The 68,640-nt window shown below is 39.7% G+C and overlaps 2 protein-coding genes across 4 annotated transcripts in view; both read left to right on the top strand.

Annotated features, from left to right (window-relative positions):
* The window catches only part of hsf4 (heat shock transcription factor 4), an 8,100-nt gene extending 4,946 nt beyond the window's left edge, over nucleotides 1-3,154 (top strand). Inside the window, exons 8-13 of one of the 2 annotated variants that reach the window (XM_049723359.2) lie at nucleotides 1-112; nucleotides 788-1,024; nucleotides 1,087-1,183; nucleotides 1,890-1,955; nucleotides 2,115-2,212; nucleotides 2,425-3,154. The exon at nucleotides 1-112 is cut by the window's left edge and continues 7 nt beyond it. In XM_049723359.2, coding sequence (XP_049579316.1) covers nucleotides 1-112; nucleotides 788-1,024; nucleotides 1,087-1,183; nucleotides 1,890-1,955; nucleotides 2,115-2,174 — 572 coding nt within the window. In that variant the 3' untranslated portion in view covers nucleotides 2,175-2,212; nucleotides 2,425-3,154. The remainder of the gene's footprint in view (nucleotides 113-787; nucleotides 1,025-1,086; nucleotides 1,184-1,889; nucleotides 1,956-2,114; nucleotides 2,213-2,424) is intronic. The other variant, XM_049723360.2, reaches the window with a different exon arrangement.
* Nucleotides 3,155-7,613: 4,459 nt separating this feature from the next.
* Nucleotides 7,614-58,395, top strand: LOC125970340 (guanine nucleotide-binding protein G(o) subunit alpha). 2 transcript variants are annotated; one of them, XM_049722517.1, is made up of 8 exons: nucleotides 7,614-8,241; nucleotides 8,748-8,790; nucleotides 18,452-18,593; nucleotides 37,894-38,054; nucleotides 45,639-45,767; nucleotides 48,007-48,136; nucleotides 52,557-52,710; nucleotides 54,005-55,146. In XM_049722517.1, exons 1-8 carry the CDS (start codon nucleotides 8,124-8,126, stop codon nucleotides 54,145-54,147), a joined length of 1,020 nt encoding a protein of 339 aa, XP_049578474.1. In that variant the 5' UTR covers nucleotides 7,614-8,123; the 3' UTR covers nucleotides 54,148-55,146. The 2 variants fall into 2 exon arrangements, with proteins under 2 accessions (XP_049578474.1, XP_049578473.1); XM_049722516.2 differs by lacking the exons at nucleotides 52,557-52,710; nucleotides 54,005-55,146 and adding exons at nucleotides 57,082-57,235; nucleotides 57,549-58,395 and having other exon boundaries at nucleotides 7,622-8,241.
* Nucleotides 58,396-68,640: the final 10,245 nt, after the last annotated feature.

Raw genomic sequence — 68,640 nt, forward strand, 5'->3', positions numbered from 1 at the left:
GTGATACTGCTTCATGTTCTACCACTGGGCTAGCAGGTGGACCGATCATATCGGATGTAACAGATATGTCTCAAGCCAGCATGCCTCTACAGATGCAGTCTGATGAGACCAGGTAGGTAAAGTCGGTAGAAAAAGCAGTACATTTTTCAACGTCTGTCATCATACTCACATGGCTGACACAATTCCCGCAAATCTAGACAAGAGCTGTTTGAATCTGCTTTAAAGAAGTGACAGATGTGATTTAAGACAAAACTTGAAGGATGATTGTAGGACTAGTCTGAAGCATTCAATGTGAGCTTTATTTTATCCCCAAAAGCAGATATGTTTAATATATGATATGTACAATATATATATTTGTGCCCACAAGCGTTGTTTAAGGGGAAGTCAACCACTAAATATTTTTATATGTTGTATGAGTTAAGCAGCAAAATTCACCCATTTTTATCTCTCATGGGGCGGCCATTTTTCCACTTGCTGTGAACTAAAAATGGCATCACAGTTGCCAGGTCTCAGGTCACCAGGTTTCTGAAACTGAGCAAAATGTCCGCCCTCTGCGATTGATAAAAACATATGGAGTCATATGAGAACATCAGCAGAAGCTATGGAGAATGTTCTGCTGATATTAGCATCCTCCCGAATATAAGGTTTTGCAGTGGTTTCGTTTATGATTGATTAAAATGCTCTCGTGAGGTTTTATTTCCAAGACTTGAAGGATCTGTTGTGATCTCATGGTCGTAGCAAGCCTATACATGAACTAATTTATGGGTAATTGCCCCATTTGTTTAAGTCATAGGGAAAAGTGCCTGATGCTGATCAAAGAAGAGCCTGTGAGTCCAGGAGTGAGAGCAGGAGTGAAAGGTGGCGGTGTTGCTGGAGGAGACACCCTGGCGTTGAACGCCGCTTGTGAAGTGTGCACCTCAGAACCTCCCGTCCTTCCTGTTGCAATGGTGCAGTCTGTCTTAGAGGGGAGAGGATCATCTGCCTCAGTGACAGAAAGGAGGAATAAGAGAGCTGCTATTGAAAGGTAAGCACTCACATCATGTTTAAGCGGCGACAACTTGTCACTGGGTCTATTTGTGTCTGCAGAGTGGAGTGTGGTTCTGATGCAGTGGAAAATATGGAGATGAGCCTGGAGGAGTTGCAGCAGCTGATACTCAGGAGCCATCAACAGAGTAACATGGATGTAAGCATTCACACGCATGCACGCAAACCACATGCGTGCATAAGTGGATAAAAAGACCACACAACCCTGTTCAAAGTTTTTGTGATAACATGGAATGAGACTATGATAAATTATTTCAGAGCGTTTTCCATCTTTAATATGACCTATAACTTGTACAACTCATTTTTGTAATCTTTTACAGAGGGGAGTTAAAAATAAACAACTGACATAAGTCCGCACACCCTTTTACAACTAGGATATGATTGTGTTCCGCAGTTCCAATAAACGTGATTCGGATAATAATTACTATTTGCGGTGAAACGCACAAATTGGCACAAGACAGTCTGCCAAAATACCAAATGCGGTAACCTTGACAAAAATACGGCTCTTTGTGGCTCTTTTCAGGCTTGTTGTTATTTGTCCAGGTATCTTGCGCCCGCATTCCTTCGCTTCAACTAAAATCAAACTTGTGTTTTTATTTTTTTTCTCCACTTTAATGTAGCAAATTTGTCCATACATCTCATCTTTCTTTTCTGCACAAAGCATAGCCATTAATGGTTTACTTTTATGCAGTGGTGATTTTTCCATGACTGGCATCTTGCCACCAAGAGTTACTTTGTCATGAATTGTGCGAGAATTTGCCACCTAGCATTATCGGTCCTATCACTATTCACTATCACTTCACTACGAGCCCAACATGTTGCCCCTGCTTTTGTCTCTTTTGCAGCCCTTCAGTGTAAACCTTCCTCTAACTGAATGGAGCTTTAATGAGATGGAGTCCAATCTCAAATCAGTAAGTTACCTAATATAAATTTTGTGAGTCTTTACACCTCTAGAATATTTTTCTGTTCTCTCTTTTTACTATTCCATGGACTTACCAAATTCTGCATTTCCTGTCTGATTGAGCATTAAAATTGCTCACATTGAAGTGCATATGTCTTATACTTGACAGTATGTGTTCCAAAATCAAGAACCTGACGCTTTTCCAGCATCCACTTGTGAGAAACAGTGATTAGTTTGTGCAGTGAGTGGCCCTTTTTGAAATAGAAGGTAATAAAGTTGACAAACTAATCATTGAGATACGTGTGTGTGTGTGTGTGTGTTTATGGACTACATATTTGAAAACAGATAACAAACCAGATCTTGGTTCAATCAACAGCAACAAAACACGGCAAAATCGTTTTAATTTTAACAACTAGTATTTTCAGTCCAATCTATTGCCTTTCTTTGTCTGGTCCTAATAATTATACTTTTCTCTACAGGCCACAGACACATCTTACCTTGCATGAATTTGATCCTAGAAGCTGGCCAGGTTATTTATTTTATTTGCCTTTTTTTGTATGCATAAGTATTCTTATGAAATGCAGAAATGATCATATTTGTACAAATAATGTCTTTTTTCTTTAATGGATTGCTCCAAGAATATCAAGACCCTATTACCAGCAAGATGCACACAGTGCATGCTTGGCTTGAGCACTTTAGTCTTTCTGTGAGAGGGGATTCCTACATATGGGTACAGAAGTAACTTATTATTTTCGAATCATATTATTGCAAATGCACACAAGTGAAACAAAATATTGTGATTACCTGAATGTGTGCAAAACATGGATCGTCATTATATATTTTGTTCTGTCTGATTTTTGGGGGTTCTGGAAAAAAAATGTAGACACAATCAGAAGCATTTTTGTGTGTTAATCTTAAGGCAAGTTGTCCTTCATGAAATAGAAGATTCATCAGTCAACATATGGAATCAAGCCACTCTAAACTTCATTCAGAAACCATTTTAAGTATCAGTAGGACATATTGCAGGAGGTTTAATATCTAACCTATGTACTTTAGGTCAGACACGTAACTAGGGTTATTTCGTCTAACTAAATGTATGGTTTCAAGGACAACAAATGATAGACTTTTCAACTTGACTGAACCAACCACACCACTGCATTTTTGCACAAACTCCATAGTACAGTTATGGTTAAATAGTTTGTTCTTTGTTAATTGGTTTAAAGTAGACTTGGATCATCTTAAGAACCAACCAACCAACCAACAAACCAACCAACAAACAAACAAACAAACAAACAAACAAACAAACAAACAAACAAACAAACAAACAAACAAACAAACAAACAAACAGGCTGACTGACTGACTGACTGACTGACTGACTGACTGACTGACTGACTGACTGACTGACTGACTGACTGACTGACTGACTGACTGACTGACTGACTGACTGACTGACTGACTGACTGACCTGACTGACTGACTGACTGACTGACTGACTGACTGACTGACTGACTGACTGACTGACTGACTGACTGACTAAGACACTGCCTTTCCTCGCTTCCAAATTTCCTCTTGTGTTTTAATGTGGGTTCAGTGAGGTGGTTTCTTGAGCATTTCATTTCATCATTTATGCATCTATAAATTGAAGAAGTGTAGAATTATTCTTTGGAAAAAAATATCCCAATGAACTCATACTGTATGTTACGTCATTCTTTTTAAACCACTGACACTGGATATTTTCTAGTTTTACTCTTAGTGCTAGTATACTTGGGGAGACTTTCTTTAAAAAATATGATTTGTGCAATACTGTACAGAATACAATATGTGGATGACCGTAGGAATGTCGTAAAGAGCAACTGTGAGTGGTGAGGTGGAAGACACCAAAGTAAAATGCACAGCAGAAGGAGAATGCTTGTCCAAAAACTTTCAAGGCAGGCGTAACATGTCTGAGAGAAGGATTTCGTTCGGCTTACTGTTGGGAATGAGAATCAGGGCATTAATTGACTTGGAAATTTAGCTGATCGAACTTTTACTCTGTTACATTCTATTATTATAACCCTTATAATTGAACGTGGTTCGTTTGCTTCCATTTGAACTTGATGCGAGTCAAATGGAAACACGCGGAAGATGCCGAATTAGCCCAAACAAGCAAGAACAAAAAAATAATAATATGCCTTCTGATTTTTTAGCATGTTGACTTTGGTGTATAACATGAGGAATTGCACTAAAAATACAGTTGTATATTTGAAAGTGTACAGGCACAGCACATTTAAGACATGCATTTATTTTCCTGTTCCTCACAACAATTCGATTGTTTTTCAGGAGTGACTACACACATTCAGCTGCTGTTGTGTTCTTTATTTATCCTATTTTAATTTTTAATCATTTGCACTGGACATGAATGGATGTGTGTTAAGGCATGCTACTAAGTATTAGTAGCAAACAAGTGAAAATATGACTGCTGTAAAAGAAAGAGCCCGACATACCCAAAAAGCATTATTACACTATGGACAGAAAATAGAATTGAATACGTCATCTCTTGCTATCAATGGCCTTGGAACATTTTAAAATAAACTTTTCACCAAAATATTTTGACTACCATGAAACAGATATGAGGTGTTTCAATGCTTTTAAAGTGGGCCATCATCATCTGCAAATGTTAATGTGTTAAATGGCTTTCATAAAAAGACTAAAGTGCAATATTACACAGGGTCAGTTGAACTGGATATGTATTTCACATGTGAACAAAATATTAATAAATAAAAGAAAAGGGATATTGAAATGAGACATTTTCATGGTATTGGTGTTTTTTTATTATTTTTTTATTATGTTTATCCATCCATCCATCCATCCATCCATCCATCCATCCATCCATCCATCCATCCATCCATCCATCCATCCATCCATCCATCCATCCATCCATCCATCCAAACCAGCCATCCAAAACTTCTCTCTCCCCTGCCACTTCGTCCAGCACATTCCGAGGGATCCCAAGGCCTTTCCAGGCCAGCTGAGAGACAGTCTCTCGAGCGTGTCCTGGGTCATCCTGTTGGTAGGACATACCCGGAACCCCTCCCCGGGGAGGCGTCTTGGAGGCATCCTAAAGAGGTGCCCGAGCCACCTCATCTGGTTCCTCTCAATGTAGAGGAGCAGCAGTTTGACTCCGTGTCCCCTTGAGGATGCCTGATCTTCTCACCCCATATCTAAGGGGCTGGAGGTATGAGTTGGAGCTCTTTCTGACAGGGGATTCTGCCAGAAAACCTTCACAACACGTTTGAGTCTGCCAGGTCGGACAGGCATCTTACCCCAGCTTCGGAGCCAACAACTCCGCCCCTCTCTTCACCCGAGTGTCCCCAACATGCAGCCACAACTCCGATGATCCCTTATGCTTGAATATGGTGTTCATTATGGACGATCCATATCGAGCACAGATATCCAATAGTGCTAGCACTATTGCATGTTTTTTTCCTTGTTCAGTGTAAAGATTGAAATTCTAAATTGCACCCGGGGTTTGTATTTATTTATTTATATTTATTTCCAGCCACACAAGCGATTCATCTGCCAATCATCATATTTCTACAACATGAAAAAATAAGAGGAGGCAAAAGAAAAGTGTGTTCATATTTTATTGCCCAAATATTTTAAAGTTCAAAAGAGGGTACTCATTGACAGAAACCGCTGTGCCTGAAACATTTTCTTTGAAATGTGGGTTGGCTTATTCTCACAAAGCAACACAAAAAAAACCCCGATCATTTTACATAGGCAGATTTTTTTACTATTTTGTCTATCATGACAATGACGACTTTGAACAAATTTCAAAGACATCCATCCTTTTCCTCTTATGTTTGTAGAAAAAAAATATTTGTTTGATCTGGTAGTGGCCATTATGATGTGACTGTTGCAGCAAACCTCTGCAATTTTTATGGAAAAAAACATTTTTTTTATAGACCTCCAAGGGATGTGAAGATGCAAACCAGCCGGCTGTGAAATCAGTTATTGACGTCAAACTAGTGTGAGGCTTTGAAACAGTGACATTTTTAGTCTCCTAAAATGGGCATGCAATAAATGCCATTCTTTGTTTTGAGACGTCTCAAATTGCTAAACCTTTAATCCATGTGTTCTTTGATGGCTTCAATAGTTAGTTAAATGTTGTTTATTCAGTTTGTTTGTATGTTTTTAAGTATCCACTCATTCCCCTCTATTTTCCAGCATTCCTAGTTGCATGGGTATAAAACAACGTGTGATCTACAATAGGGGGCGATAATTTGAGCATAGAGTCAAGTTGAACCACGCCTAAGAAACCACCAAAAATTGACTATGTGACTGAATGTTTAGGGCAGTGGTGTCAAACTCGTTTTTTTTTTTTTTTGTCGCAGGCCGCATTGTAGTCATAGCTTCTTTCGGAGGGCCATTATGACTGTCAACCCAAATAAATGTATGAGCACCTCATATTATATACAGTAAAAGCTACAACACCAACTGACAAATAACTCGTTTTCAAATCAGATGAGTAAAAACTGATCAAATATTTTAAAAAAAAGATATTAAAAGTGAAGACAATTTGCAATTCTAGTCATGGCACATGAATTTGATGCACAATTTGTCTTCTCGGGCCACATAAAATGATGTGGCGGGCTGTATCTGGCCCCCGGGCCTTGAGTTTGACACCTGTGGTTTAGGGGAAAGACTATATTGTATGAACTGTGAATGTAAGATCCACATGGCAAAAGGCATCAGACTAAAAAACTAAATTCATTAAAGTAAATTCACTGTATAGTGTCAAAATATTCACGATGAAATCACTATGTGCAAATACCAAAGTAGTTTGAAAATTGTTTTATACACAAGTCAGTATAGTTAAGAGCATAATTGTGCGCATAAGTGTGTGGATGATGGATTTAGGAATCAACTTTTCAAAAGCTATTTACAGTTAACATTATCATTATTATAATTATCCATCCATCCATTATCTGTACCGCGTGTCCCCACGGGGGTCACGGGCGTGCTGGAGCCTATCCCAGCTGTCATCAGGCAGTAGGCGGGGGACACCCTGAACGGGTTGCCAGCCAACCGCAGGGCACACAGAGGCGAAAAAGCATGCGCACTCGCACCCATGGGCAATTTGGAGTGCTCAAGCGACCTACCAAGCATGTTTTGGGGATGTGGGAGGAAACCGGAGGACCCGGACAAAACCCACGCAGGTACAAGAACATGCAAACTCCACACAGGGAGGACTGGAGGTGGTATTGATCCCACACTCTCCGAACTGCAAAGCGGACGTGCTAACCAGTGCGCACTCCATCCTATTCACAATATCTTGAATCATTGTTTTTTAAACATTGAGCCATTTTTCACATGGAAAAAAAAAATCACGGCACACCACTTATTGATTCCCCAAAAGTGGATATAGAGGTTACTTGTGTACCTTCTCTCATCAAGTGGAAGACCATTTGATTGTTTTGCCTGTTACTGAGATTTATTTTATACAGTCTATATTTTGGGTAAAAAATAAAATGTGTTTTCTCAAGGCAAACTGGGTTGTGTATGATTTGCCTATATGTGTTTTAGATGGCAACGCTGTTTAAACTACATCAATGCGCCACTAAGCCGCGCCAACGAGAACCTCTGCTGCCCCTTCCTTCCATGCTTCCAATTCCGCCCCCCTTATGACGTTTGCAACCTGCAAGTCAACGAATGAAGTAATGAAGCATTGACTGAGCCCCTACGGGAGATACCGGGAGGCTGTCGCTTTGCACACAGTCAGAGTCCCTGTCACCAGAGGACCGGAACGGAGGAAGGTCGACGCGAACAATGCGAGCTACCCAGTAACGGAGTGGAGACGAACAGAACCAGACGTGTTCTAAAAGTGAGAAAACACCCCCCCTCCTCAAAAAAAAAAAAGACAGACGGACGGACAAGCGGATCCATTGCAACCCACGTTTGGAAGCCTAATAGGTGCGGAGGCTGCGTACTGTTGTTCCGTGGAGCAAAACGAGTGGAGCCGAGTTTAAATGTTCTAACGGTCCCACCGCCGCTTTGAGAGCACTTGAGAGAGGAAGTGAGAGAACGACAGCGGGATTGCAAAACCGGGAATTGCAACCAGTTTGAAGCCTCTTTTGAAGTGCATTTGTTTCTGTGGGTGCAGTCACTGGTAACGCTATCAAGCTGTGTTCTTTAGCCATGGGATGTACTTTGAGCGCAGAGGAGAGGGCTGCTCTAGACCGGAGCAAAGCCATCGAGAAGAACCTCAAGGAAGACGGGCTCACCGCGGCCAAAGATGTCAAGCTGTTGCTGCTCGGTAAGAGAACCACTGCACCGGGGGCTTCTGCAGAACTACGACGCGCGGGTGGGCGTCATTAAAGATTCAGAAGCGATAGAGTATTCAAATCCAAATCCATTTTTAATATAGTCCAACTAAAAGGGAAATGAAGAACTGCATCGAGTTGATCGTGAGTGCATCTGAACACACCCTAATTTGATATCACATCACACATCCATGCAGATATAGGTATGTGAGGATGGGGGTCCCACAGCGTCTCTTTAGATTGAATCATTGATTGGTGTCTTAATTATTCATGGCGGCCAGGTTCGTGAGGATGAAAAGGATGTTTGGGAGGAATGGGTGCGTCCTCCTTCTGCCATCTCCACCCAGTTTTTTCAGTGAAGAGGATCATTCTCTTCCTCTCTCACTGGCTCTCTCCACCCACGCCCTCCCCCTTTTCACTCTCTCCATCTTGCGCTCTCACACATGCAAAGGTGCTCAAATCTACCCAGTTGATATTGTCTTTTCTCTCATCCTTGCAGGGGCTGGAGAGTCAGGGAAAAGCACCATCGTAAAACAGATGAAGTAAGTCTCAATTGGTCTCATGGTCTAATAAATCTACAGTGTATGAATAAGATTGCAGTGCCTCTCTCTTTCAGGAAAAAATCACAGAGACTAACATGTACTGCAGGCATTGAGCTGTGATCGTAAAGATAGACGAGGGGAAAAATTGGTCAACGCAAAAAAATCTGTCCCAAAACTATCATTAGTTATTCAAAAACCATATTTGCGCCACATGCAACCAATGTTTTGCCACTTCCATGGAGCAATACTTCAAATTTAAAAAGACACTCAAGTTTCAGGGTCACTTTAAATTAATAAAAGGTGCAAAAATACACATTGTTTGTATTTCTATAATTTGGGGGAATTGTTTTAAAATCAAAACAATTCATTCATCTACCAGAGTCTGAGAATAGATTGTATTTGACCACTTAAGTTTTGCTCGGCTGCTCCCCCCACCCCCACCCCCAAAGACATGTATATATGTGACAGTATTGAAGTAATATTTTAATTTCAAATTTTAATATTCACACAAAAGTCCAGTATGTAATTGTTCCCCCCCCCCCCCATGAATACGTATCACATGAATATATGATTCAGTGAATCCAGATGAGTCTGTTTCTCAGCTGTTAATGGTTGATCTCGCAGTGCAGCACATTCTGCACACTGACTCAAACCCCCAGTGGGTTCATTGAATATACACTTTGCCTATAATAAATCACTGGAACAAATGAATGGTCAGCTCAATTGATAGATTACCTTCACTGTGTCGTATTGTCAATTTGCACTCGTACGCATGTTGGACGAGGATTTTAAAATGATTTTCTCCAATGACGGAGTCAGTTTTCTGGGCTTGATGGGCTTTAGTCATAAAGGAGAGACAGGTGGGCTACACTGTGATGTGTTATACCCTCCTTACATTTTCCTCCTCAGAGTCTCAGTGATTTCCTCAGTATTGCATTTGGTTCGACTATCTCGACTGCATTTTGTGTTGCTGGGATTTGAACAGCTGCCGTGCACTTGAGTAGCCCATAATGGGCATGTCTGCATGTGGGAGTGTGTGGATGTGTTACATTCAGCGAGCATTACGGTGAGATGATTTGGTTAGATTTGGGTTGAGATTTGATCGTGTCTCTCTCGCTCTCTCTATGAGCGGCACTGTGTGTTGCAGTCTGTTTGAGTGCAAATCGACCAGAATACCTTCACCGATAGTTTAGAGGTTTTTATTATAACCGCAGAAAATGTCCATTTTTCAAGTTTAAAGCTTTTCTGTTACTGCATGTGATGTCGCTTTGGAAAGGTATCGACTCCTGGGTTAATGCAATCATTGGGTTAGTGATAAATGACGAGAGCATTGTGACAAAGCAGTGATAATATCTCTGCTGAGGAGCACAGATGAAATATGATTCTCAATACTGCTCATCAGGTGATACAGTTTAAAGAGGGAAGCTTGTTATGGTAATGAAGTAAAGCTATTGCATCGACTGTGGAAACATGTCGGTGGACGCACGAGTTTCCAGTGTATGATTTCTAATACCGTATTTTCCGGACTATAAGGCGCACCTAAAAACCTAACATTTTCTCAAAAGCCGACAGTGCGCCTTATAGTCCGGTGCACCTTATATATGGACCAAATTCCTAAATTTAAACTGGCCCAAAGCATTGTGTCATGAAATCAATCATAAGTGGCCCGCTGAAGACTATGATTCATGAAACAAAAATATTTTGGATCATTATTTTGTGATTATAAAGTAATTTGTTGCATCTGAAGTTGAAATAAAAAAGATAAAATGGAGAATGATTTGATTTGGATTAAAAATCTGACATGATGCAGTAATGGTGCGCCTTATAGTTATATAAGGACAAAGTTTTAAAATGGGCCGTTCATTGAAGGTGCGCCTTATAGTCCGGTGCGCCTTATAGTCCGGAAAATACGGTATATGGACCAGTATTCTAAGAGATGTGTATGTGTGTGTGTGTGTGTGTGTGTGTGTGTGTGAGAGAGATGCTGGAGAGACACCATCTGTTTGAAGTTCTCTATGTGGTCACACGTGTGTAAATGTTCCGTGAAAGGACAGCTGACCACTCTCATTGAGATTATTTTGTGTGTTTAAACAATGTAATGTTGTAAAACTGGGTTGCAGAGTTTTCTTCAGGCTTCTTTATAGTCTGTGCAAGGACGTCACTGCGACAATGCCACGCGCGGTTTACCTTTTTGAAAATGTGCTGCAGTTTCACTCCAAGTCGTGGAGCGTTGCTACACCTAATATTGGCTAGGACAGCACTGTTTACTTTGCATTTTATGGCCAATTCCAGTCACTGATTTTACTTGATGAAAAAAGAAACAAAACAACCACAATGAAGACTGTGGGACACAAACGGACCTAGATCATGTGACATCAATCTAGAAAGCGGAGGAGTGCACAAACGTATATAACCTGGACTGCCGGTCGTTTCTCGCAAAGCCAGAGCCATCTTGCGTTGCCTCTGTTACTTCAACCATATTTTTGTTTTTGTTTTTCAAAAAAATTCAGCAGTTCATGGTTCATGAAGGCTCATATAGCCTCTTCAATCATTTACTGTACTTTGATTACAAAACAATAGAATGAGATGGTCAAGGGTAACTCAAGTTGCTTTTGCTGTTCATATTTTTGAAATCATCGTATAAAGCTTTCATACTGATTTTGGTGATACACAATTAACCCACATACATACATTTATTGACCTGACATAGTCACGTGTTAAAAAGAAAATTCTGGGAAAATAGAAATATTGGTTGAATACTCTCTTAGTACAAGCTTTTTATTTCAGCTATTGTCGATCACAAATCTCTGTAGTTGTTTTTCTGTCAGTAACTGCCATTAAGATAATTTAGAACAAATTAATGATATGGTAGCTATAGTAGCAGACGAGTACAAAGTCGTTTAGTTATTTACATTTTAAAGGGGAAGTCAAGTCAAAAGAATTCCTTCCAATATGTACTGTGCGCCCCTACAAGTCTAAACATGGTATTCTGATTAATATTGTGTTTGTGGAATATGAATGAAAATCCACCCGTCTCAGGAAGCTTCAAGTTTGTGCTCACACTTGCTGTCGACTGAAAATGATATCAGTGCTCAAGGGTTCGCCTTGCTTATGTTACTTGACCAAACCGTAGGTTGAGGCTGATGTGATTTTTTTTTTTTATTTTATTTTATTTTTTTTTTTACTTGACTTGATTTTTAAGTTTTTCTTTCCAAACTAAATGTGGATTTGCACCCTAGAACATAAGTTGGTCCTTTACGGCTACAATGCTTCCTACAGTCTCCCCCCCCCCTGTGAAGTTGTGTGTGTGGTTTCTCTAGACCAGGCGATAATTAGGTCTGATCCTCAGAAAAGGAGAGGTGGGGGGGTTTGGAGGAAAAAAAATGGGACTGTGTTTTGTGCTGAAAGGATGGGGGGTTAGAGACATGAGGCAAAGAGGGGATAGATTAGGGAGTCTGGGAAAGAGTTTTAATGCCAACTGTCCAGAACGAGTGAGAAGAGCAAGTTTGCACAGAAATGGTCCAGGTTCCAGGGACAAGCAAGCAGTTTGTTGTTTGAGAGCTGACGTTGCAAGAGGGCTTGAGAGAGATCACTTGGGTCTGAAAAAAACAATGGAGTGGGTTGTTAAAGCACCAAACTAAAGCAACTTGATGTGGAGATGTATTCTTTCAAAGAAAAAAGGATATAACGGTATAAAACAAACAAGAAAAAAACATTATGAATGAATTACGGCTGTGCAGTACTGGGGGGCAAAAGCCTCCTTTGAGCAAGAGGAATAAAGTTTGGCAAGTACAATAACAAGTCTTTGTTCATTAGGTAAGCAGGGAGAAATGACACACATAAACAAGAACAGAGTTGTCAGCCAAGCTTGCAAGGCCACGCCTTCGGTGGACTCTGCTCTCTTCTGATAATTATTAGCCGCCTGACCTGTGGAAAAGCTCAACCCGAAAAAGTCATGGTCGGAAATGGAAGAGAGGGATCGAGGGGGTTGTGTTGGTACCAACTGTTAATCTAGCTAACTGGTTATCTGAAGAAGTCTGTCAGCCAGATAGTCATCCTTCATTGGTTAAATATAGCCGCGGGCGTGCTCATCTCCGGAATGATTTGATTGGCTGCCTGAGTGAGCTGTGAAATAACAACTTGTTTTCAATGTTTGTGTGTGTGCGTGGGCGTGTGTGCGTGTCTTGAAATTCAATTGCTTTTATGTGCTTGCATCTTTCAAATTTCTTTAAAATGTAGTTCTATTTTATAAAAAAAAAAATTGTGATAATTACAAAAGGATTTGGATTTTAGGCCAGGTTCATATTGCAGGAAAATGCGACCCAGATTTAGATTTATTTTCCAAAATGTGACCTGTGATTTTTTTTTTTCATTTGTCATCCTCGAGACACACACACACACATACACACAGATTTCACTCAAAAATCCGAATTGAGCATTAAGACCTGCAGTCTGCTCGCAGCCTGATTTTATGGATCTGCGGCTGTGTACTTAGTGACAAGTGCAGTCTAGTGGTTTGATGATGAAACGCTGACTCCACAAGTGAAAACACAATTTTTGGTTAATCCTTGCTGTTCTCATTATCTTTTTTTTAACCTGAATTACCCTGGCCACACCCCAAGTTTCCATGGTAATGAAAGCCGCACACCGACATTGGATTGACAATTAGCGGGCTGAGCAGTGGCTCATTTATACATGACACAAAAGAGAAAAAAAATATTTTTGAAACTTTGCCCCAGGGCCTTTTTTTATATGTTTCTGCTTGGCAGGGTTGGGTTTATGATTAAATGTTCATAATGGAGGCGGGTGCGGTGGGGTTTTAATGTTTTTAACTATCAATACAAATTGGCTTTGTAGCTGGATGTTTACCTGGACTGTGGTTTATTTTTCTCTCTACACACACTATAGTTTGAGTCCTCCCTATTTATTAATCCGATGAAACATACTATGGTTATTCCCTTGCTGTCAATTTTTTCGTACATCGTTGTCTCCTGCTGTTTTTCCAATGTGGGCAAAGCTTTTTTTAAAGTTGTGATAGTCTTTCAGCAGTTCTTTTTTCCCAATTTTGTAGCTCAATGAGACAAGTTTGGTATTATTTTGTTGATTTATTTTTGGGGTATGCACCAGAATTATACAAAACTAAGATTATATGTGTTCCTTCCTGCCTATGTTTTTATTTTTGTGCAACTGTTGGTGTAACCATGTGATTGTGGTCTTTTGGAGCTACTGCCTTGGACCATTTGCCTGATTTAACATCAGTCACGCTGTGAGACAATGCAGTCTTTATTATGATGGTCAGCTGACAGAAGTGGCTATGTGGTTTGTGGCTGGATGAGCTTTTGTATGTACGTATGCTTGTTTATTTCGTTGCATCTCATGTAGCAGAGATGAAGTACACTCAACTGACCAGGCAACATTTTTGTTTTGCATTTTACTGTACAAGAAATGAAAAAAAAATTGTTAGATATAGCATATGCAAAGAGAATGTGTGTACTTGTGAACACTTAATGATATTAATAAATGCCTAACTCTCATGGAAATATAAAGGTGCAGATAATGTTAATGTATTGATTTAAACAAAATGAAATCAAATTGAAAAGTAACATTGCGTAAGGCTCTTGAGTAAAACTTTACATAAGTCATTTGAAGTGAGAGGAGAGAAGCTGAAGATAATGCAGGACTGTCTTGAAGTCTTAATTCTCTATTGCCTAGAATTGCACTGTGTTACACCATGTCCGTGTTTTCGGTTCGCATTTTAATCATTTTAATAAAACCATGGAAAACATTCGGCTTTTCTTCAGTGGGATTTTATACAAGAAAATATTGACTGTAATTTATACAAATGAATTGACTGAATTAAATTTGAACTCACTTGATAAAGCTTTATATTAGTTATTCATTGATCTGTCCATCCACTTTATATACTGAGCTCAGAGGGAGCTGGAGTCAAACTCTCATTTATGGTGAAAACCAGACACCTCGGACTGATTAGTTAATCGCAAGGTGTTTCTGAATAAGGCATCGACTGAGGATTGACCCCATGACACCTCTCTGGCTATTCTAATGTGACCTGTGTGCTTGCAGCTGTCCAATGTATCTCATGTATCTGTGAGTTTGTTTTTAATTGACAACCTAAACCAAAGGCAATTTTTATATATATATATTAATTTCTGCATGGGTTATGGATTGAACTGCTGAAAAATGTGCATTGATGATCATTTGATACTCATCATTTGATACTCAATCGTTTACGTTTTTATCCCTTTGAGTACACTGCGTTTTGCTCTTCATAGTGTGATTTATGATTAAGCTCTCTTTGGTTCTCATTATTAACTTTTATTATACATGTTTAAAGTAAGTAACTGACTTTTACACAGGGGAGGGCAGATGAAATGAATAATTAAAGTTTGACCTTGGATCTGGGACAACCGGGATAACCGGGACTGGCATAACGTCTGCTTCTCAATGTTGATTTTCCTTATTTATTTTACAGTGACCCACTTTGTTCATAATAAAACAGATTTGTTAGTGCGTCTTGCGCATCTGGTTGTGGGGCTTCACATTAGAGCTAGCTTCCCGTGATCATGCACAGCTAAGATAGATATACGTAAATGACAATATCGAAGACTGTTGAAAAAGCAAAGTTGATCTGTTTTTTAAGATTATTTTTAAATGATTTTCTGTGACAACCCCCCCCCCAACTAAATACTTTTGTAAAAAAAAAAGAAAAAAGTAAGTTCGAACGTTTGCGAGTGTTTGCAATGGTAATGAATGATGATATTTTTTTTCATGGTCCACTCAAGGTCACAAATGGTCACAAATTATACATGACAGATATTCCAAATTTGGTTGCGACAAGAAATACTGTTTGTGAACATTAAAACCGTTGCCGACCATTTGGCGCAGTAAACCTGATGAGCTACACTACCATTCAAAAGTTTGGGGTCACCCAGAGAATTTAGTGAAAACTAACATAATTGCGCTTGGGTTTTCAAGGGTTTTCTAATCATTATAGCAAACACAATGGATCATTAGATAGTGATTTACCACATTGACGATATATAGAGTATTTTCTTGATTAGGTTCATGTTATCCTTGTTGACAAAAATAGCAATTCGATATAAAAAAAATAAGGACATTTCTAGGTGACCCTGATTTTTTGAACAGTGGTGCATGAACAAAATGTAACATACCAGATATTTTCTTTATTCTATGCTTTCCACTTCAAAGTGCATTAAGTGAACCTCTCAAAACTGTACACTTTGAATGCAATTTAGAAGATATTGTATGGTCCTGCCTACCTAAGGTGTAAAGCTTTTCTTCTAAAAGCTGAACTTATACTTAATTAATAAGGCTTTTGCTGAAAGGTTGGAAGACATCACAGCTCAAACTTATGTCATTCTCTACCCATAATAAATAGGTTTTTGGTCTTTAAAAGAATACTTACAATAAATACTGCAGTCAGAGTACAGAGGTTTAAAAGTACAGTATGTGCCGTCAGGATGTTGCTACTTGACCTTAATGTGTGATGCCAGTGAGCACCGCCAGATTACAAAGTGACTGAGGCATGCATTTTGAGTAACGCGTCTGGTCGTGTGTTGGAGTCTATTAAGGTCGAGGCCGTCCTAATGACACTTATTCTTAGATTCTTTTGTAATAATTTTGTTCTACAGTCATCTAATGCCCATTAATGTTAATTCTCCCCCATAAACACAGACACACTTGTAAGGTGTCTGTAACACTGTCCAGAAGTGTTGACAGGAGCTGGTCAGCATGCACCTTGTCACAAAGGGCTCTGTTGACAAAGACTGCAAATGGAGTGGATGTGCAACAGAGTGATAAAGAGACAACCTCTAAGAGTTTTGTGTCCTTGGATTTGGGCAATGGTGAAGATAAAGACCTTTATTGCACAGTGTGGTGTGCAGGATTTGTGTCTTTGAAAGTGCATCTTCACATGACTGTGTGAGAAAAGAGTGGTGGGGTGATAAAACAAATGATGGCATTTTTCCAAGTTCCAGAACGATCAGATCCAGCTTCGCTTGGCCTGGCCTGGCCTCCTTTGCTTTTCCATTACAACAGGCACCACTCATTGTGTGGGTTTTTCCAAGTCCATGGGCTCTATTTTCGTGCCGGGCACAAGTCTAGCGCAAAGCACAGCTAAACGTCGGTGATTGCCCCCCCATTATGCTTACCTGTATGTCAATCAAGCGATAGGATGGATTCTAGCCTATAGAAACAATGTCATGCGATCGACCAGTAGTAGCTTACTTCGGTGACGCCCCTGACCACGGTTGGCGTAATGCTGAAAGTGGTGCGACCTAGTAATTTACTAGTCATACTGAAACATTTTGGCAGAGCGCTGCATACAACCAGTATGGATCAACAAATTCATCAATTGATCCATATATAAGCCATTATAAGGCGCACTGTGGTTTTTTTGAGTAGATTTTACGTTTTTAAGTGCGCCTTATATTGCGGAAAATACGGTAATTAAAATATCATGTAATAATTTGGTTGAAACTTAGCTAAACTTTATTACATAGTAAATCATCATCTCTCTTTCTGTCTCTCTCTCTTGCGCTCTTTCTCTACCTCACCAAAATTTACCACGTATTAACCCACAGACCAAAGGATTACTTGCGTAAAGTTGACAGACACCCTTCGACGATCATGGTGTAATATCATGGTTAAATTGCCCATATGTCAGCATGTCTGTCCATCTGTCTGGCTCGGTGTGAAATTAAACTGTTTTCAGGTCACAGATTAGCCAAGGCAAAGAGAAAATTTGCACACACACACACACACACACACACACACACACACACACATTGACACTCGCACATGCAGCTCTTTGCTGACAGAAGGGCTTGGAGGGTGGGCAATGAGAAAAGGTCCTCATGCATGAAAACACACATCAGCAGGCCAGATTCTCACGCACACACACACTTGCAGAAGCACACACAACATAAACCATTGCTTGCTTCCTAGAAATGGTCTGTATTTTCAATTCTGCTGGAATTGAGGGGATGCATTTTAAGATCACATTAAAACCTTGTTTTGTGATGTGAAGTTACGATGCAAATGTTTGTCAATATCTAGAGAAAAATGTATATTCTTTGGCGCCCACGACCCTTGTGAGGATAGAGTAGCTCAGAAGATGGATGGATGGATGGATGGATGGATGGATGGATGGATGGATGGATGGATGGATGGATGGATGGATGGATGGATGGATGGATGGATGGATGGATGGATGGATGGATGGATGGATTTATGTTTTTCTTGACCTATTTGACTGTCTGATTAGTCTCATCTTGTTTGTCTCCTTGCAACTGTTTGTCTGCCTGGAAAACGATCTTTTCACTGTATACGTATGCCCTTGTCTTCCTGGAAGGGAAAGACTGCATGACATTTAAAACAATAGAACAGGCTGCTGCAACTGTGGCTAAATGTCATCTTCCTCCAAGCTGTTTTTAAATTGTATTTTATCTACTCATGTTGTTCTACATTATGATGATGATGATGACGATAATGATGATGATGATTATTATTAGTCATGCACCTGACTACTTACACACCAACCATTTTCATCCTATCAAATATATTACATTGCATTAACATCTGTATGTTCCCACTGACAATTTTATTTGTTTGTGTTTAGGATCATCCACGAGGACGGTTTCTCTGGTGATGATGTAAAGCAATACAAGCCTGTTGTTTACAGCAACACCATCCAATCTCTAGCTGCCATTGTTCGCGCCATGGATACACTGGGCCTTGATTATGGAGATAAAGAGAGGAAGGTGAGTCCTGGTGCATGTTCTTAATATGCACCATTTATCAATATACAATTTGCTGTCTAAAATGGTGTGCCTTTGTCACACATAATTGAGTGGAGAATTTAAATCTAATGTTGTAGCAAGGTAAATGGAGAAACTGATCACCCTTCATTATCATAGTCTACTGCAAGACATTATTGGCAGAGAGTTCTTTCCTCGGGTTAAGTTCATCACCAGAAATAGAACACATCACAGTCAGCACCAAATGAAAATGGTAGCTTGCTGACAAAAACCTGTGCTGTGTTACAAATCAGGAACCAGCATGATTCGGCTTCTTCTTCTGACAACTAATACTTGATGAACTTTGACGATGCAGCTGATAATCGAATCATTCACCAAATAAGGCAGCCTCCCCATACTGGTGTGGGCTTTCTCTGTGTACTCTGGCTTTCTTCCACATATAAAATATGTGCTTCTTCTGTTGTTATTTGACAACTCTAAATTAAGTGTGAAAGGTTGTTTGTCCATATGTGCCTCGCAATTGACGTATGACCTTTCAAGGGTCTATCCTAACGAGGATGAGCATAAAAAAAGGACGGAGGAATAGTTTGACTAGTTTCGAACTGTGGGAGGTTGATTTGACTAGTCCCAGATATTTTGACATGTGGTATGAGTTGTCGAGGTTGCACAGAACTGCCAATGTAAATGTAGCAGAAAACTAAGGTTAACCTTCACGTCAGCATGTTTTCTGTTTCACGTGCCGTATCGTATGGATGTTGGGCGTTTCATGCTCACAATTTTTATAAATCTGGGCTGTTCCATTCTGAAGACATGTACAGTTTGTTATGAGGACATATTGTACTGCGAAATGTATGCCCGCTTACCACTAGGAAGACAAATGCGCTGCAAAGTAACTTTTGATTTGCTTTTTATTGAATTAGATTCAATCATCTCCTCACTTGCAGCAGTGTAGCAGATGGGAAGGTACACTTCCAGTGCCGTCACCACTTACCGCAGACTCACAGCTACTGCATGATTCAAGGACTCTTTATCTGTTACTCGCATTTGCAATGTGACCGATAAACGAGGCTGAACCCTTTTGCCTCCCTAACCAACTCGTCTTTGTTTATCAGCTGGAGAAAGTGAGGTATTTGTTTTATCATACTACCCTTGACAGACATTTTTAAGCTGAAGAAGCAGATTCAGTTATTTTACTCGTGTGCTTGCTGCATATGGTCAATTAAAAATTGCAGCAGTAAATGCACATTTGTTGCCAGCCTGACCAAAGTGTAACGTAATAAATGTAAAAAATTTGACTCAAAACATCAGAAATGCTCAAACATGCTGCTTAGATAAACAAATAAAATAAAATTATTAAACCAATAACAGGGTTGCATCACATAATCTAAATTTGGGCAAATCTTAAAACTTTCAGATGATCAACATTAGGTGAAAAGGACTTACTATATAAATTTTAAAAAATTTTAACGTCAAAACGACAGGAAAATCCTGAGGGAGAATTGTATTGCAAGATAGCTTAGTTTTTACATGACACGCTAATTTTTCCTGTTCATCTACTGGAGTGAAAAAGATAAAGGTAAAAAAACCCACATCCAAACAAATGCTGGCTTTCTGCAAAAATGCTGGCTGTTTATTAAAGCTGCAACTTTTTCAACCCGGTAGCACAACACCTTTTTCTTGATGCATGTAAAAAAGGAGACCACATATTTCCTAGCATTATGGTCTGCTCCTGTGAAGCCCCAGCCAAAAGTCCATCATCACAATTAAGTTAGTCCGACCTCTCAAACCGCTAAATCCTATATCACACAATTTCTGTATATAATACACTCTGTGAGGATTATGAGTGTAATCCACACAAAGGCACCAGTTCCCTGACCAAGGGAGCAATGGATGAGGGTTAATTAGAGTTGTCTTGTCTATTAACACACAATGCTGGATTACAAAAATGGACAGATTTTAAGGTGGCATAATGAAGGTATTTTAAAAAAAAAATGAAGATTTTGTGTGGAATTACGATCTGTTGGTATTCTGCAACACTTGTTGCCTATCAAGCACCCTTATTATTTGATAGTTTAGGCATTTTGGTATAAATTTTCTCCAGTAATATTTATATTTATGCCACACATGTCCAGATAGGTTTTTCAACCCTAGTCATATCTGTCGATGTAGTTTCTGTAACAAGATGTTTCTAATCACTTTTGCTTTTCCGTATATAATTTATCAATCTCTACACAGATGATGGTTGAACACAATTAAGCCAATCCATCAAGAGATTTATTTTTAGCAGGATAACGGTTTAACTAGAGATTGTGTATGTCATGTACACCTCCTTACATTCTTTCTATCTCACTGTACGTCATTGAGTCATTGTCTCTAACCTTAACGAAAGGCACTGTCTGTTTCCAATTGCAATGAGATCATCGCTACTGAGCGATGAAGACAAAAATAACAGCACACGTATTGATTTTGACATAATATCTACCTGTGTTTGTTTGTGTGTGCATACTTTGGGATAATAGTGTAGTATTGCATTTCCTGGTAGAGGTGAAGGGTAGGACTGAGAGTATGATAGGTCATAATGTCAAATAGGACTTGAAGGTTTTCACTTGCAAAAGCTGGCACGGGCAAACAAATGTGGTAGTCCATCTACCAATCAAGTGCACCCACATCATTTAGCTTATTCTGGAAGGATCCCCACTAAACCGAATCCCGGCTCGCATAAGCGCACTCCTCTTCCGTGCTTACGTGTGTACTATACTCCAGCTGCCACCACGGCCCCCAACCTTGCTTCCCCACCATCCTCCCCCTGCTCCGCTTTGCCTGCTGTGTTCGGTCTCCCTCCCTGCTCAGCCAATGGAGCGCTCTGCTGCTCCCAGTAAAAATAAATAAATAATAAAACGAGCATTGCCTATATGATTCGTTCGGTCCAATCGAGAGCGAGAGTTAGGACTGTTCTAAAGATCTTAGTAAAATGAAAAATGACGACGCCAACTTCTGATTGCTTCATTAATTGATTGGCTCTCTTGTCTGGATTATATAGCTGGATTTATAGATCATCCTCAATTATGGAGATACATTTTTAATTCAGCCTGTACTAACCTGATAACTCCCCAAATCTGGTCCCTGGCCTTGGCTAGTTGCTGTGGCAACCCGATGTTTTGCCTTGCTCGTAACACATTCCGCAAGCCTGTGTCCAAGGGCAGTGTGACACACACACACACACACACACGCACACACACACACACACACACACACACACACACACACACACACACACACACACACACACGCACGCCTCACATCTCACACCACCTAGACTGTGTTGTCACTGCAATCTAAAGCTGCATTCATATGTGGTCAAAAACAAAGATTGAAAGAGGAAAGGTTTATCATAAACGTTTTGTTTGTGAGATTTTTTAATTTTACAAACAGTGTTAATGATACTAACATGCTTGATTGCTGTGTGTCTGGCAGGACTTTATTTTAGTTACACATTTTTAGTGCTGTCAAGCGATTAAAATATTTAATCGTAATTAATAACATTTTTTTATTGTTAAATATTTCATCGTTGTTAATCACATTTGTTTATTGTTAACTCATAGTTAATGGCACATTTTACTTACTGTAAAAAAAAAACTTGATTCTTTTCTGTGCTATTATTTTAGCAAATTTTGATACCCTTAACATGAAAAAGATGATTGATTTACTTATGGGAGACACATTTTTTATTGAATTGGATTCAATTCATGAAAAGTCACACAGACAGCCCCTCAGCAGTCCATTCTAAGAAATCAAAATTTGGGCAATATAAAAAATACAACATGCATATCAAATGCAAACAAGGACTCATTTACATGTGCAAATCATTTTAAAAGCAAAACAATTATTTACAAGACATCCCTATTCCGTCATCCCATTTCAGACGAAATGCAAATGTAATCTTGACTCAACTGAAGAAGCTTGGGAAAGGACGCAGCTGCACGTCTGCGTGCACGCACGCAGAATGTGGCATCATAAAAACACTTGACAAGACGAAGTAGAAAGGGAGTCCTCATTCAGAGATGCATGGAAGGTATAGGCAGTGCACCGACAGTAGAAATTGAAAAATGCAAAAGAGCTGGGAAAGCTGGCCAGCAGGTGGATGCTGGGATTCCTCAGGGGCTAGTTTGTGTGCACCTTCATATGTCGCACTTGCACACTGAGCAGATGAACAACGCCCCTGAGATTACCATTTTCCCTCTGCTCATTAAAGAATGAAGCAACCTGCATGTGGAAAGTTTAGTCTACACAACTAACAGGTTTCCTTCACTGTTTTTATTTAAAAATTTGAAAATGCATACCCAAATTTTATTCTCATTTATCAATTTCTAACAACTGCTCCATTTGGGGTTTATGTTAATTATTTTCAGTGTGTTTATGGACTTGAGTTAGACAAAATAATCAGGTCTGGGCAGCAGAGAGATACACATTGCTACTTTTGAAGCAGCTAGTTCAGACTCAACTTCACCCAACGCTTCCACTCATGATGTAAGCTCAAATAAATAGCAGGGTGGTGTCAGTAAGGGCATCCACATAAAAACTGGGCCACAAAATCTACAAAGTTGGAAACATGACTCGCTGTGGTGAGCCCCTGATGGGAAGTCAATGAAAGTTTAACTGTAAATGGTAAATCATCATGAGTACTAATTTATTTGACTTTTTTTGTTTGTTTCCCGGAAGCAGCCGCAGATGTCATTTCATGTTTCTAAAGGAATGGTTTTGGGTGCAGTTATAAAGAACCCCCTCAATAGAACTGCATTTTATGGCGTCCATGGCAGATGAACAATCTCAAATCGACTCCCTGCCTTTTTGCTCCCTCACCTCTTGCTATTTTCAGCTTCCTCTCTATCGCTTCCCCTTCCCTCCACACTGATCAAAGCATAAAACGCTTCATCACTTACTTCCTCATCTCTTTGTTACGTTATTCATCATGGTTCTCATCTCTCATGACTTCACAGTTTGTACTTTCCCATTTCTATACAGACTTTAATTTTTCTGTTATTCTATTCCTGCCAACGCTACAAACAAAGTTGGTCACGTATTTTCATGACGATATCCCATCTTGAAACATGTCCTTAAAATGAATGTGGAATATTAAAGCAGTTTTGGGTGTTAAGGGCATGCCCAGCGAAACCAGGATAAATATAGTAAACCAAAGAAATTCAGCTTCATGAATCTGAGTGAGACTGAACTGTATCCTAGCAACAGAAAGAACTGTGACCTGAGATTTACTGATTTTGCTTGGTGTGTGTTAGAGTTTAGATAGTTCAGGGTTAAAGATTTCACTAAGATATGTCTGTTTTTACTCACATCACATGCTACATGACAAGTAATAATTAGTGAAGGGGGTTTTTGTTTAGCCTTGTACAAAAACAGACTACAATACACAAAACTGTCAAATACAGTTCACCATTCTACTGTAGGCTGCTTCCAAAACACTGGATTGGTTTGATTGCTTTTTTTCACAGCAATTCTTTGGTTGTATTCTTAACTGTGGATGCTGGATGTGTTTATTCTTTGTGCCTTCTTGTTTGTAGATGTGTGTTTGTGTGTTTGTGCGTTTCTGCCCAGCATTGAGATCAATTGGCAACAGAAGAAACTGGGAGAAGTTCCAGTATCCAGTGACCTAGATAGGATAAATTGTTCAGAGAATAGGATGAATGCCTGACGCTATGAATTTCCTTGAATACCTATCCATGACATTTAGACTCTGGTTAAGGGTTGTATGCCTGCAGCGAGGCAGCACAATACTCATTCGTTTGTCTCGTTTCCGCTCAAGAAAAAGGGAAAACCGTTCCAATCTCGATTCAGGCCTTTCTCGTTTGCTTATTTTCTACCTGCGGAAATGCCATTAGTCAGTTTTCTTTCACCTAAGGAACTTAGGATCAATTGCAATTGCACTTAGATTGATTGCCTGCCAGGTAATGTTTATGTTTTGTCACCGCTGTGACTTTGTGCAGTCGAATCAGAATAGAAAATGATTTAATTGATGACTGCACTCACTCAGTGCATGGCACTATCACAGGTTCTCTGGCTTTGGTCAAGTCTTTTGTTCAGAATGAAATCCCACAATAATTACTAGGTACATACAAAGCTCTGGAATTTGTAAAAGCTCTCTGAGCCATTGAAGGCAAAAAAAAAAAAAAAAAGTGTAGAACGTCACTCATCCCATGACTTTGTTTGTGTGCTCTGCTAAAAATTATAATTAGACCCCTTTCCTATATGTACGTACATGATGATAACTGAATTGAGTGACAGTTTGGTGTTGATTCTATTTAGTAACATATGATAGTTAATGTAAAATGGATTTGAGGGATTGTTTTTTTGTAACAGGGTGACAGCTCCGTGTGTGTGCATGCATGCGGGCGTACGTGAGCAGGAGTGAGCCTGTTCATCATGTCACTGTGCATAACATCAGAAAAGCTTTCAGCCTTTTGGGGAACAAACAATCTGAACCCATGCATAACTCACGCTGCACACCCATAAACCCACTGAAACTTCCTCACACATGCACAAAGACACACTCCCAAGCACACACGCATGCACGCACGCCCACACACACATAAATAGTCTCGTTTACTTCCCTCACTGTGTTTACCAGACTGGCGCTGCCAGCGTCATATGACTGGCACGTGGACCTGCCAAGCCTCTGTGCTAAGAACAAGACCATGAGGCCTTGCTCATGTCACCCCCGATGCCCGTGTACATCACTGCTGGTGTGCCAAACACTTATTTCTTAAAAAAACCCAATGCGTACACATTTAGTCAGGGATTCACAGACTTGTTGCATTATAAGAAATGTACGAGTAAAATTTTCCAGTCAGAAATTCTCAGTAAATTTTACAAGGGGAGATTTGGAGTAAATGTTGCTCGTGTATAAAAAAGTCAGCGTTGAGGATTGATCGCACAACACCCTGGTTGAAAGATGGCAACTCTACCACTTTCATCACATACCCCATGGTGTCTGTAGCCTGATTGCTGCTGTAAGGTTTAATCCACATAGCCATCTAAACCGCAAAACCCATTTTGGTTGTCTCCTGGAGACACCAGCAATAGACAGACATGCAGTATTTGTGGAATCGTGCAGGTGTTAGGAGTGCTCCCCCCAACTGAAGGTCAATCCTTCGCCCCTCAATACTTTAATGAACAAATTTTGAAATAAATTTCACTCGCCATTTTTTACAGCATGGATGATTTAATATGTATATGTATCTTCGCGGGCCGCATTGTAGTCATAGCTTTTTTCGGAGGGCCATTATGACTGTCAACCCACAATTTGTCTTCGCAGGCCACATAAAATGAAGTGCCGGGCCGTATCTGGCCCCCGGGCCTTGATTTTGACACCTGTGGTGTAGGGGTACACTCGCCTGACTTGTGTGTGGGCACCGTGGGATCAATTTCTGCTCAGTGGCGGTGTGCATGTGGGTGTGACCGGTTGTTTTGTCTTTGTGTGCCCTGCAACTGACTGGCGACCAATTGCTTTTCGTCCAATGTCTGCTGGGACAGGCTCCAGCATCCCCTGCGACCCTGAACAGGATAGGCCGTGTTGAAAATGGATGGCATAATCTAAAACCCTTAAAAACTTTGGTGATCACGAAAATTCCATGTCAAGTCAGTGTCTTAATTCTTAAGTGTATTCATTCTGTGGCTAACCAAGCATTTGTTGTCTATTTACAAAGTAACAGTTTGGAGCTGTTCCAGTATATATGTGTACCAGTGCAACCAGTGTACCAGCACTGTCCATGGTTGGGAGTGTTTTAGTCCAAAAGAACTGGAAAGCCCTGACCTCAGCCTCACCAAACACTTTTTGAAATGGTTGTATACCGCGTTCAGTTTTCTCCATAGACTTAACAGTAGCTACTGTATACTAAGGCTGAGGTTTGTTCATTTCCCTACAGTAAACGCCTTAACCACACGCTCCACAATACTGTCATAGCTCCCGACCTACCCATCACAACTGCACACGAACTTGACGGTAAATAGGAAGACGGAGAGTGGCTTTGTTGTTGCACTCACCAAGCATTAACCCAGTTGCACCACCATTACACGCACACGGTCTTTAAGCCTCAACCTCAATGCCAGGGAACAGTACACAGTGAACTGCAATCATTAGAGTACAACGGACTAAAAAGATCAAGTGAAAATTGAGTCACCTGTACATGTGAGAAAAGGAAAGTGAGCCTTTTGGATTGCTTCCGTGAATAGCCCTTTCAAAAAGATAGCGGCACCTGATCACAAAAGTGCACATCTTTAGTTGACATCTTTTTTTGCTACTGTTCCCCTTTCCATTTTTTCCAGTGTTCTATTTTTCCTTCCTGGTGACGTACACATTTCCCTGTGCGCACAGTCACGTGCGGTATTTAAATAGCAAGATGGCAATGTATGAGTTTGCTCTGTATGTTTAGTGTTCCTGCAGTGGCCTCTCGATCTAAATTATAAAGGACATTTTAATCCATATTTGATGGCTACCTCTTACTTAGACAGCAGTCATTTGGCAGGGAGGTTCATGTGTGTGAATGGTTGTCCCTGTCCCTGTCTTGCAACTTTTTTTCTTAAAAGAAACAGAGAGGCACAATTATTGTGACTGTGTATGTTGTGAACGGGTGCTTGTTTCCTTTGCAAATTACAAATGATTAGCTAGCAAGCCATAACTAAACTTAACAACGTAAATTAAATACATGAAGCCAATTTTAGCTCATTTTCCTCATATATTTATTTATGTATAAAATACAAATAAACACCGTACCCTTAGAGTACTTGTGTGGTGTTGCCCATGGGCACCAGGTAGCCCCTAAGGGCTCACACTTGTAGCCTGTTCCTAAAATAGATCATCACTGATGAGATTGTGATTTCTTAGGAACGTGGATCATTGTGATTATTTGAAAATGTAAACAGCTGCAGGGATTTATGGAAATAGTGTGACATAATGGTATTATTTGTTGATAATTTTGTGTCGATTTCTTAATATGTGCGTACGTGTGCGCGTGTGTGTGTGTGTAGCCTATATGTATGGGTTTGTGTTTTTGTTTGTGGCCGTATTGTGGCATTTAAAAGCAAATCAATGCCCTTCTAATTGAAGGTTAGCAGATAACCATGAGCATGACACTATTCCCTTCACTCTTTTCCCTCTTGCTGTCATTGTTGGATTTCTGCTGTATTTTAAGCAACACCATGACAATTAGGCATAGTGTATACATTACAGTATATGACCACACACACACATGCTGTATCCTGTGATCAAAACTATAGGTGACCTATTATTTGGCAAATGTTTTATTTGAAATGAATAATCAGATTCCTAAATGTTCAATAACTGGCAGTTAGTAATAGTCGTCAGTGAATTTGGGGCAGTTGAAGTCTCCATATTGCAGTACAGGGAGGTCCTCGATTTACGACGTTTATCCGTTCCTACGCGGCGACGTAAAACGTATTTCGGTGTAAGTCGGAACAGTAATAAAATGAAACAGTATAGTAATAAAAAAATGCTTACGCTTGGGAGGCATAATGAAAGGTAAAAAGTTCACAAAAATTATAACGTGTGAGAGAGAGAGACGACAAAACAGTCCAAAATGGCGTATACCATGTGAGTGGGTAACACCGTCTCCTCGATCCATAGACTCTCTCGTGGTGTATTCTCCCGCCGCGCGCACCAACTAGTGCCTGCGTACATTATAAATCTTACGACGTAAAACTGCGTAGGTTGAAAAAAGGCCTTAAATATATGAGACCTGTGCCGTAAACAAGAAACAACATAACTAGACACTGTCGTAAATTGACATTTGTGTATCACACACATTTATAATTATTGAATTCAATTTTTTACACACAAGGATAATACATAACATTCATTGTGCAGGATTTGCATAATCAGTCGGTAATTGTGATTGCACAGCCAGTTACGCATTATCTGCTGTTATCTTTTTGTGTATTTTATTGGCTAAAGCGCAAATGTTTTAGTTACATTGAATCACCTGTCACAATACAGTACAATGTAAGCCTTTGTCAACGTGCACGTGTGTCCTGTTTTGTATGAAAGGAAAAAATGAAACACTCTGTGCTTCAGCCTGCTGTTGCTACGGTAACAGGGACACCTGGGAAAAAGGATGCAAGGGGAGGGACACATGCTGGAGAGAAAATGAAGGGCAGATATTGGAAATATAAAAGAGATGGGTAAAGGAATATACAGCAACATGATGAGACAATAGTGCTCACTTTGGGTAAGGGTTTTCCGAATTTTGTATATCAATAATTGTTACCCTCTACTCTTGGCTGTCCCTCTGCTTCATTTGTCTTCAATTATTCACTTCATAAAAAGCTGCAATCTGTCTGCAAGTTCATAAATAATTTAGGTTCAAATGGGGTGTCCCCTGTGTGCAAGCAGGGCGGTTTCTATAGAAGGCCGTTTGGAGAAAATACATCCATCTCCCTGTCCTGTTCGTCTTCCTTTTGTACTGCCTTTTACATTAATGAGCTCACTTGACCTATATTTGTCCATTTGATTTGTCCAGCGTAGCGTTATTCAGTTTTTTATGTACAGTATTTTCTGCACTATAAGGCGCACTGGATTATAAGGCGCACCTTCATTGAATGTTTGATTTTAGAAACCCCTGACCACGGTTGCCATAATGCTGAAAGCAATGCGACCTTGTGATTTACTAGTCGTACTGAAACATTTTGGTATTTTGGTTAAAGGCTTTTAAGTGCGCCTTATAGTGCGGAAAATACGGTATATCATTCTAAACAGTTCAATGCTCTTTGTACTGTCTGTCCTCTTGCCGTATCTGTTTGCAGATAGTGTTTATTCTTAGTTTAGTCATATGAAGACATACTTATACATATTTGTTCTGAATCAGTGTTTTATTCAGTGGTGTCTTTATGTGAGATTGTTTACGGAACCCACCGTGAAAGGCTAAATTCTAAGAAAACAGTACAATATTCACTCGTGTTGATTTTCTCTCTCTCTCCTCACTTTTGACAAAATCAAACAAGGTCGTTCGGTGCCCCAAACGAAACGGGTGAAAATGACACACACCCACACACACGCACACTCAGTTTGTTTTTGAACTAATGTTCGAATGGATGTTTTGGTGAAATCAGTAAATAACTAACTACTCTCAAAACGCCCCTTTTTAGGCAGCAAAATAGCCACCCCTCCCTCTTCCTGAGGCTTGGTGGGAGTTAATGGAGGAATTTGTCCATTCCAAATCACTGTACATACATTGCTAATGATATAAAGAAACGCCTTTTAATCAGCACCAAAATGTATGTGGGCATCTCTACTTCTGCCCATTTCAGCCACGAAATATAGCACACAGATTAGTCTCTAACTGGCTCATTTATAAGAGAATAAGGAGATAAGCATTTTACTGGCAGTTATTCTCCCATGCCAGATCTTTTTTTTTAATGTCCTGAACTATGTGAATTGTAAACTGAATGATTCGTAGGTTGTTATATATTAAATTTCAATCTATAAGGGTTAGCATGACTTAGTTTTCCACCTGCAGGGGATACATGCACCCTCAGCCGCACCCGGCTGGAAGGTGAGCCCCTTTGCAGGACCTCTGATGTTCTGACCTTTTTTTTTTTTTTTTTTTCTGCTCCACCTCTATAGGATGTTTTCCTAACTATACTGACTGTTTTCTGCTCCTTCATCCACCAATATTTTGGCGCCCGTCTCTTTGTGGAACAACCGTTTTGTTTGTCTCCTTTTGATTACCTTAGGGTCAGAAGAGCACGATCTGAGCATCCAGAGTGCAGCGGATTGGATTTGAGGGAGGGTTTAATGGCATTAAAATCAGATACATGACACATTGGTCAAAAAATATATTACTTGAGCTGCAGAATAAAAATAAACTTTGGCAAAGTACAGTAAATTTAGTAAATGAGTACATTTTTGGGAGGGTTTTGTATAAGCGCGTATGCGTGTGTGTTCCTCCTGATATGGCACTGACATAACACGGGCCCCTACATGTCTAGACCTTTAAAGGAAAGCTTGTTGGAGCCTATTTTTTCCCATCGCATGCTCATCTGACTTCCTGCTTTCTGTCACTTGACCCGACTCACTGTCACACTTTCAATAACAGTACAGTTTTGTTTTGTGTCTTTTGCATCAAAGTTTAGATCAAATTTTATCTCCACCAGCAGCATCTTAAGGCAACTCAAAGCAAAGTTGAGTTTGTGTACAGGACCTAATAGGGAACCAAGACCTTTGTGAGCTTTGTGAACTAACAGTAAGATTTTAAAATCTCTTTGTTAACTCACAGGAAGCCATTGTACAGATTTTAGAGCCAGTTGTGTTCCCTGGTACCAGGAGGGAAATCTATAGAAATCTTTAAATCTTTTGTCCGATTTAGTTTTACCTAGAATATGATGCACATTTACATTTCAAGCAGGTTACACACATACTGATTAACGAGTAAAGAGTATGTTATCGCTGATTTTGTTTCCTCTCCGTTCTGCTCAGAAAGAGTTCTGGACTGACAATAGTTGAACTGGTTTGTGGGTAGAGACTTGCTATTGTCGGAAAACATTTCATTATCTGCGGTGCGCTGTGCAAGGTCAGCTCAAGTACACCACACACTATAAGACCAGTAAGTAAACTTGCTGACACCCCCAACCATTGTCATTGGTGAGGTGTTAAGTCACTATTAAAGATAATGTAGTTAAATCTGGCAGTGACGTATTTTTGATGAAAGGTCTCCTTCGGCCTCGACCTTGGGACCTTTCAGTCATTGTCAGTCTATCCTTATCACTGGGACATAATACCCAGCTTTGGTTTTGATCAGTGCATATTACACAGTATTTAGTGTTGCAATTTAATATTATTATGTATTTAACGCTTGTCACTCTCTCTCACAAGGTTTATGACAGTTGATGTGCTGCTGAGCCAAAGTACTGCACAGGCAATAAACACTGAAGTACCGGGCTTTTTTTCTTAAGAGGATGACACAGATTGGAGGAAACGCTGCAGGACACAGCAAGATTTAATAATTGTACACTCGCATGTGTTCTTAGTGAGCCTGGTGCTATATGTCCAATCTTGTATGAGTCCTGTCATGCATATCATAATATGCCTCAGTGCCCCCAGCCCCTTGTGGGTGCGTGTGCGTCTCCCTGCCCATAGCTGCTCCATTTTGCAAGCTGACAGTTCTCAGGGAGGGAAGAGCGGAGCAGCTTGAATAGACTAGTAACAGGCTGAGTGGCTCAGAGACAAAGGCAATGTGTGCATGTGCATGTGTGTGTTCCCAAAGCATCGAGTCAGCCAGACTGTGAGAGTGTATCTGCTGCTTTCTAGGCCCACTGTAAAGATTCTGCCCAGGGCCATACAAAAAACCAGAAACACGCACACAATACATTTGACGCTGTAGTGAATTTTTGAGCCACACAAGTCCTGGCACTTTGGACACACAGATCTCCGTAATATCCTTTTGAGAAATTTGGGAATGAAAATCTCCCATTTAACCGACATTTAAAAAATTATACTTTTAGACAATTGAACAAGAAAAGCATACTTGAGATGACGCGTACTTAAATAGTTACACTGTGCCAAAAATTCCCAACCCAACGAAAGTGTCGTCAACACTACTTTGCCATGAGACATCATCAGGAACACTGCAGAAAATGATGCTATTTCACTTAATTGACCTGTGTGTCAAGCAGAACAAACAAATGGTCTCACATTTGCTGGCAGAGGGTGAACTAAATCTGTTTCCACTTTTCCATTTATACAACAGAGTAAGTCCCATGAGTATTTCAGCTTTCTATTTAATTAAACCCCTAGATATCATGGCGTGTAAGTAAATTTGCTATTAAATTGAGATCAGATCACCATTCATACTATTTATGACATTTTCTTTCTGACGTAATGTCAAATGGTCAAATGACAAAATAAAAGTTGAGAAAACACTGCAGTAACACAATACACATTATTGCGTAAATTCTCATTATTCTCAAGAAGGATGATCCAATGCAGGAATTTTAAAGCAAATTTTGCAAATAATTAGCAGTCAAATGTTTCCTCAGCATGACTTTAAGCTGAAACCTGCTGTCAGCTCAACAGCCGAATGTTTTTGGGGTTTTTTCTTGGAATGAAAGATCAAGGTTGTTCCTGGCTGTGTATTTGTGAAAATGACCATTTTCAAGTTGTGTGTGTGATTTGATAAAGTTCCTCCTCCCTCATCTCTTTGTATCTCTCCATTCAGTTTTCTATTAAAAAAAAAAAAAAAAAAAAACTGTCACCGGTCTCCAGGTCACTATCCAGTTACCATAGCAACCAGGCTCAACAGCCACTTTTATGGAGCACTCATGTCAACCAATCACTTGGATATTACTTTGGCCGTGATTATTTGTATATGATTAGTTAAACAGATTCCCTGTCTTGACTTTCATTGCATCATTTTATTTTCACTCTCTCCTTTTTATGTTTTTTTCCCCCTGCTGCTATGTATCTCTGTATGTATCTGCATCTCCTCCACCTTTGTCTGCCTCGCTCCGAAAACAGGGTTTGTATTACATCAGCATAATACTTCAGCCATTGTATATATGCATATGCCCCTAACCTTGTGTGTATCAGTTACTAGGAACTGCTTATTGTAAAACTGACTTATTACCTGCCAAGAGCCAAGAATACATTGAAATATTACCATCCAAAAGCATACAAATAAGGGAACCACCATTGCATGTGTCTTTGAAACCGAACTGAATCATTGTTAGCCTACAACCTTGGCATGCGCATTATTTTCAACACAACAGCTCTAAAGAGTTGTGCAATCATCACCCATTAAATATATATTTCCTTTGTGTTTAAGTTAAAATCTCACACCTTGAGTTTTCCATGATGTGAGTTTCCAAGTCACATTACATAACCAATGGGCTTCAGTAATGACTTCAGTTAAGAATTAGGCCTGTTTCATTTCCACTCTTTAATGCCTGGTCTTGCTCCTTGTAACTAGGGTTCTGATTTCCTGTTTAAAGTTTTACTTCAGATGGAAAAAAAACATTCAGCTCAGCCTTCAACAATGTTTGAAGAGGAGTTTGCAGAAATGTACAGTCAGTCTGACCAACAACTAGAATAACCCCTTTTGCACCGCCTTAACGCATAATTTGAGGTGCATTGCAGGCCCGACATTTATTTGCTTGTGCCAAATGTTCTTCTGTTAGTTTCTACCGACACAACACATATTGCAATTTAGGGAGATTCTTTGAAGGATGATGTTGCAGCTACAAGGTTGCAACTATATTCTTTTTAATTGTTACATCCTCTAGCTTTTTTTTTTCTTCTAATACCGGGTTGATGTCAGTGTGTGGTTGTGTCTCTTGTGTATATACTGTAAAATTGCCCTACCAAATTTTGAGCATAGCAGTCAGAGTTAAGAACACAGGATTTCTCTTTTCGGTTGACCAAATAACGGTTTAGAAATCCATGCATCAATTTTGGCGGAGCTGATCTATTTTTGGTGTGAACTTTATAACCTCTCTGCTTTTCCAAATTCAACAAAGCAACATCCTTTTGCTGTTTCATGTGGGCCGACGTATTTTTAGCCGGGTTTGTGCGTATGTGTGTTTCTAAGTGTAGAGTCTGCTATTAAAGGCAGGGTGATAGCTCACTGGTGCTTCTAAATTTGGATGGCATATGAGAAGAGACACTAAATGTTAAAGTACTTAAGAAGATTTATAAAAATAAAGAGGTTAGAAATTGCAAGGAAGACAGGAAGCTAAGAAAACAGCTAAGAAAGAAAAGATCAAGAGAACTTAAATATGACAAAATGCAATTCTAAAATGGTATCCATCCTATGCGTGGGGTCCTCCGCTGACCTGGTGATAGGCTGAGTACACCCTGGACTGGTAGCTTGTCGACCACAGGACGGGCGCGTAGAGACAGACAACCATTCACACCGACAATCACACTTACGGATAATTGGATTCTTCAATTAACCTTACCAGTGGCCTGTGTAAGAAAGCTGGAGTACCCAGAGAGGATCCACACACAAAAGGCAGTGCTAATGGCTAACAGACCAAAAAAAAATCATTCCTGTGACTCCACCATCCATGTATCTGAACGTTTTCAATATCTCTGGTGTGTTTTTCCATGTTTTCTAGTCTAATCAACTTTGATTGATAAAGGTCTCAAGACACAGTATGTGGCTGGCCTTATCTCTACGGAGTAGTCTTGGTTTTATTTAGGGTAATGATTACACTGGTTATGCCTGTAGGGACAAGCAGATAGTTTAGGGGCGCTCTGCAGATGTGCGTGATGTAACATCATCGAATGTAATCATCATCCATCCATTGTCTGAACTGTTTTATCCTCACGAAGGATACTACGTCACAGCAAGTAAACATCAAATTGATTTTTACCACACGTTTGAGATGATGTGTTTGCCACCACCAAGTGTGTTTTGACGATTTGCTCATATAATACCACAGACTGTATGTTTCATATCCACTGGTTCCTTCCTCTGTGGGTGGGTGGGTGTGGTAGCAGGACACCCTGCCAGTGTGCTGACGGAAGCCCCAGTGGTGCAAAGCCGTGGCCACACACACACTGACAGCGCACGCACGCGTGCACTCGTACACACACACAGATGCACACACACATTTGTCTGACACGTGTGTGTCAATGCTTCTGCAAGGCAGGCCATAGGGGGGCTGAGCAACAATTAAATATTTAATCACTGCCAGCATTCAGCAGTTTGTTCCATAGGAGGCGGAGGGAGGGGCACAAGAGACAAGGGGATGGTATTTGTTTATCGGGTACTGATACAGGAATACAAACAACTCCGAACCGCGCAGAAATCATCATATCCCTTTGGAAACATTGTTTGTATTTCATATGATTAGGATTGACATGTAGATGGAAGGATGATAACGGTGAAGGAGAAGCAGAGTGCTGCAGAAGGAATGGAAAGGGCACAAGAGAGAGCAAAACAGACAAGATTGCATTCCTGGGAGATGAGGATGTCACCATGGCAACTGCATGTGAGAGTCACATGATGCAGAGGAGTCAGGGATGAGGATAGTTGAGAGTGAAAAAGAGAGGTGGAGCGAGAGGGTGGGGCATGCCTGGAGACAGTGGGGGGGAAAGGATGTTATTGAGAAATTGTGTGGAATTGTCCTGTGAAATTGTCCTTTGATATCAGTCATGCCATGAACGAAAGGAAACGTGAGATGACAAAAAGACTGTAGATTGTACAGAACGATGAAAGAGATGATTGACAGAGTCAATGCTTGTCCAAAAATAGATAGAAAGGGTTGGGGGCGGGCGATGAAGAGAAGAGCAGGAACAGACTGTTAACGGCACATTGTGCCCTCACTATTCATCACTTTCCCTATATTTTATTGTGTCATAATAATAATAATAATTATGAGTGTTTAGTGTTTTGGATAAGAAAAGGGAAAAAAACAATAATAATAATAATTATAGTTAACCTTTTTCACATTTCTGTTTTAGCAGTTAAGAATGTGTGTAGTGAGTTTGGCTGGCACATTTTATTTCCATTGTTTTATTGTTTGCTATTGTAGAAATTGTTTCAAAATATGTAGCAAGAAATCAGAGGTTGACTTCTGAGGAGGTTTGTCTGCTATATTTCCTAAGTTCTGCAAAATCGCAAAAGACAGATGTGTTTCAGGACACAGTTTATGGTCAATATAATTGCTGTAGTGCCTTAGAATGACATTGTAAAGACTTGTATTGTTTTAAAGCTCTCTAAGGCCATGGAGAATGACGAATATAAGTGTGTGAACTCTAACCATAACGATCCTTATTCTGTATCTGTTCCGACTGAAACCAAAAATTAAAACGCAGTGTACCATGAAATTTTGATCCCAGCAGGATAAATGCTACATTTGTCAGATCGGGGAATGCTCTTGGAATTTTATCCATACATCATTTTTAAGTACAGACCTATACAAGGGTCAGTGTTCTGACCTTTACAGAGGACTGGTAATAGATGATACTGACATCATCAGCTTGATTGAAATACGTTAACCCGAATAATTGTAAATAAAAATGGAATTGTCAGTTTAATATAATCAATTACACTTGTTCATAAAGTGGTCTGAGTGGTTAGGTAGATAGATTAATATTTGGCCCTCGATAGTTTTTACATTGTGTGTGTGCGTGCATTTGTGTGTCAGTGTGATGTAGAGAAGAATTATAAGGGAGGTGAATGCCAAACATAGACTGTGCAAAAAGCTCATCGTCATCATTATCATCACACACACACACACAGACACACAACAATGCATTCACATTCACACTACTGACCCTGTTCAATATGATCAGTTTAGATGGTACCCTTTGTAAGCTCAGTGATTCTAAGTGCGTCTGTGGCCCACCGCCCAGCACTTTAAAGTATACAAATAGAAAACAGACTGGGTTTCACTTTGCACTGAACATCATTAGCACACACACACACACACACACACACACACACACACTCACCATATCAGGCGCTGTGTGGCTGGAAGGAGAGTGTTGGCGCATCAATCACCGGGGGGAAGCTGAAGCTCAGCTTTAACCGGCACTAAAACAACAACAAAATGTTTGTATCAAATTAAATTCATTCCAGTGGGATAGTTGCCGAGTGGAAGCAGCCAGAAGCTGTAACAGTATTTCGAAGGAGCAGTGGAAAGACTTTTGATTTGGTGAAAGCCTGGGAGGTGGATATTTCTTGTGCTGTCTTTTGACCACAAATAATAACACTTGCAGGAGTGTACAATAACGTAATACCTCACCAAAAGAATTGGAACAATATAAATTGGTTTGAATTTTTTTAGATCTGTGTGTATATGTTTCTTAAATTTCTGGATGGATGGATGGATGGATGGATGGATGGATGGATGGATGGATGGATGGATGGATGGATGGATGGATGGATGGATGGATGGATGGATGGATGGATGGATGGATGGATGGATGGATGGATGGATGGATGGATGGATGGATGGATGGATGGATGGATGGATGGATGGATGGATGGATGGATGGATGGATGGATGGATGGATGGATGGATGGATGGATGGATTTGAAAGTCTTGGTAAATCTGCTACAATTATGGAGAGAAAACTGATAGAACTCAATTTTGGCCAATATGTTATGAGGCAAAAGAGTTTTTGTTTTGGGGGGTTTTTCTGTCTCGTTTTGCTGCATTAGACCACATATGGCATTATGACAAAATTGACTAAGTTTATTAATGTTGTAGGAATTTCATCCTCGTGAAACTTTTGCATAACACTATTTGCCCCTCTTTTGTTTCTCTTTAGGCAGATGCCAAGATGGTGTGTGATGTAGTTAGTCGTATGGAGGACACAGAGCCTTACTCCAGCGAGCTGCTCTCTTCCATGATGCGTCTCTGGTCCGACTCAGGTATCCAGGAATGTTTCAGCCGGGCTCGGGAGTACCAGCTCAACGATTCAGCGCAGTAGTAAGTCCATGCGTGTCTGTGTTTGTGTGTTCCAGCTTGATCTCTCACTGATCTTCCCCTTGACAACTATTCTCATTTCCAAATGTCTGCATCACTTAATTCACCTGTATTCTCTATTCTAATGAGTTTGCTGTTCGTACATCAAACAAAGGATGGGGAGTTGACAAAATGACCTGAGCCTATTTCATACGTGAATATAAGCCTAGGAGCTCGATGCCCGTATCGGATATTTTTGCTAAATCCCCTTTTTTTGTGTACCCGTTCACATTACAAAAACCAATGCAGCTTCTAATGTGGAGCCAATGCGTGTATGATGTGACTCACTTGCGCACAAAGCACGGCGACAAGTGATGTGCACCCAAACAAAAAGACGTGACGTCACATAATTCTTGCATGTAATCTTTGCATCTTGAACCAGAAATGTCTTTTAGGCTTCATATTTCAAGTGAGAATAAATTAAAGTCAGATGTTAATTGTTGCTCAAAACAACTTTGCCGATTCTAGCTGCATACCAAAGAGAACCAGGTCGCATTTCAAAAGATAAGATTCAAAAATAAAAATCCAAATTGGGAAAAGCCCTACAGTATGAATACAACCAGAAGTTGTGTGACCAGCTTTTGTTGCAATGAGCGTAGCAAAATTTTGCACTGTGCAGTCACTTGTTCCATATCAGTCTCAAAAAACCCAAACTGGTTTCAAACCACTGGTGATACAATTCTTTTCTTAGCGTTAGCCATATTGTCATAGTCTGGGAAGGCAGAACCTACAGAAGCCCCTGGGGAGAAAACGTGCACTGCAGCAACGTGGAACAAAAAATCTAGTTTATTGTTTTGGAAATTTTCCGTAGCAAAAAAACAACAACAACTAATTAAAAAATCAAGCTATTGTCCTGGCCTAGCTGAATCGGATAAAACAGCTTGATTTTTGAGTACAATCTCTTGTATAAATCAAAAGTATTTCCCAAAAAAACAAGGGCAACGTGCACTCAAACACACATCACTAATTATTTCTAATTTTCTCAATGTGATCATACACAAGCTATTACCGCACACAGTCAATTACCATTACCAGTGCCGAGCCTGATTTATGCTGAGTGGCTGTGCGTGGGGGGAGATGGAGACAGCAGGAGAAAAGACAACAAAAAGGGGGGAGGGGGACCTTTTACGTTAAGTGCCATGTTTGTGCATGTAGTCCTTGGTCAACTGTACACCATAGATCCTGTGAAATTGCATGCAGTGACTTGAACAACATGGATTGAGCACATTGGAGGGAGTCTTTCTTCTATAGTAGAGAGACAGTAGACGGAAGATTCCAACGATAATGTGACTGATGCAGCATATACATACAATATTTGTTTGTTTTGACTCGTTGTTGATTCATGAAGGGGAAAAAAATCAATTTTCATATCTGCCAATGGAAAAAAACATGAAAATCAACACTGAGTCAGACGATGTTTTATATCCATCAAGAGTGAAGAAAAAATGACGAGAAACCTTGGACTAATACATGAACTTTCTTTGCTCTTTTATCTGGCTAAATCTAATTTAGACTTTGGCGAGCTAATTCTGATTGTATAACTATTATATATATGCAGAAGTAATCCAACCAAAGAAGCATAAGTAGCAAATTAAACAAGTCGTGCTTTTCCAATATTTCTTACTGGGGCAACATGGCAGACTAGTGGTCAAAAGTGGGCATTTTATCTTGTGACGAAATGGTCTGTCCATCCAACATCTCAGTCTTGAGCGGTTTTTATAATAAGCATTCACTTGTTTGTGCGAGTGTCACTTCCTGCATGTACGTACCAGAGAAAAGGTAGAGCACAGGTGTCAAACTCAAGGCTGGGGGTCAGATACGGCCCGCCACATCATTTCATGTGGCCCGTGAAGACAAATTGTGCATCAAATTTGTGTCATTACTAGAATTGCAAATTGTCTTCACTTTTAATAATGTCTTTTTTTTTTATATATATATTTGACCAGTTTTTACTCGTCTGATTTGAAAATGAGTTATTTGTCAGTTTGTTTTGTAGCTTTTACTGTATATAATATGAGGTGCTCATACATTTATTTGGGTTGACAGTCATAATGGCCCTCCGAAAGAAGCTATGACTACAATGCGGCCCATGAAAAAAATGAGTTTGACACCCCTGAGGTAGAGTATTACACATTTAAGTAAAGGGAAAAGAACCTCTTTCTTCAATTGCGCAGCAACAATGGATGACAGCAACGGCGGCTGCTTTATTCTTGTTATCCCTCAAGTCCAGCCAACTACGGGACCATCGAGCCGCACACACACTTGAGAATTTTGCAGGCTCCTTGGTGGTCTTCAAGGGTATTGAGCTTGGCATTCCCTGAGATCATTTGGTACACTGATTAGCACTTTGAGCTTTCAACGTGCAACACCTGGATTCCCAAGTCGGGCAGGAAGCAGCATGTAACTTTTATGATGTCGATTCACGTTACAATGGATCGATCTTTTTGCTGCTTTGTCTCACAGACAGACGAAAATCTACGGAAATATATTTTTTTTGAGGGGGTGACGATGGACAGACAGATGGTGATGATGACTGAAGCGCTTTTAAAATAATGACAGACAGACCGACAATTATATTAGGAATAAGGACAGACTGACAATGACGTAAGAGTCCCCAAGGATGAAGGACGCATTACATACTGGCAAAATTTGGTAAATTCACCATCTCTACTCGTGGTTGCCATCAAGTTATGAGGTGGTGGGTAAATACATGATTGTGTGATACTACACACATTATCATTACATTATTGTAGTTGTTCTGATTTTTTTTACTTGCAAACAGAGTACTTGCCCTTTACTATCATGAGTGGCTTGAGCTTAACCACATAGTTTGTAAACCACAAAGTATGTCATGTCCCAGCAATCCTTTCATTTGAACTTAGCTCATGTGTAAAATGACAAGTCGACAACGATGTAATAATTGACTATACAGTTTTGACTGGAGTCAGTGACGGTGTAGTGGTTTACTTGCCTGACGTTGGTGCAGGCAGTATGGCTTCAGGACCTACTCAGTCGTGGTGTCATTGTGGTGAATTATTGCCTTATGTGCCCTATAATCGACAAGGGACCAGTGTAGTTTCCATTACCTAAATTCAGAGGTAGAGGCTTCAGCTCCCTGTGACTGTAAACTGAAGAAGCAGAATGGAAAATGATAAATGTCAGTAGCTGAGAACTACCAACGCCGGTCTCCAGGAGAAAGCTGGTGAGCTCCACTTCTTGTCACTCAAAGTTTTCACCCCGCAGCAGCTTCTCTCCTTTCGAGATGTCATGCAATCAATGCTCAAATTGCACTGTTGAAGTTTGAGGGTCTTATGCTTAGTTGCTCTTGAAGGCCCTCTAACGGCCACGTCGGGCTCCAGCAGGCTCTTGAGTGCCAGATCATTGACATTTAAAGCTGATTGAAGCCTCACGGCAACATAATGTGCATAGATTGTGCTTACAGAAAGAGGCAGCTTTGGAACATCGATGAGTTATCAGACCAAACACAACTCTGGAAAAACAGTCACTGGATAAAATCAATGAACAAGAATGTGGAGGATAAAATCAATGAACAAGAATGTAGAGGTTAAAACAAAGCACGTTTGATGGCCACATCAAATAGAATAAATTACAGGGAATAGGGCAGAGCACACGAGAACAGATGCAAAACATTTGAAGAAGTGAAAAAAAAAGAACTTCGGAAAAACCTGCGCCTTGTGTCAAGATGAATGATGCGAAGGCCGCATATAGGGAAAAGGCTATTTTTAACATTTGTTTTATCATCTAGGTGACGTAACAGTTACACGTGGCCAGTGTTCAATTGAAACAACATCTGCACTTGTGTGTGTGCATGCATGCACACCATTTGTGTGTGCTAAATGTCACATTAAAGATTGATAGCAGCTTCCTGTTGTGTTCTGGCCTGTGGAGTGTGTGTGTGTGTGGGGGGGGGGGGGGGGGGGGTCGTATGTGTGTGTGTGACTCACATCCAACCACAGATAGGTTAACTTCTGTCGTTGTGTGCTCTGTGCATTAAATAATGTTTACTGTTGTGTTCTAAATTCCCAAGGGTGTGCATACTGACTATGTGTAATGTACGTTACGTATGTACGTTACGTCACACTGTCAAAAGCAGAAAGACGCATTCTAAGAGTGATGCCTTAAGGCTTCTCTACCCCTTTCTGAAATGCTTGCATGTTGACCTATTTACCACAATGCACGTATACTTATGTGTAAGTATGGCATAATTTATCTTTATAGTGTTGATGGGGTGAGATAGGGAAGGACACCATCCATAGACTGAAGGGTCTCTTGAATGTAAAGTCTCCTGTTCAACTAGCACTCAAGCTTTTACATTTGAATGCAACTAATTTACCTATAATTTACACCGTCAAAATATTTTGATAACTGTATCCAGCCTACTTTTCCTCCCATCCATCAAGTGTACGGTTACTGCATGCTTCCTCGATGTTGTTATACTGATGACAGTTGGGTCACAACCTTGTGCATATAATCGTCCTCATTTCCAGAGACTCTCAGCAGGGTTAAGCTTTCGATCAATGTATGGAGATAATTTCCCGTGCTTCCTTTTTCTATTCTTGCATGAAAAGAACAAAATGAAATCTCCCAGCTGTCCCACTCCCTTAAGATGAGAATGTAAAGTTTGGAAATGTTCTCGCTGTATTTGTAAATATAAAGTTGTTGGTGATACACTAGACGACTACACTAGACTATTCAAGTCACTGTTGTTTTCTTTGATTCAATGCAATAATTTGGCTCTTCTGAAGATTTTTTTTTTATTTCACTGCCTCTTTGATAAATGAGAAGCTTCTCATTCGTGAAATGACAGCCCCAAACGCACAACCGCCAAGTTGGCCTTAGTTTTCATCACTAATACAGATTATGTATATAATTGGAGGTAGCAGTGTCAAATTTAGTCAATTACTTGACAGCTAATCAATTATCATATTAATCGACAACTATTTCAATAATCAAATTATTGTGTAGCGGCATGTGATTCTCCATCTGCAATCTCACTTGCTTCATTGCTGTTGGTTTTTATCACTAAATAACACCAAATAAACAACAATTATTGGTGAATAAAACTTAATCTAGAAAATGTGGTTTTATAATCATGCAAAGTAACATTTTTATTTAATTACTCGATGGATAGAATTGATAAAATAATCGATAAAAAGAAATTTGATAGAGACAGCCCTTGTCAGAAGGAATCTCAGTTCCTCATCGGTTCCTGCTCTTGCAAATAATGTCATTCCATTTTTGCTGATAGTAAAACTACACTTGCCAAGATCACTTACATTTACTGAAAAAAAATACAAGTTGTTCAAATTAATTATTTCATTTAGACTTTATCACAACACCTGGATCATTATGTATTATATTGTATGATTTTATGTGGCAACAAAAAGTGCGCTCATGCAAATAAATATGCTGCAGGTTATCTAGCGTTGGTGGAATTCACTGTGGGATTTTGTTTGTGTTTGTGTCGCTGATCAAACAGACAGAGCGTTGATAAGGCGTGACTGGCATATCAAAATTAATAATCAGATGAGATTAAAACCGATTCAGGTAAAGCCATCATTTCATGTTTCTTTCCTCGCGAGGTGCTTTTCACTCCACATTTCAGAAGCATTTATGAGGGATTATGTCATCAGTAGCACCTTATTACCATTAATAAACAAATTGAGACATTTGCGCATTTGGTAATAACGTGGAACACTATTTTCCTGCATGTCATTATTATAATTTGTGGAATACTATAAATGATTCATCATGTCATCAACGCCTCATCGTTATTGCTTTTCAATATGTCAACACTGACTTGCGGTGTTGTGGCTCACACAGCTGACTTTCAAACGGACAGTCAATAACTGTGATTGCAGATGTGAATGTGAGCGTGAATGGTTGCTTATCCGTCTTTACATCAGCCCTCAGTGCCCTGTGATTGACTGGCTACCAATCAAGGGTGTCATCAACCTTCCACCCAGTCAGCAGTGTTCGGCTCAAGCCCCCATCTTGGATGGATGGCTCTAACCTGCACATCCATTAGATTGCCCTCCCTCATCCTCTATGGCCCCATTACCTACCCAGTACCTTCCTAAAACTGCCTCCATACTCAGCAAGAGTAATGCAAGCTTTTAAAAACAGGGACTCAGTACAGCTTGTCGTATATATTCTGAGGATGATGCTGACGGCTTGTCCTGATGACTTTTTGATGCCGCACGCAGACTTACATAGAAAGACATGAACACATATACATCAATATTACTTCACAGCAAACCATTTTATCTGGTTGCCTGTCGATTGAAATTACATTGCCATGTGTGACACCTTCAGAGAACAAATCACACTATCCTCCCACGCCGAAGGTCATAAATTTGAGTCTGCTTGATGACTGTGCAGCATCTTGCTGCACAAATAATGTTGGCTAACATGCAAAAGCAACTTCAGCTTAGCACACAATGGCTTGCAGTACATAACCGTTTTTAAGTAAGCAAGAGTTCTTCCAGCCAGCAAAATTTATTGCCTTCCTTCATACCGGTGAATAAATTGTGCCGAGCAGGAAGGAGACTCTGAATTGTTTCTAGTTATTTTTATCTTCAAACATATCAAAAAAGCAGCAGAAAAGCGTCATGTAGTATTTTTAGTGTCACGCAAGATGCTTTTTGATATTTTACCAAACATTTTATTGTCCTTAATCTTTTCAGTAATTTTAGGAGAAAATTAGTCTGCTGTTAATTAGTCATAAAAGTCAGAGTGGGTTCACAACAAAATCACCATCTCGATTCTTATATTATCTTCATGCTTTATTGCACAAAATCTAACCATTGTCCATGTCATCAATGGACCTGTGTGTGTACTATGTGTGTGTGTGTGTGCGTGCTTGTCTTGCACACACAAATCACCAACTAAATGTTCTTCTATTCATAGGGGGTTAAGTCCCCATCCATATAAAAATACTAAGCCACACCGTCTTTACTCAATAAATTTATAGACTTATCACAAGATGGATGCAAATGGCTATATTCACTGGACGATCTTCAATGACAATTTGTGGGAAGAATAAGATGGCTTTTATTGATACCAATAGTATTATATCGCATACTTAAAGTTTTGTACGGAAGATATAATTCAATCACTTTATCCACTGCTCTGAAACTTTAATCTCAACCAGGTAGTTTTTTTATATAGTTCGGATAGCGGAGGTCTGCGCTCTAGTTAAATTACTTATTACTCTATTGAATAATTGTTGAGGGTCAGATCATTTATAAAAGATAAGAAGATTTAGAGTTGCAGGTGTTGAAGTAGTTTGAGTTCATTGTCCTTTTGTCACGAAATATTGTTTGCTCCTTGAATCGGAGCATCTAAATTATAGTGAAATATTGCTTCAGTGAGTATTTCAGTTTGTTTTGTAAAAACAATTTCCCTACTTGTGATAAACTGAATTAATAATAAGTCCTTTGTTTGATGTCCTCATTTCAATACACATTAAAGCAGATTAATGCTGCCATCTAAAGTAAGGCAATATGTATCTTCTTTATTGTGAAGCTACCTCGACAGCCTAGATCGGATCGGTGCTGCGGACTACCAGCCAACAGAGCAGGACATTCTGAGGACGCGGGTGAAGACTACTGGCATTGTGGAAACACACTTTACCTTCAAAAACCTCCACTTCAGGTATGAGTACAATTTAATTAAGTAAAGACTCAACGCACTCACAAACACAGGGACTTTATGGCATATTCCTTGCAACTCTGCTATCACTGACTATAAATGTCTTTATTGTAATTGTATAAAAAAGACTGTAGGATCCATGTTTATGATTGGTCATCGTTTGAATTACAGAATGGAGCTGTGCCACTTTAGTTTTCAAGTCCAATTTGCATGTTTCTTGCATTTCTGCATATACTCAGAAGCCCCACATATTACACAATCTAATGAGATCTACACAACTTACTTGTGCGTCTAACCTACTTGGGGAGTAAAAATTATTCTGGCTTTAAAATGGTGGTAAGACTGCAAAGCTTCTTCCGTGAAAGAGACTTGATCTTTTGCGAGCATTAAGATATCAAAACGTTAGAGACAATTATTAATATGATGCATTGCAGTAAAGATCATATCATTTCATCCATACACTTTAAAACCAAAATTATGTCTTGAAATTGAAATTATGTCAGAAACACTGAGTATTTTATAAGTTCTTTATGTTGTAGCCACTCAGTGCACATCAACATTGCACAAAAAGAAAGCCATATCGGGAATCCAGTCCAACCCAGCGGCGCCTGGAAAGCGGACTTTAAATCGATGATGATGATGATGATGATGATGATGATGATGATGATGACAGGGCTGTTATGGAATGAATACACTGTCTACACACATTATCCGAATTATGTTGTCACATCTAAACGCGAAATTAGAACACAAGGTTTTGATATTTAGGCAATAAAATCAACTCAATGCTGTAGTATTTCGTTACCGTGCCTAAATAGTTTCGACTCAGTTACTATTACTGGGCACTATAACACCGACTGGCAAGCCTTGGTATGACTGTATTGATCTGTAATTCATCAGCCTTCCTATTATTCTATTCATGGAATGAAGAACCTGGTTGCATTCACCAGGGATTCATTTCCTCTCTTGGAAGACACTTAAAACTGTACTGGTAGCACAAAATTGATGCGAGTGATCCTTCTTCCCAAATTAGACTTCAGGAAACCTACTGAAGCCCGCATCCCATTACTGTCTCAAGAATCAGAAGTGAGAGAGGAATCGGAAAAACTCTTAAGTGGATCTTGAGTGTTACGATCGATGCAAAACGGTTCAAGAAAAGATCGTGGAGTGCTTTGAGGCAGAGAATAGCCTAAACTCTCAATTAGGCATCCCCTACTCAATAGGTTATGAGATCTACCTTCCCCATTATTCTGCACATTAAAATGGGACCTTCCACGTGACTTTCTAAACACAGAAAATAACCAATATTAAAAAAACGTGCCAATCACAGCACTAGTAAATGACAACAAATATTAAGAATGCAAACTTAAAGACCACTGATGCAAGTGCAACACTTCTATAGTGATTATAGATTATAATCCAGAATCAGTACTAAATTAATAAGATGCACTAAAATGATCAAATGATGTACAAAATGGTTGATGTAAAATTGCCACACAATTTGACATACAATTTACCTTGAAGCTCAATGTTAATTGAAGAAAATAATTGCTCTCTTTTGTCGAGTGAAGTTTTGGTTATCAAGCGATTTTTTTTTTTTTTCCTTCAACTCCTTAATTTAAGAGGATAGTGTTCTCAGGCTGTTTTGTTAAATGTTCATTTTATTTCTGTTTCAGTTACCTCACTTTTGTTTTGAATAAATTCAATACAAGTAAGCATCTATTTTGAGTTCAGTTAAGTCCACTTTTAAGTTTCATAATAGTACCATCGCAGCATTAACATGTACAGTTCACAAAAAAAGTGACAAAATACACAAAACATAAAACAATTCAGCAAAAGACTGAATGACTTTCAGTGTTCAAATGTCTCCAGTTCCACTCATTAGAAAACTGATAAATCCTGCCAGGTCCAATGAAACAAAACGTCCAGCAAGTGCTCGGCGAGACTATGCAAACTCCACAGTAGTAAAGCACTCAGAACTGCGAGGCGGACTTATTAAAAATGACCACATCGTGCTGCCTCATTAAATATAATAACATATAATAAACATATTTTACTTTGAATAAGCGTGGTCCTCTCTGAGGTTACATAAATGAACACCCCTTTCCAATATTTGATTGACAACGCTATAATTAAGCAGAGCTGTCAGATATTCCTATAATGCAACGTGACCGTTAACTGAATCAGATGATGTTTTTAAAGTCTCGTCTGTAAATGTGGGAATGTGTTTTACATCTATCAGGCTGTTTGATGTCGGAGGCCAGAGGTCAGAGAGGAAGAAGTGGATCCATTGTTTTGAGGACGTCACTGCCATCATTTTCTGCGTCGCACTCAGTGGATACGACCAGGTGTTGCACGAGGACGAGACCACGGTAAGGAAACACGATGCCTCTCTTTCGCTGTTTACATTGAATGATGGATTTACAGTACACCTACTACAAGTTGATCCAGTTTCCTCAGATACAGTATGCATCATGGCAGTATTGTGAGACAAATATGTGTGCGTATGTCAGGGAAGTGAAGATCCGACAGTGCAACTGGAATGTTGTCCAACAGATGGGATCAATCTTCTCATTGAGTGGACTTGATTGAAATAGATCTAGCAATATACCCGGTATCTACCCAAACAAAAACAACATAAACTCAGTGGTTACACAGACCAATAACAAGGGAAATCATAAGCCAATGGTGACCAGTTGACTGATACCTTTTATCTTTTGTCTTTTGACCCCATGGAGGGTAAGTCAGTATAGGTCAAACTCGTCGGAATGTATTATTATATCGTGTTTCTTCACATGTTCTACAATTCAATAGCAATGAGTCCAAGGTTTACCCTGCCTCTCGTTCAAAGTAACAAGGGACAGGCTCCCAGGAATCTCAACTTCAACTTCATTTACAGAGCATTTTAAAAACAAGTGCAGATGCATAAAAAATGCTGTACATAAAAATCTAACATATGAAAACAAAGACAGTTAAAATAATACATTAACGACAAAAACGGATTTAAGACCTGCATTATGAATCCACCCTAAATTGTGACTCTATAACAGATTTTAAGAGCATACAGCATTTAATAGGGGTTTTAAAATACATCTATTTAATCAATGTATGTCAGCTACATTGGAAGGTGTTGGACTAGTGCAGCGACGCTGGCCACACATCGACACAAAATCCTTTTTAGAAGTTTTATAAGATCGATTGACTATATATAATTAATGAAATACTTATGTATATACTCAAACGTCCTAATACACTTTTAATTTTTTTAAATGTTATTTATAATCGACCTTCATTCACTATGAACAACTCAAAAAAGCCTCTCGGAACACAATGTGTTTGTGACTTGTGAAAGAAAACAGACAGAGGTGACAGAAACGGTACCTCGCTGGCGATAATCAACATTTCATGACTGGAAGAGGTTGGGATATAATTTCGAGTTTTTGTTTTTGCTTTTACGGGTTTGGCCACCAAAAGTACAAGATGACATTTTTTACTGCTGGCTTCCCTTCTATTGCCTGCAGCTAGCACTGTGATGTCATTGTGACGTGGGCCATAAAGAGGTCCATAGCGAGAACCAAGAACATGAAATTGTACCAAAGTATGAAACATTTAATCCAACCACGGGTGTCATTATCAAATCATCAATCAATCAATATTAATTACTTTCTTTCCACTCACCGGTGTTGTCGCCTGTTGCTGAGGGGGCGGAATCTGTCAAAGTTATGTCGTCGAGGGAGATGGGGGTCTGTCTCAGTGCTTTAGGATCATAAACACCATATTGTTGTTCTACCCCTAAAGTTTACAGATAATTGGGAAATGTCTTTTTTCTCATGAACTTTATTATATTACACATAACGTTATTAAAGTCACAGTCTTGTAACAAATGAGAATTGTGGCTTGGGCTTTGGAAAAAGAGAATCTTCTGGAAAAATAGAAAAGTACGGGTGTGTCCATTCGTTTTGAAAAACTCTGTTCCGAGTCTGCTTTTAGATCATTGGAGCAAGCCACAAATGCCTTCGGGTAAACAAACCGTCATTGGCTCATTTCATCACCGAACAAGGAGAGAAAAGGAGAGCGAGACAATGATAGGCCAGGTAAGCCTGGATTTTAGGAGCTGCTTGGGAGTTGTCACAAACGTCCCAATTGTCAGCCTGCCCCTGGAATATTATAATAATATACTGTCACTGTATTTTTACATCAAACGTGATTTTTTGTACACAAACGTAAGGTTATGGAAAGCCTGTGTTGCCATGACATGCTTATTCCCTCGAATGTATTTAGTTGATGGTAAATGTCGACATTGATAGTCAAGCTGTTGTCATGTGACCAAAAACAAAGAGGATCCTTTGAATATTATCTATGCTGGTTGATATTTATAGGTCTAAAGTGTATTCACTGAGAATTAGTGCTCAGTAGCTGCTCTATTTACGCAGATGTCTTCTTGCCTCCTTGTGAGTTGGGAGCGCCGCTTAGTCTGCTCTTGTGGGATGATGTGTCATAGGGCTGATGTTGACAGTTGCAATCTGTGCAGATGTCTACCGCTGTGCTATTTTTAACACAACTGTGATCACGTTTGATAAAATACAATGTGTTTGTGATATCCCACTGTTATCTCCAAATGTCAGGTGCTTACTACTCAAATTGTCCAGTAATGAAAAAACAACAGTTTTCCTTCAATTCCCAGAAAGCTTTGTCTGCAGTGCTGCACCTACAGCGCTTTAATTAAGCATGTGGTTACTCATGAGACTGACGTACGGCACGGCCTACTTTAATGAGACAGTGTGCAATTACTACGCTAGAGTGAATTTATAATGACAGCATGAGGAAGAGAAGTGAGAACTCTGTCACAGAAGGGAGTTACAGTTCTCCTTTGGGTGAAGCATAACATATGAAAGGGAAGGTGACTCTTTCACATCTACAGTGCAAAACATTTTGCTGCTAGCATTTTATACCTCTCCTGTTCAAGTTGGATCATTGAAATGCCAATTCTGTTTTTGGGTCGACATTCTTGTGTGCGTTTGTGTATGTTTGTGCATGCGTTCCTACATGCGTGTGTGTGCTTGTGCGTCTGTGTGTGGAACTGAACGTTTATAAATAGTTGTGCAAACCTACACTCGCATTGTGTTTGAAAAAGGAAATCAATCAACAGGACCTTATACAATAGAATTGTGGTTTACTTCATGTAATCTATCCATCCATCAATTTTGTAATCTTTTTTTTTTTAGGTTGTTGGTTAATTAGAGTTTGACTGTATTCAATTTAATCCTCTTGCAGTTATGTTTATCACTCCAGAGCTCCTGTGTTGTCGCATTAAAGACAGTTAGAGTTATAAACTAAGACAATATTAATCCCAACCTGTCACCCATTAGTTGGCACTCAGATAATTTTAATTAACCAAAACAAAAATAATAATAATAATGGTGGCACTAGTTAGCATGTCCACCTCACAGTTCAGAGGGTGTGAGTTTGATTCCACCTGCAGCCCTCCCTGTGTGGAGTTTGCATGTTCTCCCCGTGCCCGCGTGGGTTTTCTCCGGTTTCCTCCCGCATCCCAAAAACATGCTTGGCAGGCCGATTGAGCACTCCAAATTGCCCCTAGGTGTGCGTGCAAGTGCGTCGTTCGTCTCTGTGTGCCCTGCGATTGGCTGGCAACCGGTTTAGGGTGTCCCCAGCCTACTGCCCGATGACTGCTGGGATAGGCTCCAGCACGCCCGCGACCCCCGTGGGGACAAGCGGTATAGAAAATGGATGGATGGATGGATAATAATGGGCAAAAAAAAGTGTTGATAGGCTAACTCCCCTTATTAGACTGTTGCCAGGTGAATTTGGTAGTGGTAACAGTGAAGCATGAAGTGAGTTAATCAATAGATATTAGATTGCGTGCGTGCTTGTGCGCGCACATGTGTGTTTGAGAGAGAAATAGAGCGAATGTATAAGGGTGTGTTCCGGGGAAGTGAGTCCCTTGCTTCCTGCTTTATGCTCCTCCTCGCAGCATCTTTGGTGCCTTCCACTTCACTTGTTCACTTGTTACGCTCATCCTCGGCTGACCTGTTGATGCAATCAGCAGTCAGATGTTCCACAGTCGCTCCGCCCACCTACAGGTATGAGGAAAAGTGGATAAGCGTTGCATGATTTCCTTTCATATGTGCGTGTTTATTTCATGCTCTCTGTTCACTGTCCTCAATCTGCTTTTTATCTATAAAATCACTGCTTCACCCGTTTAATGTGTTGCAATGGATAACAAAAAAAGTTCCAAATTCATGGCAATGAAATGCTATTTATTAATCGTGTCTTATAATTGCATGAAATGTTTGAATGACTTACGCTCTATTATTTAAGTAATAGATATTATCATGTAGGTCTGTATTTTCATGCATTGGTTCCCTTTAGCTAATCCAACAGTTTCTCTAATTTAGAACTATGCAATATTATTTTTCTAGCATGTATTTACCTACATAATCAAATGTCTGGTTTTATAATTAAAGTAATTTTCAAATGTACTGTCATTATAGCAAAACCCCACTGTGTACCTTAAGTGGTGATCTATGGCATCATACAATTAGACTGGGCAGTGACTCAACGCTAAAACGCTAACAATGCATGGCTTTAATTAACGCGATAATTATGTAATTACATAATTTACTTCATTCCGTTTTTCCTATTATATATATTTTTTTAAATGTTTTTTTCTGCATGCACATATTCTCATTTGCTGGATGAGTCTTTTGGTTTGTGTCCACCTACATGCGTTTGCATTGCAGACCATTTTAAAAATGTTTGTTTCCTCTGCAGAATCGCATGCACGAGTCTCTGAAGATGTTTGATTCCATCAGTAACAGCAAGTGGTTTCGAGAGACTTCCATCATCCTCTTCCTTAACAAAAAGGACATTTTTGAGAACAAAATCAGCAAGTCGCTTCTGTCCATCTGTTTACCTGAATACACTGGTAGGTCCACATATGACAGCAAAACTATTCAATTTTAACCTTTCATTCTGTTTCCCTCTTTGAATGGGACACTTGAATTACGGTAATCTAAATCTATTCAATTCAAATTACCCAAGTGTCATCGAGTCATCGTTCATTTCAGTTCAGTCTAATGTGTTTACAGATCCGCTTTGAGATACAACACTAACATATTAATTACAAAATATAAGGCTTTAAATATATTTACGTAAACACAGTTAACACCACTATCCAAACAAGAAGCAGTTTACATCCTCACCAAACTATATGCACCTATTTAAAGCCTCTAATCCCACTTTCAGACACATGACAAGCACACAGAACAGGCCCACAATATAAAAAATATTATTGACAACTGCATTCATAATGTTGTACTCTGTTAAACCAGAAACTGATATTTAGTGTAACTTTATGTAATGTACTGATTTTCCCCCAATACTGGCTGTGACTGCAGAATGGTCTAACTGTAGATGTCTGTGATGAATAGAGAGCAGCTGACAGGCTCATATTGAAGAGATGACAAAAGGAAAAAAAACAAGAAAAAGTGAGAAAGATAGAAACCATGTGTAATTGGGAAAACATTAGAAACAGAGAAATCAAGATTGTGGGAACACAGCGTGGAGAGGGACCAGAACAGCATGAGTGTGAGAAAGAGAAAATTCATATTCCAATCATTCCTCCTTTCCTTTCTTCATCTCTTGGCATGGAAGGACTGAGTGCATGTTCTGATGGTGTTGCATCTGAAACAGACAGAGAAGCCACAGTGCTGCCAACAACTGAGCGCCAGATATGTTACTGACACTTGCCCCACAGATGACTCTACTCATCACCATCTGACTCAATCTAACAGCGTTTTAACAAGGGAAAAGTTGCAAATCTCAGTTCTTAGTGTCACAGTCGATTATGGATGTGAAACACGGGGCATGCAATAGATTTGTGAAATGAATCAATACGTGCCGTGAATTACAATTGCCACCTTTGAGCTCTCGCTCATCTGCAGCAGTCCAAGAGTGTGGTGCCAAAAAAAAAAAAAAACACATAATTACGAAGGCAGTGGTACGTTCAGGTACATTGCTCAGGCCTAAAACCATAATAACACATGTTGTCTAATTTTAGAACTGAACACCTCCTTTTGTATTTGGTGGAATCATAGCAGCATATTAATCAAATGCAACCCGCAGAATGTGTTATTCCGTTCCAAAGCTATTATAATAATAATAATGGCTTAATGATGTCAATAATGTCAATAATATCTATGTTAACTCTGTTTCCACAGGGACAAACACATATGTGGAAAGAATCTCCTTCATTACATCTCAGTTCAACAGCAAGAACAAGTCATCGAAGAAGATTTACTCTTTGTCTTTAACGCTGCCACTGATGTCATCATCGCTGACAGCCTCCAACGCTCTTTCCTAACCTGATAATGTTGTGACCTCAAGGTCAACTGATTTAAAGCAGCTTGTGGGTTCAAACCAAACACATGTACAGTGAAACCTCTACTTACGTACGGCTATACTTATGAACATTTCGAGATACAAACCAAAGCCTCGAGATTTTTTTGCCTCCTCTTATGAACCAAATTCGATATCCGAACCCGTGAGGGACTCTGTCAGAGCATGTTAAGTGACGTGTGTGTGCGTGTCTCTACCCTTCACTCTGCCATTTAGAGCGTTAGCATATCGACAAGTTCATTCGTAGTTCGTCCATAGTTTTATAGTCAATCAGGTCTCCTCAGAAAGCTAGTGCAAATAGCGGTGAGCATAGGCAGAAGAAGGGGAAGCGAACGTAGAAGTTAAGCAAACCGTACATGATCCCCCACCGTCTCGCAAGCGCCGAGTCATCATGTCTTTCAAGATAAAGCACTTAAAATTAATTTTATATTTTGCATTCTTATGGGAAAATTGCTTCTACCAACCTACAATCTTGGACGGCTGAATAGACAGATGGAACCTTAAAGTTACCCGTGATATCACCATCATCTACTGTTTTTTATGAAAATACTAAAATTGGATAATCTGCAACACATTGCATTGTTCAACATTTAGTTCGCAGCAATTTATTTTTTATCATTGTTTTTTTTATGTATATTTTCCTGCACTGGATAAAAAGTGCCTTTATTGTTGCTCTTTATACTTATGGGAGCCATCTTCTTGTATGGGCCGAAGGAATAGTGTGCCGACTCAACCTGACACTTCTCAGAGAATACTTCAGTGGAAAATGACTTTATAGGCCCACCGGAGGCATCTTCTGCCATATTGCGTGCTGCTGAAAGTGTTTTTTTTTTTTCCTTATTGTCCGCAACCTTGCTCTAATAAGTCCAACATAAGCTGCGAAAAAAATTTATTGCATTTGTGCAGTTACATTGTCAAGTGGGACTTCCCCACTGTGGGATAAATAAAGTTCTATCTAATCTAATTTTACAATAGATTGGAGCTCTGCTGCTTCTGCTGCGTCATTCCCAACCAACTGAAAAACTTGCATGACATTTTCATTTAAAAAGGCCAGTCTGCATGACATTAACATGCATGTCACACCTAGAATATAGCAGATCTTATATCCCTTAATAGCTTTCATCCTAAAAGTTAAAATTCCATTTTATTCATTTTTTTTTAAAGGCCTGCCTGCTTAGATCTAAATTTCTATTTTAAGAACCAGGTAGATGACGTCTCCCGCTCCCATACATGGCGCGTCCTAATTAGAGTCACTGAGCAGCCTTAGGCTGTTGATCAGCTTGCTTTGTGGATGTGTGTAGTTCCAGCGTGTGTGTGAATTGTGTAGGGAAGTGTGTTTTTGCATGGGTGTATATACTGGTGATTATGAAGCACTAGAAAGTGTTGTGTGAGAGATAATAATATGAGTGGATTAACGACCCAGAAGGCACTTGTCCATCCTTTCCACACGCTGGCTGTCAACACACAAAGCCTTGAACACAGCTATGTAGTTTCAAAATGTCATGACACTCTTCATGATAAAAATAAATCAAGATATGAAATAGTTAATTTCATAGACATGTGCCGCTGCCTTGGAAATGTGACCTGATATTGCAATGCAATGTGCACGCAGCGCCTCCTCATTTTGTTTGTGCAGCTGTTGTTATTGTGCAGTCAGGTGTTGGCTTCATTGTTCTCTGGTTCATTGTGTGTCGCTGTGCATCCCTTATGTTGCCGTTCTATCTTTTAAATGTCTAAGAAGATAAATCACAGTTGATGAGTCAGTGGAATTTTCTTGCCTACAATTTCATTTTTCATGGTGGGAGGCAACCCACTGCTTTGTCTTGCTTCTGACTTTGTCTAAAGCAATACATTAATTTTTCTTCTCTGCGTGACATCGTAAACATGTGATCCATGTAATCCACGCATACAATTAGATGGAGCCTACAATTTGAGAATACAGTAATTATGACACCATTGTGCTTTTTCACTGACCTTTATTCTCTTATTTTTTGACAAATGGAAAGGTTTGTGAGAAAACTCTCCCCAAAAGTTAAGAGTGGGTTTTATTGACATTAGGGCCATCAGCCTGTCACTAAAGAACATTTTTCTATTGTTCTATCGATTATTCTATTGATTCTATCGATTGTTCTGTTCGATTAATCGAATAATCGGCTAAAATTAAATTTTTCCACAAAGTTTATTCCGAAACAATTTTCTACCAATTGCTGGATATTAACCAATTATCATTATTGATTTAGTGTTGTTAAGTTATTAAACACTACGCAATCGTTAAGCAATATCACATGAGGGATTGCGGCTGTACTCACTAATCTTCTTGACTCCACTCGGAAATATGTTTTCCAAGTTTCCGCTTCAAAATAATTCTAATCGAATTTATCTATTCCAGGGTGTCTATTGCCTTATCCTCTGCTGTGTTGAGTTTGCATGATGGATGGATGGATGGATGGATGGATGGATGGATGGATGGATGGATGGATGGATGGATGGATGGATGGATGGATGGATGGATGGATGGATGGATGGATGGATGGATGGATGGATGGATGGATGGATGGATGGATGGATGGATGGATGGATGGATGGATGGATGGATGGATGGATGGATGGATGGATGGAAGGAAAAAGTGCAGTGTCAGTCTTTGCTTAGGCTTTTACTCCTTATTCCGTAACTACCACTAATACTGTATGCCTTGTGATGGAATTTTTTGACATTGTATTGGAAATGCATTGAAATTACAATAAAGCACAACTTGAATAACTTGATGTGTGAAAATAATTTTTGCCTTTTTTTAACTTGATTTTTGTGGTTTTTAACCCAAAAAGAGTATCCTTCTTCCATTGTCTTACAAATCTTTGTATGCATATGGAAAACTCAACTGTGTCTTCTCTTCCACAGAATCGCATGCATGAGTCTCTGATGCTGTTTGACTCAATCTGCAACAACAAATTCTTCATCGACACCTCCATCATCCTCTTCCTCAATAAGAAAGATCTGTTTGCAGAGAAGATCAAGAAGTCGGCGCTCAGCATTTGTTTCCCTGAATACACAGGTAAGAGTCATTTCCACCGAATGCATGGAGATAGATGATACCAAAAATCTTGGTAGCAAACAACTTTAACATGCTCAAAAGCTTGAGTCAGCGCAACCTCTGACACTTCATAGGCCACACCCTCTTTCTTTGATTGGTTGATTTTCCTCCAGGATGTTTCCTTTGTGACAGTATAATGACAGTTTTCACAAAAGTGAAAAACCAGTGATTTGTTTGAAAATAGCAAACTGTCTCTTACAACCAAAACGACACAGATCTGAGATTTAAGGATCATCATGTCTAAGTGTTCCTTGTTTTCCCCGTATTTCCCCAGGACCAAACACCTACGACGATGCAGCAGCTTATATCCAAGCACAATTTGAGAGCAAAAATCGCTCTCCAAATAAGGAAATCTACTGTCACATGACCTGCGCCACAGATACAGGGAACATCCAGGTGGTGTTTGATGCCGTGACCGATATCATCATCGCCAACAACCTCCGAGGATGTGGCTTGTACTAAGCACATCCATGTAATACCCCCACCTACCCGCCCCTTCCTTTTTCCTTACCTGTCCTCTTCCACTTCGTCCTCCTGCTCAACCCCGTCTCTTCTGACACTGCTGTGGAAATGATGATGCTAACGATGCTGATTATTAAAAAAAGATGAAGAAAAATGCAGCTAGTTATATATTAATGAGGATAATAAAAAATATATTAGACATACATATATAAATACACTATATGTATATATATGTATGTACGTATGTGTGTATATACATACATATATATATATACATATATATATTAGTTTGTTCATTGCTTCCCCAACAATGTTCTCTGGCCTGCTGACAAGCAAACAAATCAATGTGTTTTGGAAGAAAACACAAAACTCTGCAGCCTTGAAACCGTCTTGAACAAATTTGATGAAAGTCTCTCTTCTAATCATTTTTTTTTTCCTGTGGTGTCTTATGTTGCTAACAAAACATCTTTTTTTATTACCTTGGATATGGATTGTCTTTTTGTTTTTGTTGATAATGTCTATATTTATTACATCAACAGCCTGTACACAGATTTGTATCCACAGTTTGTCTCACCTGACACATTTGTTGTATATTATTTTGTTTCTTGCAACAGTAGTGCTTATGTAGGAACGATTTTAAATAAATATGTGAAAATGTCTATCACTATATCAAACAGGTCAGCCAATCAAAACCTTTGAAAAACACTCAAGACCTAACAAACACAGATTAATTTAACATTGGTCTTTTGTTTACATTAGCAGAGACACTTTGGAGACCTTTGTTGGACATTTTCTGTCCAACTAGTATGACTTTACTGTTCCACAAGGAGGCCTGGCATGGACAGGAAGTGTTTCCCAAGCTGGCTTTAGCCTGACAGCCAATGGGAAGCAGTGCCAGGTGACACATGCAGGTACTGTACTGTACTGTAGATAGTAATGCCTTTAGAAGTGAGTACACGTTATAACTACCTTTCTCACTATTATAACCTCTACTAATATTCTCAATGTAAGGAAGTTTGGTCTTGGTTTGAAAATGGTTAATGAATTAATTTATTGATGATCACATTCTATCCCAGACATACTCTATCTATGGGTCTCTCTTTCTCCACATTTACAGTATGCACCGTCTTGCCTTTACGTCTTTCACGTCCATCCATGCATGGCACCCTTGGCATACGGCTATTATTGGAGGTGAGGTGGGGGTGAGGTTGTCGTAGACCCTCTCTCCCTCCCCGCTCTTGACATGTATAGCATGATATTACTCCAGCCTTTGTATAAAGTGACCAGTTACTCCAAAACTGGAAGAAAATAAGTTCCTCACGCATATTGTTAATATTTTTTAAAGTCATTAAAAATGGAAAACCGAAGAAAAGCACTTTGGAAAAAATATATTTATTAAAATAAATTGGCAGGATAAGTGCAGTGATTTAGGGAGAGAGATAGCTGCGAAGAGTCTCATTGGGGTCATTTCATTGTCAAGGCGACCCGAGTGTTGGGGTTCTCTTTGAAGACATTTGTTGTAGCCCCTTAGCCCATATATGTATGAACTGATGAAGCCCACAAATTGTCTTGTGAGACAACCAGAAGAGTCAAGCTGCAATTGATTCAGTGCCGTGCTTAGGAGACAGATGGTTTGTTCTTGGATTCAACCAGCTACTGTATAAACAGTTATGACGATTAAGGTTTTGAAAGCTGGAAAGACACTGTTATAGATTTTGGGGAAATTCTTGCAGCAACATCAATGTCAAATTGTTTAAGAAAAAAATCTGGATTTTTAAAAATCACACCTGTGACAGAAATGAACATGAGTATTACATAATGGTCACCATGGTCCAGCTCAGTGGCCTAGTAGTAGAGTGTCCGCCCTGAGACTGGAAGGTTGTGGGTTCAAACCCCGGCCGGGTCATACCAAAGACTATAAAAATGGGACCCATTGCCTCCCTGCTTGGCACTCAGCATTAAGGGTTGGAATTGGGGGGTTAGATCACCAAATGATTCCCGAGCGCGGCACTGCTGCTGCTCACTGCTCCCCTCTCCCCCAGGGGATGGATCAAAATCACATGGGGATGGGTTAAATGCAGAGGACAAATTTCACCACACCCAGATGTGTGTGTGACGATGATCATTGGGACTTTGACTTTAATATTCTACAATATTTCCTGTGCTTTGTAGCTACAGATTTTTTTCCCTTCTATATATCTCCCTTTTGTAAAAAAAATAAAAACACATTTTGCAATTTGTTCCAGCTAGACAACAAGCTGATTAGGAGCCACGGTGATCTCAAAAAACAATTTGTATTTGCTTGGAACTGTGCCCCATCTCCTTCTCTATCGTTACTGTTTTGCCTGTTTCCCTGCATTAGAACGCATTTAGCCTGACTCAGAACAATTAAATTATATGATAACGATATCTATTTTTTATTATTTCAGAAAAAAATTACTGTTCTTTCACGGGGAACAGGTTTCTTGCTGCGTCCGCTTGTTAGTGATGCCGCATGTTCTTACATGGCGATGTAAAACCATCCTCTTTTTCCTCCTTCCCCTGTTACTTATTCATTTGACACACCTTTCAGGTCTACAAAGAAAAGCACAGTTGCCACACACACACACATGCAGATTTACACTCACACACAATACATGAATATGAAAATTTCTTACCTATCCATGTCTATGTTAGCCTTCATCAGTCTTTCAATGTAGCCCTCTCTTTCTTGTCTTGATTTAAAGTTTTGAAAAGAGAAAGCAAGTGTGTATAATGCCATTATATAGCTTTTTTTTTGCATTCTGTTCTTGATACTTTCATTTGGTTTGTTTTTCTGATTTCTGTTCTCAAATCAGTGAATGCTTTTTTTCTGTGCAGCTTATTCTCTCTCTCTCCCTCCTCTTAGTGAATGGTTGTTATTTCATGTGGGATGTCCGTGATGGAAAAAACAATCGAATGTAGTGTTTACATTAAAAGCCACTGTTTTCATGACTACAAGAAAAACTCACTGATTTGTCTTTTGTGTATAAACCCTCTCAATGTTTGACTGTTATGCACAAACATAGCCAACTGTACTTTTGTGACAGTTGGTTATGCATACTGTGTACTGTACAGGAGCTAAAATATAGAATTGGGACCCCCTTTGCACCTGCAACAGGTTCCCAAAAGTGTCTTGATGGCGTTGAGGTCATGACTACACTGATGAGATCAGGTATGAGAAAGTGAAAAATACAGCACTTTTTCCACTATTTAAAATTTAACATACAGCAGAGATCATTAATTATACTTTTGCGCAGCCTATTTCGTGTCTAACTGAAATTGCCCTGTTGGTGAAGGTGGCCATTTCTCATGCAGGTGAGACACCAAGGACAGGGTCAAAGGCAAGAACGATTTTCTTCACCTTAAAAACCAGAAGATCTAACAGGCAAGTAAATGACTTCTTGTGGAAGTCGAAATGCAGTGTGGAAAAATTGCTGTAATAAAGTATTTTGGCTCATGTTAGCAATATGTCACATTTTGCCGCTTGAACCTTCTCATGTGAATGGAGCCGTAGATGTTTTTGTAGAGCTGGGTGTGTTAGAGCAGCAGAGTGCGTCATTGGAGATGTGTCCAAAAGAGCACCAATTTAGTGGCAAAAAGTCAAGCTAAACTTACGCCTACCCAAAACCACAAATACCAACCTGGCCAATATTTATGGAGGAGGTCAGATGGCTTTCATTCGTAAATATCTAAATTTGACATCAAAACCTTGAAATTGTTGAACAGATTAATATATTGATCGCATTACCGTATTTTGCGGACTATAAGGCGCACCGGACCATAAAGCGCACCTTCAATGAATGGCCCATTTTAAAACTTTGTCCTTATATAAGGCGCACCGGACTATAAGGCGCACCATTAATGCGTCATGTCAGATTATTAATCCAAATCAAATCATTCTCCATTTTATCTTTTTTATTTCCACTTCAGATGCATCAAATTACTTTATAATCACAAAATAATGATCCATAGTCATTTTGATTCATGATTCATAGTCTTCAGTGGGCCACTTATGATTGATTTCATGACACAATGCTTCAGGCCATCTTAAATTTAGGAATTGGGTCCGTATATAAGCGCACTGTGAGCTTTTGAGAAAATTTTAGGTTTTTAGGTGTGCCTTATAGTCCGGAGAATACAGTATTAGTATTGTTATCAATATTACATTTCTAGAATCATCCCACTAGCTGGCATGGCTGGAGTGGACACTTGGCAGTGCAGATATGCTCTCTCCATGTCAAGACTGTCGTACGAGACTAGCTCGGCGCATTTAGAGAGAATGAGTGGAACTGTTTTGATTGGCCATGACTGAGGTCAACTGGGACCATTCCCTCAGCAGCGTGCCCATTTTGTTAATGGTAGATTGGTATTCCTTTTGTAAAGCTGTAAAAAATACTGTAATGTGTGATGGGTCGGTAGCATCATCATTTGTGAACCAAAACCCTTCAAGATAACAATTACCTTTGGCACCATGTCTAAAATAAGATTGAGGATCAAGCCAGATCACATTAATGAAACACTGCTGCTCATTAATTGCATTTTAATTAGCACTCGTTGCTTCCCAGAGGGCGCTCGACAGTAGGCAGCCCAAACCTGCTGCAATGACAGCAGGGGAATCATTTATCTTACCAGTGATTTGGGAAATACTAGAAATAATGTAAGTCAGTGACGCTCTAGCAGTTCTCTTGTTTGCATGTAGACAACGTAGGTTGCATCCCCACATGAATCTGAGTGGGGGTGGTTATTTCCACCTACAGTCCTTTCCAGTCCTGCCTAAGGGTTTGTGTCAAGTTTTAGTCCAACCCAAACAAAATTGTGACTATGTGTTACTTGGTCAATATAGCAGTTTAAAGCCAGAATAACGCTTTATTCATGTTTTTCATTTCGTTGAGAGCAGAAGTAAATTGATGCTATTTCAAGAGCAGTGCGAGTGAATTATTTTTCTCCATCGAGGGACTGTATGTGTGAAGATGAATGTGAATGGTTGTTTGTTTATATGTGCCCCGTAGGAAATGGCAACCAATCCAGGGCATACACTGCCTCTCACCCAAAGGCATCTGGGATTGAGTCCAGCTCACCCGTGACCTTAATGAGGACAAGCAGAGCAGAAAATGGATGGCTGGTGTTTTTTCAGAGTGCTGCAGGTTCTTCTCCACATTTTTCATGAACTCCAAATGAGCGCTGGTGTTATTGTTCACCCTAGTTGGCCATTGTGGCAGCCTGACCGATACAACCGTCACAAACAAACAGGTGATAGAAGGTTGAAGTATATACCCTTATTCCAACAAAGTTGGAACGTGAATAAAAACAGAAAACAATGACTTGCAAATCTTTTTCAAACTATAGTGTAGCGGCTGTGGCTCAGGCGGTAGAGTAGGTCGTTCGTTAACCGGAAGTCGGTTGAATCCAACTCTGTCCAAATAATGCGAATGAAAGTTACCGGCAGATTACATTGAGTTTTTTCTCTTCTTTGTATTTGCTCATTTTGCTCGAGGGATTCAGAAGTTACTGTATCTTGTGCATCAAAATAAAACAAAACAAACAAAATAAAACATGCTACAGCATGTCATTATAAAGTTGTACATTTGTCAGAATGTAAAGTGGATGCAACCTATCACCAATCAATCATCCTGACATTCACTTCTGCTCCCGAGTTAGTTTTCAGTGAACCCAAGATAAGTCAAATTGCTGGAATGCAGTTCCCCCAAAGCAACCCAAGCAGAGGGGAATCATGCAAAGGCAAGAACTGAGATGAGACTTGAAACAAAACCCTGTTTTTCTCCAGATCATACAAGATGAAGTGTAACCCACAGAAGAGAAAGAAGCCTGACAGACACAAATAATGTGAAGCAATAGGAGGCAGAGCTGGGCGGATGTGTCTGACAAAAAAGGAGCCTTTCATTGTCAATGGTGGAACTTGCTGCAAGGAAAAGGTCGGTTTACTGGGTTCAAGGCACACACAGAGAAAATGTGAGTGACAGAGACAAAATGAGTGCATTTTTAACCACATTACGTTGCTGAAACGCACTACAAAACATTTTACATAATACTATCATTTCAATTGTATAGTGCAATACAGTCAAAATTCATTTTAAAACCTAAAGGGTGGCATTCAAAATCATTTTGTGCCTATCTTTATTGCTGCGATGATGATGGTGGTGGTGGTGATGAACCCAGCAGCAAGAACCCTGGAATTGACAACAACTATTCACGCTCATTCACACTTAATGACCATTCTGTCTTCTTAATATGAATGTTGTGGAACACAACACAGGCAATGGATGGATGGATGGATGGATGGATGGATGGATGGATGGATGGATGGATGGATGGATGGATGGATGGATGGATGGATGGATGGATGGATGGATGGATGGATGGATGGATGGATGGATGGATGGATGGATGGATGGATGGATGGATGGATGGATAATACAGTTTAAAATTTTCCTCCAGGCCTCTGCACTTCCTGTCCTCTTTTACTGTCTGCCCATCTCTGTCTTTTCTTATAGATTAGGTGCTCTATCTAGTGGTGGAACGTGGACATAGCACCACCACGCCCAGTTTTTCTTTTTTTTTTCTTGTCTGTATTGTTTTATGCCATGCCTCACATGCAAAGACAAGAAACCAGATCACGACATGCACGTTTGGTCGAATTTTATTACTGTGCAAGTGAATGTGGTGAGCTCGCCAGGCCCTCTCTGAAGCCCTAAACAAAAGCAGAAAAGGACATTATTAATTGAACAGAGTACATCTAATCCCACGTCCATTTTAAAGCGACAAATGTTACACAAGCCAATCTGTACATGGAGATGATTAATATAAAAACCAACTCACAGTGTATTTCAGCTTTTTGCTCTCTGCTGCTGCAGGCCTGTTCTTTTTGACACCACCGTGCCTGTTTCATTCTCATTCATCATATTTCTGTCACCCAACTCTATTAGTCCTTCTCATTCTGGACGAGGAGAAACACCGGTGGCACTTAATTAACCAGACAGATAGTTAGCTTCAAGACTCAATGAATATTGTTCATGCAGAAATAAAATACTGTCTTTGCAGCTACTAACTCACACACATCCACACTACCCACATAGACACACACACGCACACACATCAAATGGATATTTATAGCACCACAGCACTAACCTTCTGTTGCTAGGATACCAGCCAGCTCAGAATTCTCAGACACCGCACTTTAATTTGTTTATATAATTGAACACGCATTTGATGATGTACCCAAGTCATGTACCACACACAGAAACATGCATACACAAACACACACACATACCAAAATTGGGTCAAATGTACCCAATTTTCAGGGTCCAATTTATAAACTAACAGATTTAAGTGTGAATAATGTCTGTGCATAAGTGATCGACTGATGACCAATGTAGACTGATGACAATTTACCATGAGAAACGCTGCTTTGTAGGGTGTCTTTTTGTATATCGCCGCATGAGGGCGTTAAAGTTAACCTTTTGCTGTTTTAGAAGTTGAATGTTGCACTTTTTTGATCGTTATGATTTATCATTGTTTGAAAGAGATGTAAGTGAGTTTACAGAATGAAGCTATGGGAGGAAAGAGGGACGGCTCTCGTTTTCAAATGCAATTTGCATATTTCTTGTATGTGTGCATATACTGTACACAGATTAGTGCGTGTTAATTAGTGCGCGTGAGAGTGTTTTACAAGTGGAGCTATAATGTGCAGTTTGTATCGTCAGGAGTCACTACAGCAAGTCATTACATATACATGTGAGCCGCATGATCTCCTGGGGGGAGCGACAGGTGACATGCGGATATGCATTTCCATTGTGTGTCGTTCAGTAGAGTGGAGGGAATTCAGTCATGTATGTGAGTTTTAAAAAAAAAATAGTTTTTGTAAAAACGTTTCAGCAGTGTGTAATATGAGATATCAGTAGTGTGTGAGATCCTGAATGCTCACCCTGAAGGCCTCTCATACATATTCTTTAGTAATTACTGGAATAAACAAATTTCATTGCTAAAATGCATAGTTGCAGGGTGTCTAATTCGAAGAGTTTCATAATAATGTTGCAAAATGGATGACATGATTGCATGTTGTGATTTCTTTCTCGCATCGAGTTTGTTTTGAATCTAAATAGATCAACTTCTGCTTGTGCTTTTCAGTACGTGCGTGCTTGCGTGTGTGCGTGCGTGTTTGTGTGTCTCGGTTCCAGACATGAATAAAAAGTGGACAGTCAGCCAGCCAAATTTACAGACAGACAGACAGACTGGCTGACCAAACATTGTAACTGATACACTAAGTTACTAGACCATGCGCCATTCCAAATTTGTCTGTCAGCCACGGGATGCCACCGTCTGACACCAGGAATAAACATACATACATCTACACGGCTCCCCTGCTCTGTACTGATATGTCTGCGTTTTTGTGTGTGGAAATGATGTAAACAGTAAGTGATGGATGTCGTCCAAGTAATGAGAACCAGTCTCCTTTTTCTTAATAAACAATAAACTTTTAAAAGTAACTCTTTGGGTCTGTTTTGCTTGTAGTATTTTTTTGAGTAGAAACAATTCCTGAGTTTTCCATTTCACGAGAAAAGTTGTCTAAGGCCTTCCTAAGCGGCAGAGAAGCAGCAGCGGTATGGTGAAAGTACTGCATTGTCAATATCTTTGAAATATTTTGGGCTCATTAATTATTTACTTAAGGCTTTAGTGCAGCAAGAGCAGAAATAGTTGTACAGACAACTCAGGTGACAGTTTTCAGTCTCGCTTGAGCTGACAGTGTGAGCAGATGACACCTAGCATAACAATAAGCGAGCACACGCTCCGACCTCAAAGAACTGATTCAAGAACGTTATCCCGAGTCAGCTCCTTGCCACTGTAGCGTCATTAGCTTTTCTGTGTTATTGATGCATTTTAAATATTTATTAGGCCATTTCCAGGGACGCATCATAATCCGCACCGGAAAACAAAGGCCAAATTTTGCTGTGTGTGTGTCCTCGAATAACAATGAGGGGAACAACAAACATCTGACAAATACTATATGTTTAATGTTCAACAGCCAGTGCGAGTTGTGAAATAAATTATGTACTGTATGGCGACTTCAGAGACATAGCACATCCTTGTGTTCCAAAGCCAAATACACCTAAATCTCCATTTTACGCAGACTTTGGGGTCCAGAATTTGGGAATCGCGTTAACCACGAAAGCGTGCATGTTTTTAGGCAGCCAAAGGGGTCATTTGTTACATTGATTTATGTCAGGCATGTTGTTGGGCAGCCGAAAAGGCTCGTTTGCTCCACACATACGGAAGTTTGTTGTCATTTTATTAAAAGAGAAGCAATATGTAGATGACAATATCTGGTGGATTCAGTAAGTAATGTTGATGCTATTTGAATTGGATTGAAGAGAGAATAAAGCAGCCACTTATTCTACTACTGTGTCCGGCCGTGTAGATGTGACATATTCATTTCAAGGCTAATAATCTTTACTCGTTATTTACACTGTTCGAAAGGAATTGGTGTTCTTTATTGTGATTTTGTTTTGCAGTGGTGTGGAACTGTACTTTGATTTTTGTCAATTAGTTACGTAATTAGTCAATTTCAACAGCTGTTAGAGGCAATCTATCCCTTTATTATATCTGCCAAGCACAATGGCATGGTGTTTGGATCGCTATTTTCTGGTCGTTAAACTGAGCCGAAAGTGAGCTGCTCCTCCTTCACATCAAGGGTGACCAGCTGCCCTGGTGAGACATTCCATGCATGTCAAACCTTCGGAGAAGACCTTGGGGAAAACCTAGGAACAATGTCGGACCTTGGCCTGGCCTTTTGTCTTTCCTTTGGATCCAGAGACAGTTTCAGAAACTGTGAAGTCTGGGCTCAGACTTGTTGCCCTGCAACCTGGAGCCAGCAGATGTAAATGTGGATGTATTGTACAGTACAGATATGGATGGATGGATGGATGGATGGATGGATGGATGGATGGATGGATGGATGGATGGATGGATGGATGGATGGATGGATGGATGGATGGATGGATGGATGGATGGATGGATGGATGGATGGACGGACGGATGAATTTTTACTTACTGCTCACTGTTTTGCCACTCTGTATCTATTTGTAACATCTCATATCATCTTTCATAAACATAAACGTCGTGCCGACTAACAAACCTCGACTAAAACAGAAGTGCAGCTGTTTATTTTTAAACTTCTGTAAACAGCTGGCCATGGCACAGGACTGGACTTTACCATTCCAATTATCATAGCATTCTGCTCCCTACTTTGCTATAACTAACAGACACTGTATGAGATGCCATTGAGATGTGTGTTGTTGTTTTTTTTTTAATTACATTAAAATGTGATTTTGTTTTTAGTGAAAAATGCACAACCGGAGATGAATGAAAGCCATTCAGTCAATGAAAACCTCAAATGGCTTCTAGATCCTTTGACACCAATTTTACTAGGCCTCCAGGCTACAGGAGTTTCGTGTCCCATTGTTGTTTTGTGTTCACACAGAAGCCGGCTTCTGTAATAGTCGTAGCAGTAATTGCACCAGACCTGTATCTTGAGTTAAATTATCAGAATTAAAAAACACTGTGCTTATCCATTGTCATTGTCACAACAAGGCAAAACATATTGTTACAATGAACCATTAATTACACCAGTTAGGCTTGACTAAAATATTCAGATTTGTGAAAAAATACTCAAGTAAATTGTGGGTGCCTGACATGATCCCATTATTCATGGCACAGAAATGCAACAATCTTCTATTTTTTTTTTTTAAGCCAGGGGAATTGTCCGACTTGTATGGAGTGAGCAGCTGACAAGCACTTTTCAGGGGATTTGGGCCTGAGGCTGGAGCATATGCACCCAATAGTTCTACAAAAAAGAAACACTCATGTCC

Source organism: Syngnathus scovelli, chromosome 6 (genome assembly GCF_024217435.2).
Source record: "Syngnathus scovelli strain Florida chromosome 6, RoL_Ssco_1.2, whole genome shotgun sequence".
NCBI lineage: Eukaryota > Metazoa > Chordata > Actinopteri > Syngnathiformes > Syngnathidae > Syngnathus > Syngnathus scovelli.

Excerpts from the sequence above, each read along its gene's own strand:
- LOC125970340 (XM_049722516.2), top strand. The coding sequence starts at position 8,124 with ATGGGATGTACTTTGAGCGCAGAGGAGAGGGCTGCTCTAGACCGGAGC. Across the intron at positions 8,791-18,451 it reads ACCATCGTAAAACAGATGAA|GATCATCCACGAGGACGGTT; the intron begins GTAAGTCTCAAT and ends GTTTGTGTTTAG. Across the intron at positions 57,236-57,548 it reads TTGTTTCCCTGAATACACAG|GACCAAACACCTACGACGAT; the intron begins GTAAGAGTCATT and ends GTATTTCCCCAG.